Source organism: Astatotilapia calliptera, chromosome 18 (genome assembly GCF_900246225.1).
Source record: "Astatotilapia calliptera chromosome 18, fAstCal1.2, whole genome shotgun sequence".
NCBI lineage: Eukaryota > Metazoa > Chordata > Actinopteri > Cichliformes > Cichlidae > Astatotilapia > Astatotilapia calliptera.
The window spans coordinates 15,246,407-15,317,964 of NC_039319.1; the positions used below are offsets into that span (position 1 = coordinate 15,246,407).

Sequence of the window (71,558 nt, forward strand, 5' to 3'; positions counted from 1 at the left end):
AGGCAGAATGCTACAGGTATAGCTCTAAAGAATGTAGCATCATAGGCAGTGTAGTCCGTGCTGCAGGGAGAATGGACTGCCATACACGTTATGTCTGTGAGCGAGGGAGGGAGAAAAAGTAAAAGTAAAAGCTGTCATCAAGCAAAAACGGGAGCTGGAAGCATGTAAATATAATAATAACCACTGCAGCCAAGAAGAGTGCCTGAGGAGCCCAGTTGTAAGTAAGCTATTAAGACTCGACTGTACACCGTGTTCGTGTTTTCCTCCAAAAACAATAAGTTCTGTTGGAGCAGCCTTTCAACGCCTCTCTCTGTCTCTGGCAAGCAAAGTTGACCCAGACAACAAAGTAAAACTAATTTTCGGCTACGAGCCCGACACAGAATTACCATATTAGCCAGAGGTCCCTTTACTACGTTCGGAGCCGCGGACCTTCAGTGACAGTAATAAATCACATTTTTATTATTTATTTATTATTTATTATTACATATTTATTATAAATAATCCTAATTATACATCTTGCTTCCATATTTGTATCCTGTGTCACTAAAAATACTTTTTATTTTAGTTTTATACATTGATTAATGACCTGCAGAATCTCCTTATCATATTAAGTGATTCATAATTGTCACTTTATGCTTTCTCCATCTCTAAAGTGATGACATCCTTGCATTACATACTTTAGGTTCATTTTCTGCAGGCAGGTTTCTGACAGAGAACAGACAGATTTAGACTATAACCTGCAGCGCACTATAGATGGATACATAAAGAAATGCATAATTACATGTATGTGCTAACTTTCTAGACACTTTGTTACATTTATGATAAAGTAGATAAAACACATTTGTGTCGGCCTTGGCTCATAGTTCTTGTCTTTAAATGAACTTTGTCTGTGTGTGTTTCAGGTGCTGCTCTCCCAAAGACTGAATGAACCAGCATTGCAGCCATGGGTCATTGTGAGCATCACAGGGAAGGTTGAAGTCGCCCACTGCAGCTGTATGGCCGGAGTCGCAGAGACCTGCACCCACGTCGCTGCTCTTCTGTCTAAAGTAGACGGAACAGTGTTGATCCGTGGCACAAGGACTGTTACAGATGAACCTGCATACTGGGTTTTGCTGGGTAATATTACCAAGATACAGCCAGAGGTTGGCCATAAGATAGATGACTTCTCTTCAGCTGCCCAAAAAAAGGCTCTTGATCAAAACATACACAGACCATCTGTAGTGACAGGTAAAAGGAGCCGTCCCCAAAACAGAAAAATCCCACCTGCTACTGTGGAGGAGTTGTCACTGCTATAATGCCATAATGTTTTATCTAGGGGTCTAGATGTATGCCTGTAGTGCACTGCTGTGTAAATAATTTGCATTTACTGAATATGTACTGACTGAGTCCCGCTGTTCAAAACTTGAATAAAGAAACAAAATAATTTTGCCTTTTTTTAAATTTTTATTAAAACCACTTTATAGAACATCACATCAGTAACAGTGTAAAATCCATGTCATTTACAGTTTACAAATGACAAAATGTTTACACCAAATCATGAGTGTTTACATGATATCACCCACTACTAACATTACTTTATTTACTGTATCTTTTGAAAAAATAACAGCACAATACTTAAGAACATTTAACAGGAGCAGGTTTCATTCTTCTCTGGTTTTATTATCACACTGTTCACCAAACGCAGCAAACCTTCACCATCTTATCCAGGAGGGTCACCTCTTCACCCTCACATGGAAGAAGTAATCTGATTGGCATGGTGGTTTGTTTGAAGCAGGTCCCTCGTGTAGCGCTGGAACTCAGTCATGATGTTTCATCCATTTCATGGGCTGGTTTGCTGCAATAATGCCAAATAATTAGCAACTCTATAAATAGACGGTAGTTCTGCAAAATCACTCAGTAGGATGTTTGTTCTAATTTGCTACGACCTCAGAGCGCATAGAAAATAAAACTAATAGGCTATAAAGAGTGATATGAACATATTTAGAACTTACCGGAATGAAAATGTCTGGAGCACCAACAGATATTTGGAGATGGAAGAGAACTGCACGTCAGCTCGTCTCACAGCTGCTCTCCAGGCTAGACGCCTTCGTTTGCTAACATCGATACACAAGCCGCTCATGTTGCTTCCAGGTTGGGAAAGAATGAAAAGATAAACCATTTTCAACCTTATTCTCTAGCCGGTCGTGCGATCGAACATTGCAGCCGACCACACAGCAAATACGAACCGTGGCTGTTGTGTGTGCTCCCTTTTCACTTGCGCTAGACCCCCAAAATGGCGGATCGGGCCAAAATCCTTTCCACGCCCACCCCCGTGACATCACGCTCCAAAGCCCTATAGTACATTCACGTAGTTGTAAACAGCATGATAATACATTAAGTAATCCAAAGTATTCAGAATACATTATAGAATACATTTTGGGGCATGTATTCTATAATCTGTCGTGTAATACATTTTAAAAGTAACCTTCCCAACACTGACTATAGTCTACAGCCCACAGGAGTATTCGTTTGTTATGTACACGTGGTTAAGTTCTCTTGTGGCAACTGATGAATTGAAACAAATGAGCATTGTTGTATGTGCACTGAGCGACAGAGCAACAAAACATTACCTGTCCTTTTATTAACTACAGAAGTAGTGGTAGTCATTAGCCGCTAGCTAACTGGGTAAGGGTGTCAGAGGTTTGTAGCTCTTATTATAATTACGATATTCAAACACACACACACACACACACACACACACACACACACACACACACACACACACACACACACACACACACACACACACAGTATTTTAAAGAAAATACAGATTATATTAGATTTATATTTCAAATATAACAAAATGATGATTCTTCAGCAGAAAAATTATTGTATCTCTACGGTTTAAATATTGTACAAATTGAATCATCATAAATACATTATTTTATATTTATTGCTTTTTTAAAATTTTTATTACTTTATTTTTATATAAAAAGGGAAGAATTCTGGATCAGCATCATGATCGAAACTTTTGGCCATAGTATATACAGTGTTCTGGAGAAGGTATAAAATGTCACTGTATGCGCATGCGTGTGTGCACTTGTTTAATCAGCTACCATCTTTCCTATGGACTTTTTAATGTCTACAGTCACAGATCGACAGCAACATTTTACCCCATCAGGTGAAACATAGGCTATGTTTGCTTTGCATTGACCCCACCTGATGACAGTGATACAGTATGACGCGATTCCATATTAGATTCTTGATGAATTTGGGTTGTTGTTGTTCAGCCTGGTTATATGTGACCCTTTTTAACTTGTTTTGTGATGCTCTCCTTGTAATTGCATATGTATGCAATTTGCGGGGTGGGGGTGGGGGTGGGGGGTTGTCTCCCCTCTCTCAAAACATACAACTCAGACGGCAGGTATCAGGAAAATGAGGACAAGTGGGTTGGACATTGACATCAGCTGTTGTTCTAGTTCATTCTATTAAGAAAACAAGTTCGACTCGGGTAATTTTCTGCACAAGAGATAAAAAAGGTTTGGGTCATGACTTTATTGTTTTGAATTCCGAGATTAAACCCCACTGGCTGAGCAGGTGACCATATTCTATACAGCTCAATGTTGGCCCTTTGCTGTGTGTCTTTCCCTGTTATCACTCCCCTCTTTTCTATATACTTTTGACTGCTGCACTATCAAAATAAAGAAGCTGGCACCTGGGAGGAGTCAGTTCAGTTATAGATAATGCAAATGACAAAACAGACCATGTGGCTTGCAGATGTGTGCAGTTCTGCATGGCAATGGGTAAAACTGAAGAAGATACAAAGCCCTAGAAATAACAAATATAACAAATCAAATCAAAGAAAACAAGAGAACTCCATATGAAACTCTTTGCTAACCTCAACAAACCAGACTAAATGCACAGATATACATATGTAATGAGACCAGTACAAATGCAATACACATGTAGACTTATTCCAATTAAAGACTTGTTCACAGAGTAACAAAGTGTGCAGAAGCAGAATCAAAAAAAAATTCAAAAATCTGAAATTTTAACAACAAAAAAACAAATCTGTTTTCTCTCCATTGTGTATCCAGCCTCTTGCCCTATAACAGCTGGAAAAGGCTCCAATTCCACTGCAATCCTGGACTGGATAAATAGAAGGAGATGGACGGCTGGCACTGATTTTCAGAAAAATTCTACTTAATTTGGATATGGAAAATGTAACGGAAAATCTGCAATACATGTGTTCCCATGCTTCATTTTATAAGTCTCCATGTATCATCCAAAGAATTATACAAAAAAAGGTGTTTAAAGATAAGACTTTTGTTTTTATCTGATTGGCTTAATATCTGAGTCTGTATCTGAACTGGACATCTCTGACAGGTTGCATCGTTCCAAATCCGTATCGACTGAGGTCAGTTTCAGGAATCTTCTCATCAGGATTTATCAGCTCAAGTTCAAAATAGACCAACATGAGGAAAACAAACTGTTTCAGCTCATTGGTGGCAAAGAAACGGCCAGGACACATGGAGACCCCAGATCCCCAGGGCATGGTGTAATATTTTACCTTCTTTCCTGCTTTGTAAAAATCAGTTTTCCTGGTCCCGTCTGGATTCAGGAAGCGGTCATATTTGAATGAATGCGGCTCAGGATGGATCTCTGGGTCATGGTGGACAGAACTGAAAGGAAAGATTGCAATTCTGTCACCCTTGCGAAGTAAATATTCTTGCCCATCAGCCATCTTGAAGGTCATGTCCTTTATCACTGCCCTGGTGAGGAGGGGTGCAGCAGTGAGTCGGAGGTTCTCTTCGACAGCACTGTCCAGGATCGGTGTTTTCAACAGCATTTCACGGGTCAGGTTGACCATAGGACCACCAGGCCGGACCTCCTGTCCAGATTCTTTCAGAACTTTATCCACTTCTTCCTTCACTGCTTTCATGGCTTCTGGGTGTTTCATGAGGAAGAGCAGCAGCCAGAATGAAGAAGGCCCTGTGTTGCTCTGAGAGGCCCAAAGAAGCACAAACATGTATCTGTTTATCATTGACATATCGATGCCCATCTCCTCTTTACCCTGCTGTATGTCCCACACCCAGCCACTGATATTGTCCTTGGTTTTCATTTTCAGTATTGACAGAACATCCCAGAAGTATGCCTTCAACCTCTCTGCAGCCAACTTTTCCATCGGTGGGAGGACCCCATACGCCAGTCTGGGGAAGAGCTGGTCATATTTACGAAACTCCTGAAACAAAGCTTCTGATTCAGCTCTGTCTTTCTCTTTGGCTTTCTCCTCACTTTGTTCTGACTTGGGTGGCACATTGCCAAACAAGGCCAAATATCCAGCTCTGAAAACAACATTGTAGCTGTACCTGAACAGTCCATCTTCTTTCCAGGTCCTGTCCTCTGCAGCTGATCCAATGTTGTGCAACATCATGTTCTGCAAATTACTCATAAAAGACTGGGTCAGTTCTTGCAGACTTTCCCCCTTCAGGTGCTTGTTGCTGGTAATGCGGAGAATACCGTGCCACCCTTCAACAGCTTTATATCCAAACACTCTGTGCGCCAGATGCAGAGCAACCTTTCGAGCGTCCAGTTTGTCCCGACTCTCCTTAATGAATCCCCCAAATGAAAAAGGGTCCTGGACAAATGTAATATAAAACCCTCCCAGCTGTACTGTAAATATATCACCGTGCTTCTTCTTCATTCTCTCTAGGAACTTCAAGGTGTTCCTGCGAAACTCTAAGACATGACCCAACCAAGGAATGAGCCCTTTATCGAGGGGGGGTTCTCCTGGTCGCCGCTGTCTGAACACTCCGAGAAGGTACAGCCCTCCGACCAGACAAGCAAGAAAGCCAAGAAGTATCGGCAGCAGCAGCTCCATGACTGATTCAGTTAACCAGCACAGATTCATCTGAAGGAAAGTTTCAGGCCTGCTATAATGAACAGACCTTTGCTCCTCCCCCAGGATAGGTTTCTGCGAATTTGTTTGGAATTGTTTACTAAAAAAAAAAAAAAATGTACTTAAGTATCAATTGAGGACACGATTTTCCAATTGTCCTAGAGATTCCCCTCTTTCGAAATCCAAAAGAACATACTGTAGCCTGCAGTGATATTATGTTTATGTTAACAGCTCTATGACAGCAGGTATGAAGAGATTGTGGAGCAATGAGTGCACACTGGCAACAAATATCACTCTAGTTAATCATAAGTAAGAAAAATAAAGTTTTGAGGGGTCAATGGCATTGCATGCTGTTGACACTAGATGCGTGATTCTGGTTTATTTTTTACCAGAATTGTTTAGGAACAGTCAGTCAGTGTTCAAGTAAATTATAACTAAGAAAAAAACTGTCACTGTTCTGGGTAATTTTGACCCAGCTTTTTCGGTTTCTTTTATTTTGGTGTTTTTCTAGATTATGTTCATTATATTTATGTTCTGATTCCTTAGCTATCCTGTGTTGATTATTGTCAATGGAAAATTGTACTAAGTAGCCAGTATAAGCTTTTAGTGATATAAGTTTACATGTGATAGAATACTGCATGATGACCTTTTCCTTGCTTAGAACTGATTGTCCTTTATAAAACGTGTTCTGATTTTTCTATCTGAATCTTCCCCAATTCTGACCTCGCACACACACACACACACACACACACACACACACACACACACACACACACACACACACACACACACACACACACACACACACGCTCACGTATCAACATTCCACTGAACAAATGTTTTTATTTTTCTTGTGTCTAAATAAAGACAAGTGCAAGAACAGAGCGCTGATCACAGGGCCCCCACTCTCGTGTGAGCGCTCTGCGACCACCCTTGCAAGAAAAATCTGCAGCGTGTGTGTGTCTTCACTCTTAGACTCTCAGCTGAAGAAGTGTCTTTTAGAATAAATCTCTTGACATTTATTATAATTATTCTGATTTAGGCTTTGTTCTCTTGCCCTCATGTTTAGTATAGGTTTAGTTCTGTGCTTAGTCTTCTCTGCTCGTGTGTCCCTCTGTGTAAAGTCCATGTTTCTCAGTCCGCATCTTTGTGAATTGTTTCTGGTTTCCTGTTTTACTTTGAAAGTTCATGTCTCATGTCAGTGTGTTCAGTTTTACTTCTCCCTTGTCTTGTTAACCTAATTTCTCCCAGCTGTGTCTCCCTCCTGTTTCTCATTCCCTGATTACTTCCCTGTGTATATAAGCCCTGTGTTTTCCTGTGCTCTCTGTCGTGTTGTACTTTCTCCATGCTGTGTGTTTGTCGTGGTCCAGTATTCCAGCACCTCTGTTCAGAGTTTTTGTTCTGTTCTTGTGAGTCTTATTTTGAGGAGTTTTTCCAGCAATAAAGCTGCGTTTTCAGTTTAAGTCCTGTCTCTGAGAGTCCTGCATTTTGGGTCCTTTTTCCTGCCTGCCACACAGCCAACCATGAAAAAAACAGGTTTTGACACTAGGCCTGCCAAATGGCCTTATTTTTTTTGCAGAAGAGTTTAGGATAGCTAAATAAAAATATAAAATATCAGCTCATTCGGGCCATGCCTTTTTTCTTTTCAGAGATTAAAATCAGGCACCAGTTTAGTTCTCTGGTTGTGAAGGTGATGATCTACAAGACCGCTGAAATGCATTCGTTCTTTGCTCTGTGTCTTAACGATCAGTCTCTCCCTTTCTCATTGTGCCAAATCTAAAGTTTGGTGGAGGGGAGATTATGATGTGGGGGTGATTCTCAGGAGTTGGGCTTTCCCCCGTAAATCCAGTGGAAAGAACGCAAGAATGCTCAAAAATTCCCCTAAACACATTCCTAAACAATATGGCAAGCCTTCCCAGGGGAGTTAAATTAATATTAAACCCTATTTATCAAGAATAGGATGTCACTCACGTTCATATGAGTGGGAAGACAGACCAGCAAATACTTTTGGCAGTATGGTGTATCTGCAAACACAGTAGTATATGTGAGGGGGCAAACTCCTCAAGATGGGTGGTGACCATGGTGGCCATTTAGAAGTCGGCCATCTTGGATACAACTTTGTTTTTTCAATAGGAAGAGGACCATGTGACACATCAAACTTATTGGTAATGTCACAAGAAAAACAATGGTGTGCTTGGTTTCAACGTAACTTTATTCTTTCATGAGTTATTTATAAGTTTCTGACCACTCATAAAATGTGTTCAATGTGCTGCCCATTGTGTTGGATTGTCAATGCAACCCTTGAGGAGGACTTTAATATCACCAACCATTCCCATGTTATTACGGTGTATCCATATAAATGGCCCACCCTTTATTTATTATCATTGTCGCAGGTACAACAAAATTAAACGTGGTCTCTGATCAGTGCATCATCCATAGAAATATAAAAATATAAAAAAACAAAATTGAATAAAATCAATGAAAAAAATACTTAAAGTGCTAAAAAAAATAGTATGAGCAAACATTCACATACATTCCCACACATGCTTCAGGCAGTGCATAGATCATTATAAAAGTGGTGTGATTTTTTCAGAAGCAGCATTCAGACATGTTATTGCGGTTGGGTAAAAGCTGTGTTTGAGTCCATTTGTCATTACACTGATTGCTCTGTACTGTGTGCCCGAGGGCAACAGTTCAAACAGGGGGTGTGGGGTATCTTTTATTATGTTCTGAGCTTTTTTAATACAGCGGGTATTATGAAGATCTTCCAGTGTGGGGAGAGGGCAGCCAGTGATCCTTTGAGCGGTGTTAATGACCCCTTTGGAGTGCTTTCCTCTGAGCCACCGTGCAGCTAGATGCAATAGATTATTACACACTCGATGGTGGCTCTGTCGAAGGACAGAAAAAAAGTTTGTTGCTTTCTGCTTTTTTTGTATTCTGTTCTTTTTGCCAATAAAAATACACTCTGAGTTTCAGTCTGTCGTCACTGTCTGCAATTGGGTCCACGCTCTCTCCACTCCACGGATCTGCCAGCGAAGGCGTGACAAGTCCTTCATTCTGGTTTATTTTCACCAGAATTGGACATCAACATCACATGTTGTTCTAGCAAATTATAACTAAGAAGTAAACAGGTTTTAACACTGTTTACTTGAGGACATAGTTTTTATTTAGTGAAAAATTTCCAGAAACCCATCCTGCGTGCTGGGGGAGGAGCAAAGGTCTGCTCATTAAAGCAGGCCTGAAACTTTCCTTCCTTCCACTACCATGGAGACTATATTTTTGGTAGCGTTTGAATGAACGTCAATCTTTCTGTTTGTAAACATGATGGCTTAAAAAACTTTCAGTGATTTCTGAAAGTATTTAGAGTGTGGTCATATTAACAGTCCATTTGTCTTATGTCCAATGAGATCTTTAACTTCATCCTATTGATTTAAGATTTTGGTTTAAAATGGACTAAATGTCTAAGTGTTGGGTGTAAAAATCATATTAATGAATGTTTCAGGTATTTATTAAAGCTGTGAGGGGATCAAATGCACAACAACACACACAGAGGAAGTGACTTTATACCCCAAATTCCACTATATTGTTACATAACACACAGCCTTGTGTTTAAAATCTTACATATAAAACCTTGTTAAGCAAGATTTTTTTGGTCTAAATCTTGCTTTGTTGTTTCGTTGCCTTAAGGCATAGTAGACCTACATAGATTTTTTTAATGATTTAATCTTATATGTTAAGCACATTGAGTTTACTTGGAATGAAATGTGCTATATAAATTAAATTCACATTACCATTGTAAATACAGGTCTCATTTAGAAACTCAAAAGTGCCTCAATAGTTTGAAGAAAGGAGAGGTTAACTTCACTCTCACACTATGTTTTACAAGCTCCTTGAGGGTTAAAATATTTAGTGTTGTTTATTGCTGAGCACACACATCAGAGATCTGCTTGCTATATGCTCTGTTTTGGTGTTTAGATCTATTTCAACTGTAGGGAACAATACTCACCTAAAAGTGGTCATAATTATCAAAGCAAAGCAAGGAGGTTCAGATTTCAGATGCAGTTCTCACATCAGGAGTACATTTCCCAATCCATGTTAGTCCTTCTCTTTGAGTCTCACTGCTATTGTTTTTACACCTATTTCACATTGTAATCTAAGGAGTTTGGAAAGAAAAGCATCTAGACTACACAGACCTGGCTGACTGAGAACCTTCACGGACCTATTTCACATTGTTTTTTATTTATCTATTACACCTTAATTTCAAACAAAACGTCTGCTGAGATTAACATCTCTTAAACTAAGCTTAGCATCAACACATATACACATAAAACAAAGAATTTACACAGGCAAGAAAAGAGATCACCCAGTAAGACTTTATACATAAAAAATATACTTTAGGCTAAATGTAGGGCAAAAAAACACATCATAAAGTACACAGTAATGTCTACAGGACAAAACATTTGAATTGAAAAAGAAAAAAGCTGACACATTTGCTGTCACAAGCTTTAGGTATGAACAGAAATATCATATGTTATAAACATGTAATATTTTAGAAACAGGTAGAAATGGAGGCCACAGTTCTGCAAGCCTGACTGCTCGTCACTGCTTTTGTGTCCTTTTGAAGTTTAGGGTCTGGCTGCTGGACTGGGGTCAGCAGTTGTTTCTGTCTTGAACACAAATTTTTTCCTTTCTCTCCGCTCAGAGTGCCGTCACTATTATGACAAAAAAGCAGGGCCCTATCGGACGGTTTTAAAGAAGCTGTGCCAATGATTCCACACCAGTCAATAATTCGATTATTCCTTTGCCTGTGTTTCACATCTGCATTAATTTGTATGAACTGTGGCTTGGTAGTTCTTACCCAACCTCAGGGTTAATGTACTCCTAGTGCTGGTCCCAAGCCTAGATAAATGGGAGAATTGCACATCTAAATCCACCCGATCTGGCAGCTAGTTGGGAAATAGGTAAGCAGCTGCCACCAGGTTTTAGTTCTTGTTTAACCTTTCTGACAGAAAAAAAGACAAAAAGAAAAGCTACTGAGGAGGAATTAACATGAGGCACATATATATTTCAAAGTATTATTGTTATTAAAGCTCAGGACATTTACATACTTAATCACAATTTCTTCAGCTTAAAACAACACAAAGTGATAAGTGTTATCTGCAGAGATAATCCGATTACTTTTTTTCAAGTAATGAGTAAAGTAAGGGATTACTATTGCAAAAAAGGTAATTCGATTACCGTTACTTTCCCGTAAGCACGCTGCGATACTGCATTACTAAAACCGTGATTTTTTTGCGAGAGTGTCTCATGTCAATGACGTAAGCGAGTGCGACGTTCGTGACAACAGCTGTGTGCAGATCAACAATGGATAATATATCGAGTGCGGCGAGAGTATGAGCGTGCAGCGTTTAAAGCGTGGAAGTACTGACCTTACTTTGAGTTTAATTCCGTAAAAAGTGACAAAAACATTAGCGTCCATCGTGCGTGGGAAGATAACTTCTTTTTACAGCGAAAAAACCCCCCTAAACTTCCAAGCAAGCACCGAGTGCGCTACCACGGGAATGTGAAATTCACAGAGAAACTCGTGGATTCTTCCACTGACATAAAGGCTGCGACACACCTGCACCAGGGCAAACATCCGCCTGCCCCACTCCTTACTCAACTCCTGCTCAACAGATAAAAAATAGAGCAACAGGACCGCTGAGTCTTTGATGTTATTTATTTTCTGCTGTGTTTTACTTACTTCTATTTGAAAGAGTGAGTGTAAACACAAAAAAACTATTTTATTTTATGTGCTGGAATGTGCAGAAAATAGGTTTAAATGTTAAACAAATTTCTTCCAGTCAGAGAATGTTGCACATAATTTAATTTTTGCTTGATGCATAAAGTTAAAATATTAAAACTAATAAAACAAGTTTTAAAAAGAGACTTCTTCATTTGATTACATTTTAGTAGAATCGGGCTGAAGGATCTATCGCTTTATTACCTATTCAGGTTCTAAATCATGTTTTTAAAAAGTAACTAAGAAACTAAGTAACTAATTACTTACTAAAGTAACAGGATTACTTTTGGGGGGAAGTAATCACTAATTAGTTACTGATTACTTTTTTCAAGTAACTTGACTAACACTGGTTATCTGCTGTTTTAACCAGCAGATAACAGTTTATAATTTGGGGAAGTAATCTGACTCATGCACCCACAAATATTTCTTAGGTTTAATGTTAACTGATAAATCTCTCAGTAAGTTAAATAGGCCTGTTCCTGGAAACAAAATAAACTGTCGATGGTCATGGCAATAGAGGCACATGAGCCGGGAACAATGGGGCCTTTGGCAGGATGCTGCTTTCCTGAGTGTCCTGCCTGTACTTGGTGGTGAGGGGTTTTGGATAAAAAGGCCCCTATTGTCTTGCTCATCCTTCTTCTGAGCTTTAGCAATGAAAGGATGCTTCTGGATGCCTGCCCAGCGTGCGTTACTATAAATTCTAAACACACTTTCTTCTTTACCCACATGGACAGGTAGGTGCAAGTCTTTTATTGTCCTTTGACTGTAGTGCTGTGGATTATGCTGAACATTAGTTTTAAAGCTTAAAAATTAATTTATGCATCAGTAGACGGGAAATCAGTGAGTGCCTCCCATTGATCCCCTCAGAATAAGTCGATTCTTTTTTTCTTTTTTGTACTTTATAGCTTTTTTGGCTTCATTAAATAGGAGACAGGAAAAAAGACACGCTGTGGAAGAGAGCCAAAGATGAATAATAACTACTGATAACCAGACTTTGGCAAAGTGGTGACACATCTGAATAACTTGCAGTTATGCATAATTGTTTGAACTGATGATCTGGGATTCTGCAGTTTTTTTTAGAAAATGCTTCAAGTGACCTTTTCAACTTGTGCACAACAAGTTCTCCTTCTTACGTCTTTGCTGAGTTCATTGTGTCCCATTGTTCTGAGTATTAGTCAATCGAGTGAATGTTATCAAATTAACCATTACCAAGAGAAAAAACATCCGCTGGCCTTCTCAAGTTAAAAGACGTTGTAGAAAATTAGTTCCTTCACCTATTGTGAAGGATCAGGTGATAAGTTGGGGCCTGATAATTCAAAATCTTGTATGTGAGGAGAAGGGCTTCAAGCTTCTATTGGGCAGTAACCTTCATAGTTCTCCAGTTTTCTTGAAGGATTTTAAAAGCTCTTCTTTGGGTGTCGGCTGTTTTTTGTTCTATCCTCTGGCAAGATGATTGTACACTTCTTAAATAATAATACTGATAATGTTTTGGGGAGGTCAGTCCATGACTGATAGTTTTCCATTGTGTGTTTTTCTGTCCTCGTATGCTTTACTGGATTGGTAGTGTTTGAGATCATTGTGATGCTGAAAAATTAAGCTGTTGTCAGTTAAATGCTTGCATACATGGTGGATCAAAATCTGACGGTATCTTTTTGGGCTCATAATTCCATCATTTTTTTTTACAAGATCCCCAACACCACCGTAGTTTTGTCTCCACTTTACGGTAACATATTTGAGTCACTGTTGCCAGCGTCATACCGTGACACCGTGTTATGGTAAGTTACCGTTCTTCAGGATGATAATGTTGCTGTTGTGCTATAATAGTCTTGGAAAAATTATGCACTGTAGCCTCTTTTACGGTGATAGTGACGCCAGTGAGATACCGTTATGCCTTTTGACGACAAAAGGCAAAGTAACATCATACTGTGGTTAAGAAATTGATACACTACCGTTTATTCACGCTATGTGACTGTTACCATGCTTCAAGGTGCAATATATTTACTTTGGCTGAAATGGAACCAAAGACTGAACTATATTTTACCAATGACTGTAGACACTGCTGTTGTACTTCTCTGCTGGCCTCTTCTTTACACTGATTTTCAATACTGAAATGGTCTCACTTCCACCAAGATCATTTCTTTTTGAGGTGTCAGTGAACAACTGATGGACCGACTGCAGGGCTAGCTGCATCTCTCAGGTCCTGTGTCAGAGCTTTTAAAGACATTACTTTCAGATACTCTTCATCTGCTGTAGTTTTCTAGGCCTGCCACTTGTTCTTTTGTCCTCCACACATCCAATTTCCTCTGATTTTTAGGAACACACTATGAAAAGTACTGAGATGTGACAAGTTTGCACATTGGGAATCACTTGTTGATGGAAAAATACTATTTTATACCAGGTGAATTACCTTATCTTTTTTTATATTTGATATATTCAACAAAAGAAATGGGATAAAAATATGTGTTTTGCAAGAGGCTACTAATAACAAAGTGCCTAAAGATACAACTTAAAAGGGAGTCTCTTTACATTTTCTGTTTATGTGTAGACACAACACCGTTCATCCCTGCTTCAGGTATCTTTTTATGCTTGAAGGCTTCATTGGTGAGTGTTACATGGCTTTAATGACCCCAGAAAGTTTGGCTCCTTAGAAGTAAAATATGAAGATGATGAGAGAGATGAGATAGCCTTTATTTGTCAACTGCAGTTGCCCACAATCGAGATGACAGACCTTGCCAACCGTACATACAATACACACACATCACATTGGGGAGACGGGTCACGGGAAAAAAAAACATTGAAATGTGTAACACAAAAGGATAATCTAGGAATGCACAGATATCAACACACCATAACACAATAAAACACAGACAAGCAACATGGGAGAATATTCCAGTGTGTACAGCTGGATCTGGGACCGCTGCAATCTTCAATCGCGCCTCCAGCTGGTGCGCTGTCCATGGGAGGTAAGCATGGGAGGAGGCGTTAGATTCGGGGGAGGGTTGGTGATAGTATCAGTATCACTGTACATGTTTCGTGCGTGTGTGTGTGTGTGTGTGTGTGTAGGTGGCCTTGATGGAGGGACAAAGAGTTCTGACAACAATCTGTTATAATGGGAAGAATTTTTTGTTCCAGTCCGCTTCGACCCTGGCAGGTCTTCAGCTGGCGCCAGTGGGATAGCCACATGAGTAAAGATGGTGAATGTTTGAGCTAGTGCGAACAACTGCATCCAATTTTTATAGTTGGTCTAATGTCCGTCACTGGTCACCAATTCTCTCAATTCCCTTAATTCCTGTTCTTCTTCTCCAAGATCTTATCCATATTGTGTTCATTAACACAGTCTTACTCACAGCCTTGCCCATCGTCTATCATGTCGGCCAGCTTTATGGGATTTTGAACAGCTGTAGCCGCTTCTTGTTCTTCGACAAGCCAAGTCCGAGCCAGCTCCAATCAGCCAGAACTCTGTTATCGTGGTTCCGAATTGGTAGATGTCATTCAATGTCCTCCACCAAGAGTGTCGCCAGACACACGACGCAACTGACCATCGAATATCCAGCAGCAACCGTCCCCGCAGGACAATCGGGCACTCCCAAACCCAGGAGGGTGTGAATTTTGTTATGGGACCAGTTGATCAAATCCATAATTCTTTAGGTATTAGACAACAAAGACTGAGAAACTATTTGAGGGTTAGTTAGACGAGACTAGACGAAGACATAGAAGCAGCAGCAGGGAAGATAAGGGAGGGAGAGGGTGAAAGATGCGTCCGAATCCTCGGAGAGCCAAAGAGAGAAATGAGACATGACTCAAAACCTTTTCACAGTACTGTTACTTCAATATTTTGTGCTATATTGCAGTTCCTACTTTTCTTAAACAGAAAAACTGAACAACAAGAAAAAAACAATAGTGCAGAAATGTGGGGAGTTTCTCAGGGAAGCAATGTGTGAAAGCCTGAAAAAGCACGCAGTCATGCCTAACAACCTCGCTTGCTCTACTCTAAATCTAAATGTTGATTGCTAGGCAGTCTCTGCAGGGATTTCCGTCTGAAGTTTTTGTGCCATGTTAACATAGACTGTGATAGAAAATAATAACATCAATTTCAACTGTTCCTCACTCCTTGGTATATAATCTGATGCATTAAATGCCTTAAAATATTCTTCCAGAGCCCTCCGTAAAAGATTTAGTCGTTAACTCTGGAACAGGTTATTTTTATTGTTTGCACACGCTTTCAAAGTTCTTAGAGAAACAGGGCTGCTAGTATTCCACCTAATCAAAGCCTAAATAGGTCAGTCACCTGTTTGCCTTAGGTTGTGCAACAGTCAAACACCTTTTAAATGTCTGTTAAGAGTTCAGCAGGAGTCAAACTTGGTGTGTTTTAAATGAGTACATGCTTGCCATCTAGTGGCTAATAATGGCAATGCCAGAAGGATAAAATGAACAAGTTTTAACACATGTAGTTGTTCAAATCTAAAAAAATATGAATACTACTGTACACTTAACATGCATTCAGTGGTATAATGAATAGCTGCATGAATAGTTGCATATTTACTTGGTAACAATCACAGTGACCTTGAAGGTTAATATTCTCCGGAGTAGATTAACTTTTCTTATCACAAGATTAAGACTTTAATTGTTATATGTGTTAAGTACTATAGTACTATACAATGTAACCATAGGTGGAGTTATGATCCTGATTGTATTAATTTACAACATTAGAAGATTAAAGTTTTTTTTAAAAAGTATCTTGCTGTTATCTGAGGATGTCCTGCAGCGTTGCTATCAGTGTCTGGAGTTCACTCAGTTAGAGAAAGGCAACGGCACTAAGATGCCCAGAAGAAGGAAGGAGCTGCCTTAACATACCCCTGATAGTGCAAATGAACCCTGACTAGGTCTGCTGCTCCTTTGAGCTTGCCCCAGCTCATTCCCTGACATAGACATTTAAGACAAGATAACGTCAAAGATCAAGGCCTCACAGCTCTGCAAGCAAAGCACTGTTATTTCAATTCTTTCTTTTTGATGGCTAGTTGTGAGTTGGATTGTATTGCTCTGATGGAAAACCTAATCAGAAAGTCATCATATGAATAACGGTGGTCAAGTTACACAGTGAATGTCGTTATGTTTATACATTGAATTTTACAATATTAGTCAAAGTTTTTATGTTGCTACCATTTTTTTATAAAATGTTGGTTTAAAATGGAGCACTGTAACAAAAAATAATTTCCCCCAGGGATCAATAAAGTATTCTGATTCTGATTCTGATTCTGATTAAAATTCGGTTATCTTTCAGAATTTAACACTGAAACTCTGTATTAGGTTATAGCTTACAAACAGACCTATGAGCTCATGCCCATGGAGGAGGTATCTGTCAATACTTCCTCAACAGTATCGGTCAGAATAAACACACATGATCACCTAATCAGTTGTTACACAAATCAAGGTTAAGTTCAAGGTCATATTTCACAAGAATCTCTGCTCCTCCCAGGGCACTGGCCAGATTTTTGTGAAACCTGCACTCAGTAATCTCCCAGTGTGTTTTCATCCAAACTGTGCCTGAGATAAAGGTCAAGGTCAAGGTCATTTTATGGATACTAACCTGTGAACTGTGAGGGATTGTGAACTGGATAACCTACGATTTCATTTCTTTTCTTGTTTAAGACGGCAAATTTTCTTCTGCTTTCCAAACTTTTCAGCTGCTTTGTTTTCTTCTATAGGGCTCTATAGCTCTTTTGGTTAATAAAGATTACTCTGTGTTAAGATGTGTTACTCACTTTCAAATTTAACTAGACAACTGGTTCCATGCAAATATTTTTATTTAAACTCAAATCAAATTACATATCTGAGAAGATTTAACTAAAAACATTGCATAATTCATCCGTGTCACATTCACCACAGCCATACAGTCAGTTCTACAGGTGAGAATAGTTCAATATTGTAAACTACCTAATGAGACAACTACTAATGAGTTAATTTTTAACTGGCAATGAAGGCTGGCCTGATATAGCTCTGAAGTTTACATAATAATAATGTTTTAATCTTCCCCCTATAGATCAATGGGAGTGTGGATATATTATCTCTGTTAGTAATAGAGCTCTTTAAAATCCCTGTGACTGCCAGATTTGCTGCAGTGTTGCATGCTATTTGTCATATTTATCTTTAAGTGAATATGGACGTGCATTAAGACGAGAGCTTTTACCTGCATATCGGACTCTTAATGTTTTATTTTCTCTGTTCATTTAACACATTCAAAAATAATAACCAAGTCGACACTTTAATATTGAAACTAAACAAATATGAACTTTCACTTCCTTTGTCAGCGTAATGTAATGCACACTCAATACGAGTTGCTTTGCTCATGTGTGGGGGACGCAGAGCCCTGTCTGAGGGAAGTTGTTGGCATCCTCCTCAAGGCTTTTCATGCAGTCGCTTCAGTGGAGTCCAGCCTTAGTGAAACTGGCACGGGACGCACTCACCCCGGGGGTAGGAGATGCTCAGCTGAGAAACTGGGAGAAAAATGAACAAATGCGATGGGACTGCCACCACTCTCAGGCTGCCTGTGGGACAGCCCTTCACAGCCTGGTAAGAGTAGTTTAATGATAGTGGTAGCAGAGGATCAGAGAGGAGGAGTCCAAGAGCCAAGTTGCATGTTTTTGCTCGGGTGTCTTGTGTCACTCTTTTCTCCCAGAGGGTGGGACACATCCAAGTCACATGGTGGAGCTCGATCTGTTACATAAACACAGACCTTCACAGCCCCCAGTCTACTCGCATCAACTTTGTTCAGTAAATACATGCGGATAAACCTGTTGTGATGTCATCAGCGGCGTCCAAGGACAGTTGTTGAGATGTTCGCTCCTCCATGCTGCATCATTCAGCAGTCACTAGTCCACAAAACTTAAAAGCTTGCAGTGACCTCTTAAGACGTAACCGTCTGCAACTCAAAACTTACATTTATTTGGTTGGAATACTGATGCATGAAGTATAAGTATACAGTATACATGAACCAGGGGCTATGAAAATGGTTATGAAATGGTTTATATAGTGAGTATTCAATTCAGTGTATTTTTAAAACCTTTTTTTAATCTGGTAAATTCATGAGACATTCCAGTGTCTTTCTCTTTATTTTAAGTGATCTGTTTAACATATAACAATAAATATAACCTTAATGAATATTAAACACCCTCTTTTGGCTGTTACATGTGGCCAGTCCTTGTAACAACAGCAAAGTCAAACAATGTCTTACAGGGGAATACTGTAATATTTTCCTGGCTCAGGGCAGTCCAATCAATACTTATCAACATGAACTTCAGTTTCCCAAAGCTAGAACAGTCTGACTTGTCCAAGGACACAATGACTGTGTATCCAAAGCTAAACAGCCAATGGGTTGACTCTATGGGTTGTTTTTATTCAGTAACTTTGTGCATCTCATGCATTTAAATGCACGCAAAAGCTGAGTTTTTATTGTTTGTCACTGCCACTATCAATTTTCATATCATGTCAATTTTTTCTTAATCTTCTGCTGTAAAACCAGTAATCCTGCAAACAGTTATTTATAAATAAAATGAAAAAGGTAATACTCAGGCATATATTTTTGATTACATAAGGTGTTTTAGTAGATAATGGTTCTAATATCTTGACTGAATACATCTGCATATTAATCTCTTCTAATATTCTGAGTGCTTCCTTTGCTCAGAATGTTATGATACCAGAGTGATAAATGCAGTTCACATCAACAGTGAGCAATTTATACAACTGTTGAGGAACATAAACTCTAACTGACTTCAATTTCAAGTCACACAAATGTTCACTTCTTAGCTATCTTCACTGGACCATCTGCGTCTTCTGGATGATGGAAGGACTTTAGAGGGAGAGCAGTGCGTTACAACTTAAAAGCACGTGCTTAATGGTCCCTTAGGGAAAGCACATGTCCAAACGCCAAATGCTCAAGCCATTCCAGAAGCATCCCCTATCTTCTTTTCCTCACTGCTGCACCAGTGGTGCTTGCTACACCGCATCTCCTCAGTCAAATGGAGAGGCGAGCCTTGAAGGCGAGGCCTCTGGAGGAAGGCTCCTACAGGCCCAGATGGCTAGCACTCAAAGATTTATTAAGACCACAAATGACTCAAAAAGAATGAGATTTTAATGCAGACTTCTTTTTTACTGCTATTGTTTTAATCTGGGCATTTATTTTTGTTGGCTTCCTGCGCTCATAATATTGCAACAGTGTTTAAAGACACTGGAGATCAAGAATTTTGCATCATTTCTGAGTTGAAACTGTGATTTGATTGATGGTGGACTTGCTGATGTTGTTGAACGTTATTCTCTGCTTTATAGCTGTACACAGATCATAATTAAAGAGTTATTGGGGATCTGGTGAAAGTAACTTTATAATAATATGGCCAACGTGACAATGACCAGGCACATTTCATTAATGCAAGCCAGACACTAACCAGTTTATCTGTCTTCTATTAAAAGTAGTCGAGTTTAAATCTCTTCCAAAACTTGATGGAAGAATTCTTACTTCTAATCTTCCATGAATCACTTCATCATCTGTATTTTGGTGTTTCATTTCTGAAGCAATTAATGTAATGCACGTGTATGTGTGTGAGATTTCTGTTCATATAGCACAAGTCTTTTTATCATGATAAAATAAAGGCCATTACGTCTCTTTAGTAACAATGTATGCCGCTGCACTTCACAGACCAAGGTGAAAGCTTTAAGTATAAACACCAAGTTGGGAAAAGACGTGTAGCCGCAGCAATGACTGCGACCTGTCCACTGCTTCTATCTGGCCATTTGCCTGGACAGAAGATCTAAATATTATGACACTTGATATAACTGAGCATACCTGCTGGTTACATTCTAGCGGATCTGTATTGAGGCAAGGTGGCTTATATCTCAGTGACACTGCTGTCCTTACACTTACTGGCCTCCCCAAAGTTGTTTTTTCATGACCGTCACCCACTGTAAACTGTTATGTAATTGATAATAGAGAGGTTGCCTGTCTGCATTTATTTTGTTGATATGCTTGTATGTGACAGAAAGAGTGGGATAGAGGAAAATGTAGTGATGTCTTAAATGATCTTTTGAGAGAACTAAAAGTGTTTATCAGTCATTAAAATATAAAGGTGCTAGAAGCTGAGGTGCTTATTGTATGTTGTCGGAAACAGAACGTGATAAAGACGATGACAAAGTGAGAAAAAGTAGAGAAAGAGAGAGAGAGCGATACTTCCATCATCTGTGTTACAAATGTTGCACACGAGCGTTGGGGGGAGGTTGACTGTGTTGAGATTAACGTCCTCCCTCAGCTGGGTGTTCGTTTCAATCTGCAGTACCATATCCTCAAGTCTGAACCCTTGGATGAGGGTCAGTTGCCAGAGGAGGATTTTTTCTTCTCTGCCTCTCTGTTTTTTTTATACTTCCTTTTTGGGCAGGAGGCTGGTGTAATAGAAACCAGACACAGGCTAGAATGTGAGGCATTCACAGCGGCGAGACTTCACTTCTTAACAGAGTGGAAAAACGGGATGAAAAGAAATTCCAGTTCAACAGGTTTAGTCATTTTTCTTATTTTTTTGTGATTCTGGAAGTGATCAGTAAGACGGAGAAGGCCAGGACATTAGGATGGAAGTGGTATTCCATGGATCAGACTGTGGAGGGGATATCTAGAGAGGGCAAAGGAGACCTTCAGGATGGGGGAAACATGTGCAACTTTTCCAGGTGAGTTGTTTCTAGCCGACTTTCTTCTCTAGTCTAAACCAACTAGATATTTTAGTATTTTTTCAACTACAGACTTGCATCATGGCAGCATGGATGTGTTTGCGTGGACGTGTTTCAGAAAAAAAAAACCTTGCTGAAAGACATTTTGACACTACTGCAGCAGTCTTTCAAATATCAAACACTCTGACATATGCAAAGCAACTAAATGGAAAAATGTGTAGCAGTTGTTTTATATTGTACAGTGCAAAAAATATGTCCCAATCCAAGAGGAAGCTCGTCACTAAAAATATTTTACGATACTACTCTAATTTAGCCAGAGTTCCCATTCATAATATGGTTTTATGTAAAACATTATTGTCAAGATGCATAAACCACACATTTTAAATATTTTGTGTAATGTCCTATATAACTACCTCTAACTGCTTCACTAAATACCTCCCTGTTATTTACACAATAAACAGATTCTGGGACATTTGACAAAAAACATGGCAGCTCTTCCTCTTTTTAATGATTTGGAAAAATATTACAGCATTAAATTAAATTAAATTAAATATCCAACCTTAATTTTTACATGTAATTAATAAGAATAGTTACTCTACTACTAATGTAGGCCAATTTATATTAATCCTAAAAAATAACCTAAGAAAATCTATCAGGTTCTACAGACATTTAAAGCTCAAGGGGCTCATTGGGCTGAAATTGCTGCAGCTCTGCAATACAAACAAAACTGCACAAAACTTATATAAAATTTTCTAAAACGGTTTTCAAAACACATCAGCAGCGAGTGTAAATGTATAGGAGTTGTTATACGAATAAGGTTGATGTTAAGCTACACAGCAAATTCATTGCATCCTACATGAAACAGCCCTTCTGTCATGCCATCCTGGGGCAGAAGTGAACTGCCCACCATAGGTGCCATCTGCCTCCATGACGCCGTAGCCCTCCCCAGCGTCAGCAGTGCTGGATCTGCAGGGGAGGCCTCGTGGCAGAGCAACAAGCCTCTCCTGTTCTCTCAGATGGCAGCAGAGATGGCACATCACACGCCAGGGAATGCAGTGTTGCATTCATGAGATCACCGTGAACCATGAATGAAGGGACAGAAGTACTACGCTGTTTCCCTCCATTACAGTTGCCTCACTGAGTCAGTTGTGATGCAGGCTATGAGAAGAGTATGACACTGTGAGATCTCATTTCTGTGTAGGATCATTGGCGTGGAGTTTTAAAACAAAGCTTGCAGTATGTTTCTGAAGAGGCGTTCTTTGGTTTCCGAACTGGCTCGAGTTCTTTTCTTGTAGCAATCGGTTTTGTTCTGTCTAATCAAATGATTGATGGCGCGTTTGTTTGTTTGGCTGATGGAATGCTTTCTTTTTGTCTTTTAATCTTCCCTGAGCTATTTTGTACTATTTCAACCATGTCAAAAACTATTCCAGGATGTCCTAATGACTTTACCCTATGCATCAACACAAGCCTTTGTTTATTTGTGGCTGTGCAATCACTTGAAAAGAGAAATAGCCTTTACAAAAAGAAGTAGCCAAGTGAGCTGGTCACAGGTCCACACTGTATGTTTCGGCAAGTATGCTTGCAAAGTGACTGTTTAAGTCTGAGATAGCAACAAAATCAGTGAAACACCTTCATTATAAAATTAAAATTAATTTGCAATAATTGCCTTTCTCTTGAAAAATGACGCCACACTTTTCAGCAAAAACTTCACTAACAGAAAATATTTTAAGACTATAATTTGGTCTTAAGTTTAAGGAAACTCAGATGCTTTGCTGTTCAGGGACTGTAAATTACTTCTGGGTTTGTTTTCTTGTCATCGTCTTCCTGGGATCTAAAAAGCTGCGGGTTTTTTTTAATAATATTTTGGTATATTTTTGGTAATTGTATCTTTATACAGAGTAAAAAAAAATTAATTTAATTGTCACTTAAAACCATTTTAGTTAGAGAACACCACACAATGAATACAATGGGTTGATTAGTCAAAGACTCGAGTTCATTACAGTTCTAAATGACAGTTTGCTAAAATGTAAAATGTTCACATCATCAGTCCAAAACATCTCTTGAATAGTTCCTTACTTACATTTAATTATTACTTATCTTGTTTTCTTTTTAACAGATTCTAGTTGAAAAGCTTCTTAGAGCAACATGAGCTGGAGCTTTCTCACTCGCCTCCTGGAAGAGATCCACAACCACTCCACCTTCGTGGGGAAAGTGTGGCTGACTGTGCTCATCATCTTTCGCATTGTGCTCACAGCAGTCGGAGGTGAGTCCATCTACTCGGACGAGCAGACCAAGTTCACCTGCAACACCAAGCAACCAGGCTGTGACAACGTATGCTATGACGCATTCGCTCCCCTCTCGCATGTTCGCTTCTGGGTCTTCCAGATCATCATGATCTCCACTCCCTCTGTCATGTACATGGGTTATGCCATCCACAAGATTGCCCGAAGTTCAGAGGAGGAGCGCAGGAAGCAGCAAAGACTTCGCAAAAAGCCACCTCCTCACTTGAGATGGAGAGAGAGCCACCATCTGCAGGAAGTCTTAGAGGAGGAGGAAGATGACGATGCGGAGCCAATGATCTATGAGGATACACTGGAGGTGCAGGAGGCCAAACCTGAACCAGTAAGCAGTACTAGCAAAGACCCACCAAAATACGATGGCCGCAGAAAAATAATGCAAGAAGGCCTGATGAGAATCTATGTCCTCCAACTCATGTCAAGAGCTATTTTTGAAATTGCTTTCCTTGCTGGACAGTACCTCCTTTATGGTTTTCGAGTTAATCCTTCGTATGTATGCAACAGGGTGCCCTGCCCACACAGAGTGGACTGTTTCATCTCCAGGCCCACAGAAAAAACAATCTTCCTCCTAATTATGTATGTGGTAAGCTGTCTTTGTCTCGTGCTAAATGTCTGTGAGATGCTTCACTTGGGGATTGGCACTTTTCGGGATACTCTTCGCATGAAGAGGAACCGTGGCCAGCGGATGTCATACGGCTACCCATTCTCCCGTAACATCCCAGCGTCCCCTCCAGGGTACAATCTTGTGATGAAGACAGAAAAGCCTAGCAGGATCCCCAACAGCCTCATCACACATGAGCAGAATATGGCCAATGTGGCCCAGGAGCAGCAGTGCACCAGCCCAGATGAGAATATCCCCTCTGATCTTGCAAGTCTGCACCGGCATCTACGGGTTGCACAAGAGCAGCTTGATATGGCTTTTCAAACCTACCAAACCAAAAACAACCAACAAACCTCCAGAACCAGTAGTCCTGTGTCGGGAGGCACTATGGCTGAGCAGAATCGAGTTAATACAGTCCAAGAGAAACAAGGAGCAAGACCCAAGTCAGCCACAGAGAAGGCTGCATCCATTGTAAAAAATGGGAAGACTTCTGTCTGGATCTAGTGATAAATTTCCTTTAGTAGATAACAGTGAAAACTATCAAGTCCCCAGAATTTCAAAGTGACCCAGGTGGAGGATGTGTTTGTGTGAGATACAACTTTGGACGATAACAAGTGAAATTTCAGTCTCACTATTTTAAAGAAGTACAAAGTAGGAAGACAATTTGGGGGAATAGAAAATAAACACGAAGGAATTATTAACTCCAGTATCATAAATCTTCTTTGTTACGGTAGCGTGTCATATTGTTCTTGCAATAGATTTTGGTTATAGGCTAACAAATGCTTGCTCAGTTTATTCATCTACTTCCAATTAAAATGTCAAAGCATAAACAGACTGCTTCAAGCGAATTACCATGACTGATTTGAAGAAATTTTACTTTGAAAGGACACAAGTGGATCTAAACCTGAAAATGCAGTCTAAGACACTGTACACATGCACAATGGCTCATTCTGAAGAATGATGAATGTTATTATTATTAGAAAGATGCATGTTTAAAATTAGAAGTATTTCTGGATGTAGTATGGATGAGTGTCCCCTCAAGAAAATTAAATGTAAAATTATATACATATAACTGTTTGACACTGAAAGCTTTAAATCTTTTTAGTGTCATCGCCAATCAATGTGTCCCAAAGCCTTGCAGTGTCACATTTGAACAGAAAGAGGTAAGTAAATAGAAAATAGACTAAATACTGATTTTATGCAATCTGAAGCAGATGATGCATGCTTTGCAGCTGGGAACATACAGCATAGACATAGGCTATAGTACAAATCCTGTCCTTAGCTATTCAATAAGCTCCTAAGTCTTGGCATGTTAAATGAGATTATTACCTTTTTTCTGTTTCTATAATTGCTTTCATAATAATGGTTAATCCTGCCTTCGCTGTTTTCATACAACAAAGTGCCTCAAACCTTAAAAGACTGTTCAAGTATTTTATTTATGAAACAAAGATAAACTTGTTTGAAACCTCAGATTTCTGTCTTTACAGCAGCACTCTGCTTTTGTCACTCTGTGCTAATAAAGAAAGTGTTTCTAAAAGTGCAAACGCTTTAAAGTTGTTTTTTTTATTGAAGTCTGACTAAAAATTAGAGCATTGAAGAAAGTTAGGATGTTACTGCAGGTCCTTCTCAATCACTTCTGACCATCTGCTGGTTGAGCCTTATCTTAAAATGGGGTCATACCTTTGCTGTCATTGCACCAGGACTTTGGAATTTCTCCCAAGTGACCTCAGACAAGCATCGACTCTGAACCTTTTTAAACCTAAGCTGAAGAGATACCTTTTTTGTTTGTTTGTTTAGCTTTTAGATATTCTTACTTAAGTAAATAAATGAGTATATTCACTTACTTACTGACATAGTTTCATTTCTATTTGTGCTCATATTAATCTGGGCAAACTGCATTCAAATAAAATAAAGGCTATTTCTCCTTTTTATGTAATCAATGCCAAACCTTAAGCTCTACAGACTGTGCATATGCATCTATTAAGGTACATATAGGAAATTTTCAGACTATCTCTCATTCCATTTGCCCAAATAATATTAGTTGCCCTACATTTAATTATTTTAATCTGTTGTCTTATAAAATCACAGCTAATGAAAGATCAACATCACAATGTGGGAGCTGGTTACTCCGCTGACTTACAGATTCACAGCACCACGATAGTATTAAAACAAGAACATTCACAGAGCGTTACTCCCCCTGAAGGCCAAGGCCTAGACCACAGGTGTCGAACTCCAGGCCTTGAGGGCCGGTGTCCTGCAGGTTTTTAGATGTGTCCTTGATCCAACACAGGTGATTTAAATGGCTAAATTACCTCCTCAACATGTCTTGAAGTTCTCCAGAGGCTGGTAATGAACTGATCACTTGATTCAGGTGTGTTGACCCAGAGTGAGATCTAAAACCTGCAGGACACCGGCCCTCGAGGCCTGGAGTTCAACACCCCTGGCCTAGACTAAAACTTTGATGTTTTTATTACAAACTGGTATCAGCCTGTTATGGTGTCATTCTACAGAGGGTTGTACAGCTCTCTCCATGCCCTTTCATATGCTATATTACTCAATATGGTTTCTTTACATTTTATTTTCAAAGTCGATTTTGACCTTGAGCACTATCTGTCATATATTTAGCCAACCTAGGTACTCATGTCCCTCAAGGCCTTTGTGAAGTTTGAAGATTGTAATAAAAAAAATGTGTGTAATACAAAGTTTTTACTGATTATTTTTACATTTGGTGAGACGTTTGACAAAATTAAATCAGCTCGAGCTGTTCTTGTTGTCTACCTATCACTCAAAATTTGAAAATGATATCATTACTGAGGAATATGCAAAAAACTCGCAAACAAGCAACTTTAATAACTTTGATTTTTGCTGCTTTGCTGTTCTGTGTGTCGTTTTTATGTTTTACAATCTGATAACTATTTATAAAGGGATAGTAGGAGAGCTTTTATTCTATCAATAAGCGTCCCATACCTCACGAGAAAACGACGGGAACAAATATCGCTCACTGACACACACGTGCTATCGAGCAATGCATTGTGGGATTTCAAAATGGAGCTGTTTGTGCAGAGTACGCTGTGATATCCTTGGTATTTAGCTGTCCACTGTCGTTTTTAGTGGAGTAGGCAGTCTTTTTACGACTCAGTACACTCCCGTGCCACTGTACATCATGGGGGTTTTGTGCTTTGCTCGGGGAGTGCTGGCGTCCGCCTCCGGGCTCGGTGTTTACGCCAGGAAAAAACCCGGAGGTTTGTGTGTAACCCTTCTCTCAAGTGTGTTAGCTCCAGCTGGGATCCGTGTCAGGAGGTACAGCCAGGACACCGGTAATCCTAAACACTCCCAGGGGCAATTTGTGTGCTATTACCTTCCGCACAGGAGCCTGCTGAAAATTCAGGGACAAGACACGAGCGCGTTTCTCCAAGGTATTATAACCAATGACATGGCGGTGCTGGATGAGCCTGAACACAGAGCTTTATACGCACACATGCTAAACGTGCAAGGAAGGACACTATATGACATCATATTGTACAGGTAAGAGCAAACTTAGAGCACTGTTCAAACGCTTATAAGTGCATTCAGTAAACGCGTTATCAAGAGGGTGTGTCTGCTTACTGCTTACGTAAAGGCGTTTTTTTCCCCCGAGGCGTCACACTGGCCGACATAAGCTTATTTTCTTTTTCCTTCTATTTTTTAAACCCCGGAAAAAACCAAATTGTATGACAGAAAACGAGCTCAGGCTGACAAACCCTTATTTAATAAGCTGTAAAATTCAGCACGGGAACAACAACAGCTCTTCTTTATCACTTGCCTATTTTTTACTGTTACTAAAAATAATGTTAATAAAACTTTAAAAAGCAAAAACGACTAATGTTGATGGTTGAAGTAGAAACCATTTTTAAAATTCTATATTAAAAAGCGTTTGTCATGTATGCTGTACTTGAGTACATCTAAATTATAGAATATAACTTCTCTAATAAACTGCAAAAAGACATTTTGCAATATTAGCATCTCAAATTTTTAGTGACTGACACATGATCAATGTTCTTTTAGTTTTGATGTACATTGTTGGGTGAACCACGTTTTCCTGGTTGTAAATATCCCCAGTTTTGAAAAGTTGCAGTTGTTGCAGTTCTCACTACTCATAACTCATCTTGATATCTAAACGGCATTTTTACTAGTCTTTGTAGTACTTTGTAAAGCTGTGTTTAAAAACTCCTTGCTCTGTTTGACAGTATTTGATGTTACAGCAAATCCTGTTAAAAATTACATTCTCATAAGGAGAGAATTATTAGCCCTCCTATCTGTAAGACACAGTGGGTGACCACAGATGCTCCATCAAAGTTCCACCAAAGGTCACCCAACCAAAATAAGTGAAAACATCTGCGTGTGTTTGCTTTCATGTTGTTTTGCATTCTTCTGAGTCACTCATCCAGTTATATTTGCTTTCAGATTAAAAGAAACAGAAGGAGGATACGGTGTTTTCCTGGAGTGTGACAACACAATTAAGGACTCCATCTTGAAACACTTGAAAGTATACAACCTCCGCAGAAAAGTCAACATTAGCCCTTGTTCAGAGCTCTCTGTGTGGGCTGTGCTGTCCCAGCAAAACAAGCCAGGTCAAGAGTTCAGTAAGCCTGAGCTTTCTTCCCCTGATAAAGCTCTGGCATGGGAGGCTGATCCAAGAACTCAGCAAATGGGCTGGAGATTTGTGCTACAGAGTGATGTTGATCCTCTCAAAGTCATTGCGTCCTGTCAGAAAGGAGATACTGAAGACTATCACAGACATCGCTATGCCATAGGTATGACACCAGCTTTGAACAAAGACAAACAAGAACACCCGGAGAGAGAGAGCAACTTATTCCGAAGGGCAAGGGCTTTACTAAAGCTCTTAATTTTTTTTTTTTTTTTTTGGGAGGGGGGGGGGTGTTTTTATAACAGTGGGAGGACAGGTTGCTTTTAATACAATATGCTCTATTATCTTTAGCCAGATAAGGACAAAAATAAGATTTATGGGCAGCACGGTGGCATGGTGATTAGCCTCACAGCAAGAACGTCCTGAGTTCAATTCCACCACCTGGCCAGGGCCTTTCTGTGTGGAGTTTTGTTCTCCCCGTGTTTGCCTGGGTTCTCTCTGGGTACTCCAGCTTCCTCCCACAGTCCAGACATGCAGTTAGTGGGTTTAGTTTAATTGGCCATTCTAAATTGCCCATGAGTGTTAATAGTTGTGTCTCTCTGTGTTAGGCTTGCGACAGATCTGCCACGTGTAGCAAACTGTTTTATTGGATATGCTATTATACCCTATTTATAGTGTTTATTGTTTTGTTTGATATGCTTTTATTCCCATGTGAAGCACTTTGAAAAAACTTCCTGTTTTAAGAAGCGCTATATAAAGACATTTTACTTACTTAGTTATTGCCTCTCGCCCTACCGTAGCTGGGATAGGCTCCAGGAAAAAAAAACCTGCTAGCTAGATCCTGAGATGAAGATAAATTCATGCAGTGTGTGATTTTTGTTGTGAGGTCATAGGGTGTTGTATTGAAAAAAAGTATCGTGCAGCTCTCTCCATGCACTTTCATATGATATGTTATACTCTATGGGGTTTTTTATTTCCAATTTCTTTTCTAGGTCAACTTTGACCTTGGGCTATGAGAAATGAAGGTCGAGGTCAAATGCTTAGCCAACCTCAGTGTCCCCCAAGACCTGGAATATTGTTGCGAAGTTTGACAATGATCTATAAAAAAATTGTGGGTAATATGAAGTTTTTGCTGATTTTTAGTTTTGGTGTGACCTTTACTGTATTCTCACCAAAGTTAAAATCGGCTCGAGGTGGCATTGGAATCTACCATCACACAAAATTTAAACATGATATCTTGAAAGCTGTGGATGCTAGACTGCTAACAAAGAGACAGACAAGCACAGACAAAAGGAGGAGGGGGTGGTTCTGAGAAGCATTTATTTGTCTGAAAAAGTACTCTTATTTTATGACGCATGTTTGTGTCCTTTGCTGTTTTTGTTGTCTAGGTCTACCTGAGGGAGTCAAAGACCTTCCTCCTGGGGTTGCATTACCACTAGAGTCCAATCTTGTCTACATGCAGGGTATCAGCTTTAGCAAGGGCTGTTACATTGGCCAGGAACTCACAGCCAGGACTCATCACACTGGTGTGATTCGAAAACGCCTGATGCCAGTACGCTTGTCATCTCCAGTGGAACACCTCGAGGAAGGAACGGCACTGTTAACCCAGTCAGGCAAGCCAGCTGGGAAGCACAGAGCAGGGACAGGAGAACTGGGCCTAAGTCTGATCCGCATGGCGCACGCCAAAGAGGTGTTGACGCTCAGATCTTCTGACGACACTACAGTGACACTCGAAGCCTCCGTGCCAGACTGGTGGCCTGAAGATGCGAAATGTAACTGAAGGGAATGTTTTAAAGCTCCCTAAAAATGACATGCATCACATCTGACAGACTTCTCATGGACATAACCCTCAAGTACAGTATGTTACACTGTCATTGCTTAACAGCTGTGTGGCACTGGTCCATGTTTGGGTATTTTTTATTTTATTTTTTTGCAATAAAGCCCAAGTTTGTGTGTTTTTGATTTTTTGCTTAAGTATTATTTACCACTGAACTATCATAGATTTATCACAGCTCTGTTCATACTGGACACAAATAGTGTTGGTGATTATTCAATAAATATTTAAAAGAGAAAACTCAGATATTTAATGTGTTTAATCTGTCAGTGCAAAAACAAATGCAAGACATTCACAAACAATATTTGAGATTCCAGTTCAACTCAACCCAAAGATGCAGTAACAGATGTATCATCCTTTTTTTTGCACTTTTGCAAACGGGCACTTTTCATTCAAGCTATTTCCAGTCGATAACAATGGTGAGAGGCCGAACACATTACTCCTGATAAAGGAGATGCTGCCCTCTTGTGGACTGTATGGTGTCACGAATTTGCTGTAACATTGTTTCTGGCTGCAGAGTCAATGTTGAGTGATCGAGTCGCTTAAAGTCTTCATTGCACAGGAGGCATTCGATTATATGAGCTACTCTTTGTAGGTCAAAGGCCGCGTGGTAAGGTCCCAACGTGGTGAGAATCTCTGAGAGATGACGTGAGTAATCGGAGGAATCCCCAGAGGAACAAGCGTTAAGGAAAGCCATTCTGTTGTTGGCAATGATTTTCAAAAATGAGGCAAATTCTCCATAATTGATACCGGAGCAAGCCTTCATAATTACCTAAAATGAAACGCACCAAGCAATTGCTATTATGATCAGAGCAGAAGCACATTTAAATGACATGACTGAAAATTTCCATGCATTGTACCTGGCAGTGCTGATGCCACGAGTCCATCGTGTTTCTCCACTCATTTATCTCTTTTTGAACAGATGACAGTTCAGTCTGAAGAAACTGCCACATGATGTCAATGTTGCAGCCATTTAGCCAGTTATGATTAATAGAGATGGTGTCCTCCTGTATGAAACAGAATGTTTTAATATGTCAAACTGGTGATAAATAAAACGCAGTGTTATACAACTTAGAGTAACTGTGATGTCATCATTTCCTGCAAAAAGCCATATTTCTACCAAAAAATATACACAAGGTTTAAATTTATGAAAGATATGTTGACTGGAGGAGATAAACCAGAGCTGCTGTATTGAAACATGAGTGTGTCTGTAAATGTGTGTAATGTTAAACAAAACGTGAATTTTGTTTAAAACCTAATTTGAAAAAACATTATTAGGGCTCTTGTCATCTAGTACGTAGTAAGTAATCCAGTCCATTAGACTATTAGGGTATGTTCACACTGCACGCGAAAGCGCATCAAATCTGACTTTTTGACCCTATGCGACCCATATCCGATCATGGTATGACTGTGTGAACAGCACAAATCCAATATTTTCGTATGTGGTACTGAATCCAATACATATCTGATGTTTTAGAAAGCGACTGCTGTTTGAATGGTCATGTCGCATTAAATCCGTCTTTTACGTCACTGATACAAGACAGACACCAATTGTCAGCGCCAGAGAAGCGCCCAAGAACGCTTCCTGGCCATCCAGTGAAACTGTTGGGAAGACAACGGTGGAGAAACGTGAACATTTTATTTGTACTGCATAATCTGCAGATTCTGACAGCAATCTGCAACTATCCTTTGAAGCACCGCTCCTCTCTAAAACAGCAATAAGGATAATTATTAGGCCATATGCAAACAACAAAATAACTTCATAACTTAAAGCAAAATTGGGAAACGTAAAGTCCGAAACAAGTCTTTATACTGTTTGGTCTGGGTCTGAACAGAGCGCGTTGTGTGTGACGTTTTCTTTTGCGCACACGGGCCGCTTTGAGGGTTCTTAGCTCAAAGGAGTAGCCAGGCATGGTGTTCTGTTGCTGTAGCCCTGTCTGACATGTTTTAAGTTCAGAAGTGCTATTCTTGCAAAACTTGTTTCTAACGAGTGGTTAATTGAATTGCTGCTACCTCATCGAGAACTGTCGCTCACTGGATATTTTCTGTTTTTCAGAGCATTCTCTAAGCTGGGAAAAGTTTCTAAAATACTAAGACCAGCCGGTATGGCACAAACAATCACATTCAAAACCACTTAAATGGCCTTTTTCCCTAATTCTGATACTCAATATGAACTTCAGCAGGTCATTTTGACCATGTCTACATGCCTTAATGCACTGAGTTAGATAATTGTGTTAACGAGCAGCTGAACACGTGTACCTAACATTGTGGCTGGTGTTTACATTCAGTCTAACAGAACACTTCTCATAGTAAGAAATGCAACTTGTCTTTTATAATACTTGGCAGACCATTTTCCTCTAGATCACCAGTAGATATCCCTCTACAGCTCTTACCAGGTTATAAACTTGATGATGCCAACCACTAGGCACAAAAATGATTTCTCCTGCCTCCTGAATGATTTCAAGAGGTTGGCAGGCTTCTTCAGCGTGTGGAAAAAGGCCTCTGTCTCGATGTTCAGCTGACGTAACATCATAAGGGAGGTTGCCGTGAGTGTCTCGTAAAAACTCCTCCTGACCTGGAGGATACAAGAGCCACTTCTTCCTGCCACAGATGTTTGCAGACCAACTGTATGAACGGAACACATCAGAGTGGAATGGTGTCCTGGTAACAAGGAAGTGCACTGGGTCAGATCATGAAACATTTTATATAAGCTTATGTTTTGTTTGGTTTTTTTGAAATAATGTTTTCATACCATGACCCTTTAGGTCCCATGTAGACAAATCGGTAGTCATCCACTTCGAGGGTGTCCCAGTATTCATTGAGCCAGTCAGAAGTAAAGAACACTGGTGTGGTGTAAACATTATGTTCTGGAAAGTCCCTGTGGAGAAATTTAGAAAGGATAGTTACATATTTTTCATACAATGGTGTAAACATTTTTCTTTGGATTAATATTACTGTGATACCTTGACATGTGCCAGTCTTTAAGATAGAGGCATCCTTTGGGTGATGAGTGTCCATTCAAGATGTATTCCCTCCAGTAGTGTATAAATTCTTTAAAAGGCATGACTTGTTTGGGGTTGGCATTGTACTCCTTCGCATTGCAGTTTGCAACAGGGACTGGAGTCTCATCTGTGATTGAAACAGTAACAGTTATTAAGAATTATCACAGATTATCTTTGCAGACATTTACACAGTAATGCATGTTTGTTTTACCAAACTCTTGCAGCAATTTCTGGAAATTAGGTTTCCCATCCTCAGTCACCCACTGTTTCCTACACTTCCACTCCTCTGTGAATCTCCTTGAAAACATACAAGGGTGATTGGGGAGCAGATATTTCTTGAAAAACTTGGAATAGCTAAGCTCCTTGTCAATGTAATCTACAAAATGCGAAGACCAAAACTGTTCATATGACTGCCTTGGTATTTTGACCAGGCTGCTGCAGTTACGGTACGCCTCCCTGTCCATGATGGTAAACAAGCCCTCGGCTAGCTATTTAGCAAGCTCAGCTGTCAGGGTTTGGACAGCGGGGGAACTGTGAGGGGGAAAAGCTAACTGGAAGATTAACTCGCCATTACACCGCGTACGTATTCTCACGTTTCTGCCACATTTGAAAATCTGGTTAAGCTAGAAAAAGATACTAAGCTAAGAAAAACGCAATTTTCCACTATGACAAGCCGCTACACATTAGCGCATGTTGGGACTCCTGAACGACGCACATATAAAACCGTTGCTATTTATATTTTGTCACGTCACATACATATATATATTTAATACATTTATATTAACGTTATGTTTTTCGTATCGCTTGGAAAGCGCCGAAACCGCCGCCGCTTTCATTATTTTTCGCCAGACATTTTCGCAATAGTGCTTCTTTTTTTTGACAGCAAGTTTTTTCCCCCCCCCAAGTCGGACGGTAAATACGGCCGTGCTCGAGCGTGACGTCACTTCCGCAACAAACAGCCGAGTTACTGAGAGGACTACGAGGTAACGTAATGTCCAGCCCGGTGTTGACGATTAATGTGGTGTGGGTTTAATTGCACCGAGAGGATATAAAACACGTTAAAAGGGTTATAACATTATAATGACGCACGCGTAATGCGGTCAGCTGGCTAGAGAGCTGAAGCTGCCAGTGTGAACGCCTCGACTGAGCTCATCTTGCTGTCTGGATTACACTCAAAAGAAAGTATGTTCTTCATCACGACTCGTAGATCACTCAGTACAAAGTGCTTCTGATGTAATTTCATCTTAACCTGCAGCAGTACCTATGTGCATGTTAAACTGATACCTATTTGTCCCCCTGACAGGTGAACCTGTCTTATCTCCTTCCATCACAATGAGCCGGGACGTTCCCATCCACAGCTGGCCAGGCTCCTATTACATCAACAGTGAGAAACGGTGGGAAAACGGAACCCTCTCTCTCACCAGAACCACGGTGTGCTTCGTCTCCAACCAGAGCAAGGAGAGTCTTGCAAGCTTCCGTCTCTCAAGGATCGTGGAGATCAAGATGGAGTCATCTAGTTTCATCTTCAGCACTCTCACAGTACTTGAAGAAGGCAACGTGAAACATTGGTTTGGTTCCCTTAAGCCCAACAGGGTGGTGGTTTATAATGTGTTAGAGCATTTCTGGAGAGAGCGGCTTCTCTCTCCCAGCTCAGAAGCCCAGCGGGCTGAGGCTCAGCCTTCGAAGGGAAGAGAGCTGATCAGCCTGGTGGCAGGGGCCCAGAAAAGATTGGAGGACACTGGCAGAGTCCTTGGCCATCAGGGAGAGCAGTTTGACAATATGATGCAGGGCCTGGAGAAGATTGACTCTGACTTGGGCGTGGCTGACAAGTATCTTAAGATATTTTTAGTTATTGAAGTTTTGCACATGTCTTGTTTATATTGCTTGGCTAACTATAACAAGGCCTAATTTATGACTAACATCAGTTCCTCCTGCCTCTGTATTACAGACTTCTGTCAGAGCTGGAGTCTCCTTCCTGGTGGCCTTTTGGTAAACTCCCCTGGAAGACCCAGCAGGATGCAAAGGCCGATGATGCTGCGAGAGCTGCAGCTACTGCTTCTTCTTCAGCAGCCAGGGGCTCCAGCAGAAATAAGTTAATCACAAGCATCCCAGCAGTGCTGTCCAAAGGTGGAGAATCGGACTTGAAGCCAGGATGTTTGTCGGTGCTAGTGTCCTCGCTGGAGGTGCGAAACACAAACTGCCAGCTCCTTCACAGATTTGAGCGAAATGAAATTGATGAAATCAGGGTGCACAGCCCCTATGAGATTACCGTCAGGCAGCGTTTCATCGGGAAGCCAGACATATGTTACAGGCTCCTGTCCGCCAAGATGCCAGAGGCTTTGTCCGTGTTAGAGATGCAGTACAAAAAGAAGATAGAGTTCACAAGCGAATACACAGATTTTAAGACAACTCCAGTTTCATCGCCACGTGACACAGAAGGGAAAAGCTGGACTGAAGGTAAGGAACACATCAAAAAATAAATAAAGACACTCTTATTCCACAGTGGTTTCCATGCCTGGTATAGATTTGACCACTAAGTGGCAGTAAAGGTCTGCATTTCCACCTCTGTGTATTTATAAGTGTGCAGCCACATGTAAAAACATTTCATCATGGTTATTGGTGTCTCCTTGACAGAAATGTATTTTGATGAGTCACTTCACCCTGATTGCCTCAGTTGCTGTACTCTGAGTTTACTGTCTGGTTTCCTCATAAACAACATATGTACTCTGCACTTTTTCACCATCTCCACCCATGGAGTCAGGTTTACTGCAGACGTGCCAAGAGACAGAGCTCCCACTGGAGGTCCCCGCTGGAGAGCTGTCCCAGTTGCAGGTGCATGTCTTCCAGCCATCTGTCAGTCAGGCTGAGGCCCAGGAACTCAAACAGGTGAGAAAAGCTGGACTCCCAAATTTATGACTACACTACCGTGGCCTTAAAATGTTTCATATTTGTATTCACAAGACAAGTAACACAAATGAAAAGCCGTGTGTGCTCCGGGAACGGATTGATTCAAATAGGGGTAGCTGCTATTGTAAATAATCCCAGAGTCTCAGCAACACGTATTTTGATGTTTCCAGTCCAAACCACAATTCACCATAATGATTTTTTATTTTATTTTTCATCCTGTATGTTTAAAATGTTATTTGGTGAGACCACAAACCAATGTCCATCCTGGTTTTAAGAGAGGAAAAGAAACACGGTTAGTTATTTGGTCAGAACCTACAATGTCTTTCCATTCAGAACCTCACAGCGCTGAATGCTGTTACAGACACGGTCTGTGGTGGCAAGACCTACACAGTGACGCAAATTCAGACCCGTGATTTGGGCAAGTTTTATTTTTTAATTTTTTTATAATGTGTGTGTGAATCACTATTACAGGTTGCTTAGACTAGGATTTTTCATGTAAAACTTTCAGAAAGTTGCTCTTTGTTTTATCATATAATGTTTAAATGATCAAAGTTAATGAGTGACTTCAGTCTACAAGGCTCTACTATATGTAAAGGAAAAAAACTATATTAACATTTACAAGTGAGAAGAAACCAAGCAAATACAGTTAATAATGGTGCAAATGTGCCAGTATTGAAATATGTAGCAGACAAAGATGGCTTTGCATTACATATTAACACATAAACATATTAACTCAAAGTTTTTCATGACATCATTACCGCCCTCAACTCCTCAAATCAAAAACTGAAGCAACAACATACAAATGTCTTGTCAACAGCAGCAGTGACACCATAGACAAATACTGTGTTGGGGTTAACAAATAGCTTCATGCTGTAGCTCAGGAGGTAGAGTAGGTCATCTACTAATCTAAAGGTTGGCTGTTTGGTCACTTTGCCAAAGTATCTTTGGGCAAGACCCTAAGTTGCTCTCGGATGCATTTATTGGAGTGTGAATTTTATAGATAGAGGGATAGAAAAAAGTGCTTATATGAATGTGTTTGAATGGGTGAATGAGGCAAGTTGTATAAAGCGCTTTGAGTGCTCCAGTAGATTAAAGCAACACTATATAAGAACCAGTCCATTTAAGATTTGCTTGCAGCCTTATAGTAGTATATAACATAATATCTCTGAGGACCTAACAACATTCCTGGCAAGAACTAATGTACACAGGGAAAACCTGCAACCTCCACACAGAAAGGCCCCAGCGAGCCAGTGGAATGAAACCCAGGAATTTCTTACTGTGAGGCAACAGTGCTAACCACTGCTCTGCATGTTCGGTCAATTGGTGATTCTTAAATGTATGTAGAGGTGAATATGAGCGTGAACGGTTGTCTCGCTCTGCAGTAAACTGCTGACCTGACCTCTCACCCCATGACAGATAGGCTCCAGCCCCCTCCTCTGCCTCCAACCTTCTTCATGATAAGCAGAAGAAGATTGATGGATGGATAATAATATAAAAAAGAAACAAGCACACCATAGCAATAATAGCACCAGGCCAATCACTGGCTAGCCTATTGTGCTTTAAATGGCATGTTATCTGCGGCTGATAATGGGTTACATTTCAAAGCGTGCCAGTTTTGCCTTAATGCTATGCTTTTGTACACACCCTGCTCTTACTGTAATCCATGTCAAGATTAGAATCACTGTGGGCCAACTGGTACTGATAACTTGTACTCAGTTTCATGTCCTGCCCTAAGTGCCGTGCCAAATAGTCTTTTTGGTGTCAGCATTTGTATGTTTTATTATTGTTTGTGGTTGGAAATTCCCACTTGCTAAAAATATGCTGTAAGAATATGAAATTGAGTGTGCTGCTAATGCACAGTCCCAAAGTTACCGCACCTAATACACAAGACACTCAGACTTTTTTTTGCTAATATATTTTTTCTTTTAGCTCTAGCCTAAATGTTTGATTTGAAGGGTTTCTACATGACTTAAGTCCCCTAGCCATTATATAAACAGCGGCAAGAAGTGTTCATTTTTACTGTTTTTCTATGACACACCGAAGCTCTTGTGAATGTTAACTGCAAGGTGTGATTCAGTCATGTCCTCTCAGTTTAAATTGTAAAGTCACAGACCTGAGTGAATGAATATCGTTGTTCCTTGGTGTGTATTGACATATTATCTGTTTTTCAAACTGCTAACTCGAGCTGTTTTTGTGCTCAGCTGAAATGTCCACATAAACCAGCCAGAGAACATAATGACATAATGTGTGTGTGTGTGTGTGTGTGTGTGTGCGTGCGTGCGTGCGTGTGTGTTCGTGCGTCCGTGCGTGAGGCAGATCATGTAGCATAAAATACTACCAGTTAAGTAACCATAGTGGTAGGGTTTGAGGTGAGTGTTTATTAGGCTTTGCTTAGCACATCACAATATATTAAAACTGTTCCATCAACTACAGCATATGTAGTTGCTGGATCATGGTCATGTAGTTGTGATATCCCTTAAAGTCACTGAAAGTGAGGGAAAAAACCCAGTATGATATCACCGATCCCAAGAATCAAGCCAAGACTTCCCCCTCTGTGTGTCATCAAGTTTCATCTGCAAAATGAATAACAGCTATTATTGTGGTGAATTCCATTGTTCCTTTCTGATCAGCGCACAATTAACAGCAAGCCTTTCTAACGCTTAAATCAGATGGTTTAAGCGTTAGAAAGGACCAATGTCTATGTCTCTCCATATGTGGTGTTGTTTTAATGTGCCTTACTTCTTATTAACACAAAACGTTGTGTCTTTTTATTGTGCTGTGGTGTGTGGGTGTGCTTTCAGATGCTCATGCAGCTAAAGAACCTTGCCTTGGAGGCTGAAACTGAGCTGGAACGCCAGGATGAAGCCCTGGATGTCCTGACGAGCTCCACAGACCGGGCCACCATGCACATAGAGAAGCACACCTGTCGCATGAAAAGACTCCTGTAGTCCTGACGCTTAAGGAGATGCACATAGGCTCAGTGTCCTGAGAAAAACACCGTACACCTTTTTACTGTTCACATGCAGTTTGAGAACCATGAAAAACGCACATCAACAAGGACTTGTGTGTAGTCTCAAAATTAATTTAGTTGCATTTGATGGCCACCAATTCTTGGGAAGTACAGCAATGGCCACTTAAAACAAGACATCTTTAAAGTTTTCACTTTGGTATTAAAAAGAACACAATTGTTTGTTTTAGAGAAAGTAGATAACATGTGGCTGTGCACATTTCTACATGAGAAAACTTGAACTTTTTGCTAAATTGCATCTTATCAATTCTAAATTTGCCCTTCTCTGTTGGAAATGGTCAAAACATTTAATTGGCCATAGCACGAGTAAATGCTCTCCCTGTGAATGCATATTTTTCAGCTGTGGCCTTTGCATTTGGCTTTAATTCTCTCAGCTGCACAACATTTTGAAAGACAGATGTCCTCTGAATACTGGCAAATAGGTGTTAGTATATAAGCCTAATCGGCACATGACAGAAAAATGTAGCCAGTTAACCCCAATTTAAAATATTACCAGTGGGAACCCAATGATGGAGCCCATCGATTTTAATGCCCCAGTGATTCATACTGATCAGTCATGTCACCTGAGTGGGAGCTGGCAGGAATCTCAAGTGCACGTCGTGCGCTCCCTGTGAAGTTGGCAGGTGAAAAATAAGCAGATGATTTCAGGGTAGACAGGCAGCAGTATATACCCTCCACATCTGCAGTACAGAACAAGACATCCCGAAATGAAAAGAGAATATATTGTACATTCATTCTGCAGTAACTCATTTAAAACAAGCTGCATGTTGATAATCGACTGCCATTATTTCCTTTTATAACCGTCTCTGTCTTTCTCAGGTTCTGTGTATCACGTATCCCTTTTAGTGTTGCATGTCCCAATAATGCTGCTTTGCATAACATCGAGGGAAAATCTTCCATCAATATCAATATATTGCTGAAAAATGTAAATTTGCAACAAGTTCTTGGACCTTTAAACAGAAAACACTACCGATCCACATCTATTGTATATACCTCTATTCTCCTCTAAGCCTGTATTATCTGTAAATGATACATACAATGTAATTCTGTAATGTTATAACAGTCTGTTGTCGCTGTGAATGTGTAATTAGACACTAGGTTAATTTAAATATATGTCTAGTTTAAAAATCTTATCAATGTTTACTTTTTCCTGTGATAATTACCGTGACAACGAATGAAACTAAACCGCTCATTCTAAATACAAGGGAAGACCGTCTGCACTATACTACCATTATAAGCAATGAATGAATTCCTTTCACCATTCAAGGTCTGGAAAGCATATAATGTAAATAAAACTGAAGTTAAACAAGTAGTTTGTTTGTTCTTTTTTGAAACTGCTGCTTACAGTTGCCGTAATCTGTGTCATTGTGCTTGTCAAAGGCGTGTGCTTCAATTATACGATCACACACTGCAGTCTCCCTTTGCAGGCCTCTTAGCGTCTTTGAGTCTTTTGTTTTGGTTCACCCTCAGTACTTTTGTCAGCAGTGCAGGGTGACATTACTTCGACAAGCAGCTTGTTACAGCATGTTCTTGTTACACTCATTACCTCAAATAACACCCCCTTGAACTAAGTGTAATGTATACTGTCCAGACTAAGATGTGTACTGTACTACTGTATATTATTCCGTTCACTGTTTAATGAGTCTGGTTTCATTTTTATCATTTTTCTCCACCACACAACCACCAACATGCTTGTTAGTTGCACTCGGGGTGACGGCATTAGCTATAGTGCTGTGCAAATGTCTTGGGTTACCCTTTTTTTTTAGGGAAATAGGAACTGAAGACTGGCTGCCTTTTGTTCCATTCACTCTCAAGACGATCTCACACTGCTTCAATGATGTTGATGTCCAAGCTCTGGGGAGTATTAGGGCCACGTTTAAATATATATATATATACATATATATATATATATATATATATATATATATATATATATATATATATATATATATTGTTGATCATTTTGAGAATAAAACTGATCAGTTGTCTTGTGATACAACATACATCCTCTTAATTGCATTAGGATGTAGCCATTGATAACCTTGCATCTGTCCATTAAAAGCCATTTCCTTTTGTGCAAATCCACTCTCCCACATTTGTCTGTTTTTCCATCTGACCAGATGGAGCTTTCTGATAATAAAAAATAAATGACAAACAAAGTAATATTAAATCTGCTATAAAAACATCACTTCACCAACGCATTAATCATATCTAATTTACCAACGTATATGTCATTCTTTCTAGCTATAAAATGTCACATTGGAGCCTACTGATGATGGGAAATGGCAAACGTCTGAAAATGTAGTTTTTCAGGGTGTTTTGCTCCATGATACCCATGAACTATATTCATCACAATTTGCATCTCTTCTAAAAAGTGTTCCCCTATATAGCGTCTAGAGAGAAAATGACCATTAAAGAATGAGATACGACTGACTTTTTTTAGATGAAAAAATAGGATTACTATTTGTGAGGACTTGTGAAATGGGCCAGTGAAATGAGTTTTAACCAGGCTTTAGGTCTTAACAGAAAGTAATTGGGAAACACCCCTCACAGTCAGCTCACATGTGACAAACTGTAACAGAAGACTTGAAAACAGTTCATTATGGTATCGGTCGCTGTGCATGCTGTTGTGAGGAAGTCGCTCACTTTATTCCCTCTAATATTATAACATCCTGTTGGCACCGGGGCTGTTGGCATTGGTTTGACCACCCCAGCTGGACTGCTTTTACCAGAAGGGGGGACTACTTCATGTCAACAGGAGACCACATTTGATTTGGCAAGTGTCTGAGTAATTAATTATGAATCAGGAAGAAGTCTTTCATAAAGAGGTTTGAAAGACTGGCAGCCTCATTCAACAGTTTGGTCCCAGTTAGCATGAACTTATCACTTCTATTAAACAGAGCCCACCAGGAAAGATGTGACACTCAAAACTAAACAAAAAAAGGAAGGCCTCAGTGAGATGTTATGCTTTCTTCTGCACAAGTGAGAATGTTTTTACTGTGGGTCATTTTTTGGTTGATTTCTGTGATAAACAGAGTTTTGAAAGTCCCAAACTCCAGAAGCATACCACATGGTTATGTGAATTCCAATCCTTAAAAAAGGTTAGGGGAAATAGAACACACACTGGCGTGGTTTTCAAGCAGCCTAGCAATACGAGGAAGTGGTGGCGGTCTTGTCTGACCACAGATACACGAGATCCGGCTTTACTTTCCCAATGGATGGTATGAAGACACAAGAGATTTTGCTGGCCTTGACTTCCAATCTGTTTACTTGATAGTTCTGTGGTGAGCGCTCTCATTCAAGGAGCGTGTCTGCACTGATGGCCAATCAATCAACTGCTGCAGGGAAAAAAAAACCAGCCAAAGTTTGTGGGCTACAAGTCGGTTGCACTGCACTCCAAAATATGGAGTCATGTGACTGCAAGAGAAAAGGGTGTATTCATCATCCCAGAAAAAACCATCCAGCTCTTCAGTGTTTTATATTTATGTTAAAGTTGAAGCACTTTTCTTTGTGTTGCTTGGCAATGTGTAAATGATGCAGCAATTATAGTTTGAAATTAATGGGTTTTTATATAAATGTGTTTTAGTATTACACATCTATTTTCATGAGTAATTGTTGACGAGGAGCAGATCTACTATACATAAATAAAATATTAGAGAAATTTAGCTTCCACTGCTCTATTAGACCATGTCTGAGTCTAATGGCCTGATTTTTGACTCACGTCCTGGACAGCCTGTTTCTAGTGCAGGTGTTGCTGGGTTTCCTTTTGCTGAGGGAGTTTCTGGTTTCAGGAAATAAGGCCTGTTGGTTAATGTTAGAACTGGGAGAAAACATTCCTGTAGGGAAGGTGCTTGAGTCCAACTAGGCGGTGTGTATGTAGTCTCAAACAGAAAATGAGATGACATCAAACATCCTCTTCTTGTTTGTGCGTGTCAGTTTGATAACCTTGCCTCTTTTGCTTAGGTCAGATACAAACATTTTTTGCAGGGATGAGGTAACCTGTAGATTTGAATTTGAGTTTTATTTTTAAAAATAGAAATACACAATGTTTATGAAGCTGCTCTTTGGAAATGTTCTTTCTTTCAGTTTAGTACAATCATAAATGTGCTTTGGTTATGCGGTACTTTCCCAAATGCTGAGCTGCATGATGATATCATATGCCATTGCACATCATTATGCTTTCCTTGGTACTTTGGTTTTCTGGCTTTTGTTTCACCAACCTTTCCCATTTCTGCAAGACAGAGTTAACAGCTAGCCGGCCAAACTAAACATGGTTGTGGTTGTATACAGTAGTATCAGCCTCAAATGAACTCCAAGAGAAACCCCACATTACAATCTACCTGAAATCTGCCAAGGTGTTTGCATTTCTTGTATGAATGTTATATAACTTGCATAATATTACTTATAGTGATATACACGCAAGTCCTGAGAATGGCTCAGTTTATATCGAGTGCAATGTGCAGCTAACAGACTACAAATGTATGTACTGATTGACTGAAACAGTTTTCAACAGTTTTCAACTTGATTATGCTAGTGTGGTACATCATTTTCTTATTTATTTTACTCTTTTTTTCTGTACAGTTCATTGTGAGTGCTTGACTTTGAAAACTGCTTCATAAATAAGCTCTTCTTACTTACTGAACTATAACTGAATAAGATGAAAATGTAAACAAGAATTTGATATTAGATATTGCAGCACTTTTTAGATGGTATTTTGTACAGAACACAAATTGGGTTGGGGGGGGGGGGGGGGGGGGGCTATATTAAATGTAAAGTGTTTAAAAGCACTGTGTGCCATTACTCAGAAGTTGTACGTCAGATCATATTCTTATCTATCATGATTTCTGTGCTCATGTAGGATTGCATTCTCTCATTCACGCACGAATACAGGGTCTGATAATATGGTGAAAAACGAAAATATTGTTCTAGCAAAATGATCCTTAATGTGTACTCATGGGAATCAGTAGATGGCAGGAGTGGGTTGCTGATGGTCAGTTTTCCATCCATTGATCCATCCATTTTCTTAGCAGCTTCAGAGTCACAGGGGGTGCTGGAGCCTAAGAGGAGAACCTGGTCCTGGTCTCGTTACCAGTCAATCACAGCATGAAATTTTCATTGAATAAAAAAAATTAATTTACCATAATTTATTTGTTGGTGTTGTGTTGGAAAGAGTGTGTGTTGGGGGAGTGTCCACCAGGTATATGAAATGCATTTAAATGTTTACGTTACACTCTGTTATTATACAGTATATCATCATAGAAATGGTTTTATTTTTAAAGTCAGTACATTTTTTCCACGCTTTTTTCATAAAAATGATAATAGCCCTAACAGCAGTAATAATAGCAATAGTAATACTTATAGTAGTAGTAGTAGTAGCAATAAAAATTTCATTGCAGGTCTTGTTTATTTTCTTTGGAAAAACCAAATCTCTAAATACATTTCATTTTTCTGCTTAAGGTGTATGAGAACACAACAATCCAGACCTGCAGCTTTGGCAAGTTTGAGGGCTCCTTTTTGTGATGACTGGATTATGTATTCATTAAAAGTCCATCTATACAGCTCCCCAAACAGGTTGTCAGGCCATAAGCCAGCTCGTACCGCATCAGAACTTTTACAAGCAGGCCCCCCAGAAATCTTCAGCGAGGCTGTTTTTAGTGGCTCTTACTGCAAATGGAAACACTTAGCTCCCACGATAAATTACCCACCCGACTGATGCCACACTGCACAGACCCCCAGCTAGTTGCAGACATACTATGGATTTATATTTCAACATTAGTTTCTCTTGGCATTTGCTATGCTATGGTGACTCTGGGTCCCATGAACCGATAAGAGGACAGAAAGAGGAAAAGAAAATTAATCACACAAAGGTTGTTGCACTAGCGTGCAGCCTGCAGGCCCAATGGTTTGATTAAAGTTACGGATGTGTCACCCGTCACCTCAGTGGGTCTGACTCGGGGGTCATTTCGGGATAAAAATAGACTTTGTTGGTTACTCATTTTCTCTGCAAAGTAAATAGCCATTAGTGCAGCAGGCCAATGATCTCAAGAGCAACACTAGTGTTCAGGCTAAACTACTGTTTATGCTATAGTCGGATGATTAAAAGCACCAATGGGGTACAGGAGACATGCTTTTAAATAGCAAAAACAATGATGATGGTGCTCTTGTGAACACAGTCCACTGGGGTCAAGTTGAGCCCCTGTGAATACATACTTAAAAGCATTTGACTTAAAGCGCTGCGTTAAATGTCGAGGTGTGTTAGAAAATAAAAACTTCGTGTTTGACCCTCTCTAAGAGTGCCCATGTAATAATCCTAATTATCATTCCAGCTAACTTATGCGTTTGACCACCTAGTGATGTAATTGCAGCTGACCAAATAGATTGTTGTTGAAAGATTGCCCCGCTGTTATAGGTACGTTGTGACAGCGTTGTGTGTTCACCGAGGGCCGGCGCAACCATAACAAACACAGCTGAATCTGGGGTTTACATTTCAGCAGGATGACGGCGCATGCAGCGTCTGGGTGGAACTTGGGAAAAGGAGCCAGGGCTGACAGCCTGGTCTGGCTTCCTGCCAACATGGTAAAAACAGCCTTGTCAGAGGGGCCTGTGAAGTTACTGTCCATATGCTACAGTTTGTGAACGCAGATAGCTTTACATCAACACAAAGCTTGAAGGATGTTTGACTAAACCGTGCCAGTACAATAGACCGGGTCTGTAATGAGGGTGGGGACCATCGAGTTGAGACTGGAATAATTGTGACATTTTCTTTTGAAAATTCCAAAAGGAAGCTGCCAGGCTAATACCATCCAGGACTTGTGATTTATGAAGTCAACGCAACCACAATGGAAAGAATAATTGCAATCATTTTGGTTTAAGAATGCGTTTAATTTAGAAATGAAGTGAAACTTCTGTTGTGTGCACATGTCCTTCAACTACTAAGAGACAGATTTGATTTTCTGTATGTTTTTACTTGAATGTCTGCTGAAAGAGGTTTCCTCATAAATTATTTGATTTCATCAGAATTTGCAAAAGAAAAGCTACCAATGAAAAAAAGAAAAAAACAAACTCGAGTTGATTCAACCAAATTTCAAGTTTCTTCTCTCTACTTTTCTCAGTCTCTATAACGTGTCCTCTTTTTGTGGGTTTATTTCCATAAGTGCAAGGAATTTTTGGACAACACCTATTTTGTGGAAACTCCTTCCGCAATACCCAAACGTTTTGTCCACGTAACCTCAAGGGAGCAGCCAGCAACTATGTAATTGGAGAAGATTGAGTACACACAGCGAGACCATAGTCTGGTGAACTATTGAGAAGCTGAAACAAAGATTAACAGATGTTTACCCAGCCATGCCATATGTGAAGTGGATACTAAACCTATGCACAACATGTGTGACTGGCAGACAGAAACATTATGAACCTTTGACCCAGTGTCCATTACAGGTTAAGAAAAACTATAATGCCAGTTGACCATGGAGCCAGTGCAAAACAATGACGTGCTACCCTGTTTGGTTTTCCTCTAAAAGGAAATCTAGTGTTCCTCAGGATATCATTCAGGAATCCCCTTTTACTGATGGAAACCATGAAGCCGTCAAAACAGAGCTCTGTAATTTAGCTGCCTGGTTTCAATTAAAGCATTGAATATCAAAGACAATCACTCCCATTTTAATGTGCAATTTTTATGTGTTCCCAGTTTATTTTGATGGAAAATTTGTGGGTGGAGCACTTGCTAATTGGTATGGAAAACTTGCACCTGTGGTAGACCAATGTTTTGAAAGTCAGAAGCATTGAATATTTGCGTTCTTTTCTTCTGAGAAAGAGCCCGGCTTTATCCAAAAAAACAATTCCAGACTGGAGCTGATGTGTAGGATTGTCTGGAACAAATTGGTTGTGAGTTTTTCAGGCTCATGGCGCAGCATAATTTGTCATTTATCACAACCACGGACCAACTATTTAACCATTAATTTACCACAAGATACTTGAATTGCAAATGAATTTAAAAATATTTAATACCAGCAGACATTAAATGTTCCAAGATGACAAAGATGACAATGATGGTACAATCATCTACTTTGCTCTTTGATGTATTCTTTATCGCTGAAGCACTGGGTCTTGAGTATTTCTGGACTTGCTTTGCTACGTATACTCAACATACCCTTAAGAAAAAGGCATTCAATATTAGCTGCTACTACCATCTAGCATTCCAGTATTGTTGCTTCAGGGTGGCTTTGTGAAGGAAATCCTGTTTGTGCTTTATTCCCTACTACTGCTGTCAGCACTGATACACTTTGTTCATCTACCATTTTTCATATTTGCTGTCAGTCCACCTCAAGTTGGAAGCCAGAGTTTCCTGTCTGTGTTCTAACAGCTTCAACAATTCTTGCCAACTTTCTGTTAAAACTATGAGGGTCACTGCTTTACTTTATCACGCCACTTTCTGCATCTGAAAATGCAATTACTGAGCAGCATTTGTTGGTGAGCAACATTATGTTTCCTTTATGGTATGTTCTTTCTGTCTGCATTGTTTAGGTGTCTGCTGGTTTGCCATTATGCAAATCCTAAAATGATTTTTTTAGGCTTGAACTCACACGTTTAAAGGTATTGTAGTTGTATGATATTATTATTTAATAACAGTGTAATAAGAGTGTCTGCAGAATCATTTTAGGGCCTTCTTTTGTGGCTGTTTTTCACTCTGTATGGATGCGTGTGTGGGATGGGTCTATCAAAACATTCCTTCCATTCTGGTGAAAGAGAGGTGGAATCACTATGTCTATATATGTAACAAAATGAGTCACTTTCCACCATCCTCTGTGGTTTTCAGGACTACAGTGAGATCCGTATGTAACTGTGTTCTGTCATTAGTGGTAAGCTTCAATCTACAAATTAGAGGGGTAAATCATTAAAAATTGCTTTCATGTGTAAACAGGAAGACGTATAATGAGTCTTTCCCTTTTCATAAAACAACTGGCTGACATATACAGGGGAAAGATAATGTATTTAGACACAGGATTCCCCAGTTTTCTGCATTCGTTTTTTTAAATGCTCATCTTCATTTAAATATTAATAACATGCTTAATAATGACATCACACCAGCAATTACAGTTTTAATGGGTATCAAGCGCCAAGATCTGGCTTCTTCTCCTTACCTCATTAAGCATTTACCTTTATGACTTTAGGGTGGATTTAGCTGAGTACCAAATAACAAATTAAATTATAATTTTAAAGGCAGATCATTCCAAATGCTTTGCTTGCTTTTTCTTACAGTGGAGTTCATCCAGCTCTGTAGTGATTATGGCCATTGAAAAATGAACAACCTTTGGTATAGTAATGGAAAATGCCTCGTAGAATTACAGCACACAATCATTATCGTTTCATTGTATTTTTTGTTGTTGTTTTTTAAAAAAAAGTATTAAAAGCAATATACTCCCATATTTATGAGCAGAAACTTACATTCAGTTTTATATAGCAAGCATTACAGACGATACACTGCATTTAATGCACTTCAATTCATTCTTAAACTCCAATGAGTGACAGACCAGAGTTTTGCTTGGTCCCTTACTTGTTCACACCCATTGTTGTCAAGATCCTTAACTTGATTTATAGCGTTCTAACGTTTCACTGTGTTTAAGAGCTTGAGTTTATTAGTTTGGTCCTCACAATTTGTTTTCCGGAGAGATATGACGGACCTCTGAGAAAGTCAATTTTGTGGTTGTTAGCTCAGTTGCAGTGTTATGAAGCAGCTAGAGACATAACAGTCTCCAGTCCTACAGAAACATATTTTTCAATGACGGCATGAGAACATCTCGCTGAGGTGATGCTGAAATCAACCGAGCATAGACGTCACAGCTTTGCGTAAGCAGCAAACCTGACCATGTAAAAGAAAATTAGTTGCTTTGTTGTAGGCACTCATGAGATCTGAACTGTTTTGGACTGCTTTGCAAAAATATTCATGGTTATAGACCCCTATTAACCTCCTAGGATGATTGTTTTAGTTTTATATGCCCACTGAGCAGTGATATTAAATTCTTTTTCCAGGTGTCAAATAAAGTTATCATTTTATAAAGTCACATACTGTGATTTTGTTATGGTTTTTACATGTGCACACCTGTGCTTGATACATTCTCCTTGAAGTCTTTGGGGAGGTAGTAACCACCATCGATTATGTGAATTCATTTTGCACTTTTATAGTCTACTGAAAAAGGTATTGAGAACCAGCGAAGCAGTAAATGAGCACTCAGCTATGAGACCATGTCTGGTTTTATTATTACCTTCATATGACATTTCACTCATTACTCCCTTATAAAGAATACCAGAATACCAGAGCTTTTTGTCTTCCAAATCATTTAAAGTAACTTCTACGCATGCTATGATTTTAAACTATCTTGCTTCAATCAGACATTTCTGTTACCTTCTCAATCATTGAGGGATTCACTCCATTATGGCCTTTAAACATATGCAAAGGACAGCCCTTCCTTTCCGCTGATCAAGTATCTTCGCTCTGTTTCGCCTGTCAAAGTGAAGCTACATCTGGGAGTTTTTCTCTACAGTGACTAAGCTGTAATCCGAGGCTTGCGACTCACTCCTGGAGACTGTGACCTCTTGTGATTTGGGCTTATGCTGCTGCTTACACAAGGCCACCATACCAGAATGAGGTGGGACGTTTTACAGGCCCACCCGCAAGGAGGAAGCTGCTATTTCCTCTCCATAAATCAAAATGGACATCCTCTGTCAAGGGGTTTTCGATAGTAAAGGACCATGTTCATTTTAAAATAAAGCTAAATTCATTGCTACACATGAGCTTTTGTGCACCAATGGATTTACAGTCTGAACTATGTACTTGAGTAATGTATTTTTAAACCAAGTGACCATTAAGTGTTCAACTAAAACATTTTAATATACCACAGAAATTCACAGACAGTATAGATGGATAGAACCACAATAAAGTTGCCCACTGGTTTCTGTGCCCCACTCCATTTTGAAGACTTACTGATAGATAGATAGATAGATAGAAGACGATAAGATGGTTAAGCACTAACTAATAACTTAGCAGATATCTGTGTTGTGTGTTGTGATACAGTGTTGGTGTTACAGTGCTAGTGCTAATGGTTACCTTAGCAATTCCATCAAACACTAGCAAGCTTGGTTAGCTAGTTGCATCTATACAAAGATATCATCCAACAAAATAAAGAAATACTAGAATAAGACTTACCAAAACAGCAGGAAAGATGTTTTGGATTTGCTCTACCACACAGCAACTCATAATATTTGTCAAATAACCACACTAAAAAGAGTTTACAATGGAAAAACACAATGGAGACTAGTGCTAGTGAGGTCTAGCAGCACCTGTGACTTGCTAAATCTTAAAAATTTCAGTTGTTAAAGAAAAGAAAGAAACAAAAACAAATGCATATATTTATTATGAATTGGTAAGCTAGTCTTTATACCATGTTAGTTTCAGGCCAAATTGGCATTTTAACGTGGGCCTGTGAAGACTTTTTCCATTGACTAAATTTTTCAGTCCCAGAAGTTGCTGCTTGGAGAAAACACCAAGGGAGTCCTCTTAATGTTCCATCCATCTGATGCATGTAAATTTATTCATTCTCCCATTAGTTGTGTACAATCACTGCCAAATCCTGAATTTTTCCCACCAAGGCATACCTCAGATATAAATCATTTAGTGATAGATTTGAGAAATCGGACCCATGTCTTCTGCAGCTGACCTGAGCTGACATCACCACCAATGCATTAGGCTATATCTGGCTATATCTGGTGATTAATATGACTTGCACACTTCAGAATTCCTGACAAATGTGATTTTTCTTCCCGTCACAAAAACAATTACCACCATTTTCTTTGTGATGTGGTTTTCTGTCGGGACCAGGGGTTATGGAACGCACACAGACGAGTCATGACATGACTCACAACCAGCAAAGCACATCCACAAATATGTGCCTGATGTCAATGACACCACGTCTCGAATATTAAAAACACTCATATCCCTGAGAAAATATCAGCCAGTAATTACACATTTCCTCTGAGATATGAAAATTATTAAAATGTGCTTCAGACAGACTAGCAGTGAAATCATTATGAAACTGGGGAAAGAAATGAAGATAAATCTCTTGCAGGCATGCATATGTCTATCACCCATTTGTAACTTGTACAAAATCAATCCCTAGCAGCCTATGTGATTGGTATTTGTATTGCTATTTGCAGTGTAAATACACAGGAACAATTCAGCCAAAGTGCTTGACTGAGACTCTGCAGAGCTGTGGGAAGCACCCATAAATAGTATTGTGTTTGTGTATTGATAACAGAACATAGTCTTATGTGATATAAGTTCTGTAATAATTCCTTTATTAATACATCAAACATTTATCAGCTGTTATGGAAGAAAATACTGTTTCACTGCAAAGTCCGACTTTACTCTGCACTTTACAGTCTCCCCTGGTGAGTATAAAAGTGTAAGCACATTTACAACACTGGGATACTAGAAAAACATCCATCAAAAACGAGGAGTGCCCAGTCCCAGCTCTGGATAGAGTCCATATCCATATACATTTGTACTGCATGACCTTTGGGGTAAGACCCTTATAACTGCATGAAAGCCAGTTTCATACACGGAAAACTGGCCTCCCCTCAGCAAAGAGCTTGACGGAGAAGCGAATCTTGCCCACCATACCTCTCCTCTTGTTCGATTTGGTCAATATACAGCACCAGTGGTAAATGTTATTGTAGGGAGCTCCCCATTGATCAGTAGTGGAACAGAATCCAGATCCAGCCAGCTGGGGCTGTTAGCTGGGGAAGCCATGTTCTTTGCAATGAGGTAATACTTCAGACATCTACAGCAGGTTCTAATTATGCCAGAACAACTCAGTGTCTGGCTGTGTTTGGCTAGAGGATTAGCCAACACAAGCCATTCTACTCTTCTCTGTGCGTAAGCCATAAAGGCCAAGGGGATGCCCTCATACCGCCCAGCTTCGTCACTGAGTGCTTGTGAAATTCTCCAGAGCGAAATGTGCTGAAAAAGTATAACCAAGTCGTGAGGTTACATATTATGTTTGTGGTCTCTTTCAGTCTTTGAGTTACAATGTTTAATGTCCTCCCTGCCCCTATCAGCAGTGATAATGCAGTAATGTGATTTAGTTTAATTTTGAACGTTACATTTGATAACGTTAAAACCCCCATTGTTTTAGACCTTTTAACCTTTAGCTGTGTCACAACACAAGGGGGTGCTACAGTATCTTTGTGCTATTTTGCTGATGTAGCAGACAAAGGACTAACAGGGTAAAGGCCATGTGTTTAAGGTCAGGGCTTATGTTTAATTTAAGCAACCAATTAAACATCTTAGAGGAGCAAAATTATTAAAGGTTCCTGTACTGAAGACTATACTGCCATTGGTGTAAAATATTCTCAATGGTTACAGTTTCGTGCTTTTCTTCATTCAGTCAAGGTTTCTTTTTTATGAAGTCATAGATTCAATATGTGTCCTTTTGTGTAATTAAACTTACATTTCCATTCCTGTAAGAAAATTAAAGGCTTCACGAACAACATCCCAGTCTTAAAATAAGAAGGTATAACAAGAGCAAAACTGCTCTTTGCAATGCAACCCTTGATTTGAGTAAATTGTAAACTGTAAGTTGACAGTGATTAACACAAAAACATTGGTTGCTATAGCCACCGATTAACAGAGTGTGTAACAGAGATGCCTGTGGATATACTCACATACAGTACCTGGCAATTACATTCAATCGGTTTTAATTGCCCCTTTTTGAACAACTATAATTCAACTTTCTTAAAGTGTTGAACATGCATCTGCAAAAGAAACATGCAAGCAAAGTGTGCCCGTAACACCTTGCATGCACGCACTTGCCACAGCTCAACAGTAGCTGCAAATACAATCTTGAGTTTAAATTGCACACATGGCAAAGTGGCTGCCCAGCCTCAAATCTCATCATTACCAGTGCTGCAGGGGACGAGAGAACCCCTTCTGTAGTCCCACTACAGAAATAGAGTGGTGACAGTTTAATGGTCTCTGGGCTCAGAGAACCACACCCTTGCCAGCCTATATGAAAGACCCTACTCCCACCACAGCTTGTGACGTCAGGTGCTTGAACCTGCTCTGCAAAACCTTCTGGCATTGTTAATACTCGGGAGGGTTAAATTCCCTTTAAGTGATGACATTACTGTGCGTGACTACAAATGGAAAGTTTTTTTAGGCCTGCATAACTGTCAAGGCTCCAAGTGTCAATATTTACTTCTCATTTATTTATGCTAATCAGTAACAATTGGATTTTTTCGTAATGATTGGCAATTTGATATGGATAAATAATTAAAAGCTGGAAGGAGATATACATTTTTTTCATACTTTGGGAATTATTTTTCTGTTGATATGAGAACCTCATTTCATTGTAATAAATTTTTTATTCGCCAGCTCCTGTCCACTACATCCATGCTGAATATTCATTAATTTTCCCCTTAAAGACTTTTCCAAATAATATGACTACTTTTTCTGGTGCACTCAGTGAGCCATCTGCGTGGAGAATTACAATCCACAGACTTTCTGTCTCTCTCAGCCCCGTAGTCCACAACATGGGACCTGGTTGAGACAACTGCTGAAAGTTTGCTGGAGCAGCTTTGCTGGCCTGACAGCTTTTGGTGTGAGACACTCCAGATGGGATCCCACACTTTGAGCTTTCCTAATGACCACCAGTATCGCTAGAACCATAAGTTAAAACCTTTGATGTGACAGGGAAGGAAGGAACATCATTAATAAAAATAATGAGGCAGATGGGTGCTCTAATGGGTGCCTGAAGTACACACTGAGGAGTCAGTCAGGGGTGAAGACATCGGATGTGTTTGTTAGGACACATTCAAATATAGAAACCGGATGCTTGGGTGATTTTGACCTTGAATAACCACAGTAAATACATGTCAGGCAACTTTGCCAAAGATCAGATTCAGTGGATTCCACCACCTTCACGGCTACATGTAAGCTTTCCCCTTATCTGATATGAAAAACAGTAATATAATCACAGTACTGAAAAAAATGGATCAAATTTAAAGCCACAAAGGCCTTTTTTATGTTGCACATTTTTCTCCTTTTCAAGAAGTTCAAACACTATTTACCACCAAGATAATATGGCTCAGTTCTGTCAGCTTTATAGTTTAGCAAGCTAAAAAGTCTTTGCCTCAAGCGATATCACTTAAAGCAGTCTATTAGATTTCATGAAGCTCCCATCTACCTTGTTACTCAACCTTTTTTGGCAAAACATGCAGCAACACTTCACCAAGACCTGTGCTGTCCAGACCTGAGGAGGTGTGAGTAAAGGCATGCATGTAGTAGCTTCAGGGGGGGCTCAAAACTTTCAGCTAGCTGAAACGCATTGACACATTATTCCAGATTTGAACTTCATGTAAGATAAAACCATTGCTTTCATATACTTTAGTGTCAGTTTCCATTTTATGTTTTGACTTATGAGCTGGGTTGTAACCATAGACTTGGATATAAAAGATGGACCTAGTCACCGTGACATTGGTTTCTGCATTTTGAACCCCTCACTGTTGGCATTTCGTCCTCTCTCTTGTTAGGGTTTTTTTTTAAATCCTAAGCCAGAAATGATTCAGACCAGAGCACATGGTGCCTTGTTATCAGTTAACTATCAATGAACTGAGTCAAGCGTTAATCACAGATACCTGCTAAATAGCAATTAAAAAGTAATAAAATGCTAGATATCACTCACTAAAACTGTAGAACAACTTCTTGGATGGTCTGTAAAATGGTCTGTAATCCACAGCAAGTCTTTTTTTTTTCAAATAAATTCATAATAAATGCACCAAAACACACCTACTCAACAAACATATAGGTCCAGTTGTTAGTGAAATTAGCAGAGGTGAAGTCTAGCAGACAGTATCAGCAGCAGCTGTTCTTGTCAGCACAGCTGTCAATCAAAAGAGCTACACCCCTAATTTTAATTGTCAGCAAATCAAAAGTATACAATATTTAAACAAAAAAAAAACAAAAAAAACATCACCCTATATAGTTATTATGAGATGAGAAATGTGTTTGTTCAGCAACATATAGTTTCAGTTCCGTATAAAAGATGAATGTAGCTTTAGAGTCGGAATTTTCTTGAATCTGCATTGTTTTTATTGGCCTGTAGGAGGTGACATCTGTGGCTGCAAAAAAGACACCCAGTTCCATAGAAATGGCACTGTTGCATATCTGTAAAGACTTTTCTTATGTGTTTATTCAGACCCTACAATAAGACTAGGGAAAACCCCAGCATTAAGTTGACCCTCTATGAGCAAGCACTTGGCAACAGTGGGAAGGAAAAACTCCCTGGTAACAGGAAGAAACCTCCGGCACAGCCAGACTCAGGGAGGGGCAGCTGATCTTATCCCAGATGTTGATCCAAAATGGCAATGATAAAAATAGTAACAGATTTCTGGGTTTTAGGACTCGCAGATCTATTTGGGCTCATTATGACTTACTTTGTGAGCCAGATTCAAGTGGCCATTAATGAAATTGCAGGTTGTGACACTACTTCTTGACTGTTAACTAGAGGTTGCAACTTGGTCACGACAAGGTGTTGCCTGGTTTCATGGATACAGTTGTGATGATCAGTCCAATGTCTACACGTCATATCACTAAGGAAGCAGAGAAGATGATGATAGGCCTTTTATATATCTTACCCCAGGGAGGCATCAATTTAAAGGTTTTCTTATGTGCAGCCTACTAATATTTTCACTGATAAGAGAGCAAAGGGATGAATATGTTTACATCATCTTACTGCATTTGCATTTGCATCTGCTGATTCATTGTTGCTATCAGTGGCTCATTCACAGCTATGTGGCTCAGGTGACTATAGTGAATTTCAGTCATGTTCATGCTGGTGAGCAGGATTCCTGTTATATGCAAACACTTCACACTATTACTCAAACTGATATGCCAAAGCCAGTGCTATTTGCTGCAGCAGATACCTCTACCAGCCTATCTTCTTCTTCATGTGTGATATTTTTAGCATCGTTGTTAATGTGTTTGTATTAAGTTAAGAATACTGCTTGTTGCTCACTGTCATTACAACTCAAGCACAAAACAAGCACTGTCTTTCTGCCATGTTTTATTATAAATATTCATTTATATAATGCATGTGTTTCTGAGTACATTTAGATTTTGTTCTGATATTCCATGTCCTCTCATGTCCTTTCTATGCCCACTCCTTCTATGTAAAATGTCTTCTGTCAGCTCTGAGGCCAGGAGATATAGCCCTATGAGAAGGGAAACAGTGTGTTGATACGCCCAGGGGCAGTGGAAAAAAGGGGTCTGTGTGAACTGTCAGCACCAGATATACACAGAAGCAGCTAATCTTCTCTCAGGCCACCATTTACTACCATATGCCGCTTGCACTCTTGCTGACCAACTTCCTCCATGTGAGCACAGGAGTTGGAGATGGTCTGGGTGTACCCGCAGGTGGAAATCCTGAGTGTAGATATACGTGCATTAGGAGAGGATGACCAAACATGAGATGCAACTAAATTCTGGGAAAACGGTTTTCCTGGCAAAGGACCCCCATTTTGTAAAAAGCACTCTGAATGCAGACTTAAGTGTGGGTTGTCTACAGATTCAAGACACAATGACACGCAAACGCAACTGTATTATCTCACTCTGTACACTGGGGGAAGTGTTGACATGCAGCCTGTGCGTTAATTAAATATACAATTTTCCAGACAATGGAAAATGGATCATTTAATCAGCCACTCCTAGCAGAATGAGAAGAGCAAATAAAGGGTTGTTTGCTCAGTGACTAAGATTTGGAGATGGATTGAAGATGGATAGCTACAAAAGAGACCAAACCCCATGATATCATATCCTTTACTGTAAATCTTCCACCATGAAACTCACTTCACGATTCATTAGTGCTGAACAGAGTCTGTCTTGCCATTAAGGCTGTTTAAATCCTTTGATTGCTGTTGAATGATCAATAATAAATAAAACTTGGTTTGGGCATAAAGGGAAGTTGTCATGACACTGAACAACATAATAATAATCTTCTTACATAAAAGTTATGCCATCATTTACAGTGTAGCAACAGTCAACAAATCTTGACTCCACCTGCTGCTATTCCACCGGATGTGGGGACTGTCTCGTCTAAATAGCTGGTGCCCAAACATTGTGCCCGACCACTCATGGCTGACACAGTGACCATCAGGCTCCTGTTGCCTACAAGGCAGTCCAGGAGCTGGTCAGATCAAAGTCTAAAATCATGCCCCACCAACAGAGATAAATACACACTTCCTCTCTTCTCTTTCACACCGCTTTTTTCCCACACTCCTGCAAACCCATATGCTGTTGCAAGGCTAGCTCAGAGGAAATGACTGACCACATCAAGGGTCTGGCTGCTGCTTTGACACGAGGGCTCGCATCAGCCTACAGGATAAAGAGAGACGCTTTAGTATCCATCAGCAGGTTGAAATCTGTTTATTTGTCTTTTGCAAATATTTACACCTGCACAACAGCACATTCAAATAGAAAAATATGCTAGTTTTGACATGCACATTACCTACATTAATCACACTCTCAAGAATAAACCAGCAAATGTGCTTAGTTATTTGAAATGCCAAGGCATTAGTGTCCAAACCCCTATGGGAAAGAACTCTATAAACTTCGAGCTAGTTTATTATAATGAGAGGTTGCAATTTAGAGTTTATTTTTTGCATCCATGACAAGCGCGTGATTGGTCTCACTCTTTTAAACAAAACCCAATGCTCCAAAGTGACTTCTTCTTAATTTTGTCATGGGTTAAACCTGCCGACTGATTCTTGCTGCTTTCAGTTTGAGCAATTGTTTTCCTTCCTTCTGTTGAGATCAGTGAATTTAAATGCCCAAATTCCTGCTTGTTTTCTTTCTGTATTATACATAATTTATAGATCGTTCAAAAAGAGCAACTTTAATGTGCAAAAACTGTCAAATCACAGAAGCGCTATACAAATAATGGAGGAATGAGCCAGGAAAACCTGACAGCTGCTTGCCTCATGCTGACGACAGAGCTGCCCCTTGCAAAACCGCAACTTGTTTCATCATTTTCCTATTCTGAATATTAAATACTGAATATTTCCTATAATTTCTATTGATTCCTACTATTCATTTACTAGCTATGATTAACTGAGCCCATAAATGGGGAGTTTGTAAGTCATGCAACCTTTGAATGCCCTGACACTTTTATAAATATTTATTTGCTTGCCCTTTCCAGTGGCTGACTGATGTTCTTCTCACTGAGTGGCATATCACAGGCAAATACCCTCCTAATAGCTCAGTTTTACTGCCTATTAGGCTTCTGGCTGTTCCCGGGAAATACAATGTAGTACACCCGTGTGTGTTTTAATAGCATGTAAATCTTGCACGTCTGATCTCATCTGAGCCTTGCAGACTCGACAGGTCTCAGTAGAAACATGAATCTAAGCAAACTGATACTAAACCAAAACCTTTGGGAGATAAATAATAAACGGTTTTGTTCTTCCAAGGTCTTTAGTCATTTTTAACATCAGCCTCTTCCTTGCTTTCTCAAGTTGTCCATCATTACTGCTGCACTGCAGACATGCCCCTGTCCTTGGTTTTGGGGTTTGGCCTTGATACTTACCTGTTTCCTCAATCAATGTTTAGCAACAAAAGGCCCTCTCATTTTGAGCAGCTCATGGAGTAAATCAACTTTACTTCTGGCCATGTTTCTCTAACATGATCCTTCTGAGACATGTACTTGTCATGGCAAAATATGGCAGCTGTAAGGAAAATCTTCTCCTCAAGCAATGAATTATGTTTGGGCATTCCCTGGACAGCGTCTGTTTATATTTTCTTGGGGGGATATGGAAGGCCACCCAAAACAAAGTTGTGTAATGTTATATTATTCCACTGCTTTACTACAAACAAGAGAAAACGCCAGATCCTCCTAATAGGGCTGTGCAACTTTTCCAGTTTTCTCCTCTGTTTTATGCTTCTCCTCAGGAAATCCACCCATGCTCATAAGTTTCTCCACCTGTTTGGAAATATGTTTGAATAGTTTCTGGTCCCTGTGAAGGATCATAAGCAAGGCCCTTAATGAGCAAATAAAGTTTGCCGATGCTTTGCACCCAAAATCGGAGCAAATGAATCATTCTGCAGATTCATCTTCTGCAACACCTAATATTGTTCGTGATTCATGTAGACATGTCAAAAAGGAACTGGTGGGAGAATGGGAAAACTGAGCCTTGATATCCCACTGCTGAGTCCAAATCCTTGTAATGTAACTCAACATTTTTATGTTCATGCTTTCAATAACTGCCCAAATGCGTGAATGTGCTCTGTATTTAAAGTACAACTGTTAAGACAAATTCTGTTCTGACACAGATTCATGCAAACACAGAATGCAAAATGCAATATTGGGATTTTGATTTTGCATTTATCTCAACTTATATTTAGAAAGGTGCAAAAAATTGTTACAACATACAAATATTCTTTTGTTGGGTGGCTGTAGCGCAGGTGGCAGAGCAGGTCAGCCACTAATCAGAAGGTTGGTGGTTCGATCCCAGGCTGCCTCCTGACTGCATGCCAAATATCCTTGGGCAAGATATTAACCCCATGTTTGCCTACTGGTGGTGGTCAGAGGGCCCGGTGGCGCCAGTGTCCGGCAGCCTCGCCTCTGTCAGTGCGCCCCAGGGCAGCTGTGGCTACAATGTAGCTTGCCATCGCCAGTGTGTGTGAATGGGTGAATGACTGAATGTATTGTGATGCGCTTTGGGGTCCTTAGGGACTAGAAAAGTGCTATACAAATGCAGGCCATTTACCATTTTGTTTGGAAACAAATTTTTTTTTTTGTTAAACTTAAGTCCATGCACATGCCTGAAATTTTACTTGAGACTTGATTTCAAGGCAAGTTGGCCCAAAGTCTTAAATCAAAATTGCAAATAGCAGTCTGTTAACAAGAGGCCTGTGCAGAGCCCTACCATTTTTGGTAATGGATAGGTGAGCATGTTCTGTGGCTTTACCAAAATAAGTACAATTTCTAAATTCCTGCACAGTGCAAGAGAAGCCTTTTAAAAACCTCTGTTAACTGTACTTCTGCCAGCCAGGTTTAGTCCATGGGAGCAAAGTGGTTGCCTTAGCTATGCGATGTGGAGGGGTAGCAGAAGTATGTCCGACCAATGAAGAACAGGTGGCTTAACAGAATTGAATCAGTTGTAGAGAGAAGTGTAAATTGCTGGTAATAACTGAGGGCCTTCAAAGAGTAGGTAGGAGACAGCTGATATATATTCAAGGAAGGGCACAAGCTCCATCGATATTATATACAAGACAGTGAATCTGTTTGTGTTGACCATGATTCTTCACTCTCCCTTATATCCTCATAACCTCAGTGACCCAATGGGCTTTATGTTGTGTCACTGTAAATGATCAGTGAGTATAAAGAAACCCAACCTTAGCTGGTTATGCTGTCAGTGTCAAGAGAATGTCAGAGGGGGAAAAAAAGTGCCAGAGCTTTTTAGTGATCTGTTTGTTTGTTTTCTTTTTCGTTCATTTGTGGCACTTTTAAAGCTTTTGGTCATGGGATGATTCCGGCTGGCACCCCCCCCTTCCTCTCTACCGCACACCTTCCCTCTTGCCATCCGTAATTACCACACTGTTCGAGTACTAGCCTGTCCAAAAGCCACTGCAGGTTTGATGTTTTTGGCTTGGCTCCTCTCTGACATGCCTGGGAAGGGCAAGGAAAGGAAATGGGTGGACCAGTCGCTCTCCGTTCCCCCAAAGCAGGCCTGGGAGAAGCCAGCCCAGTGTTTTTCGACTCGGCTGAGCTTGTAAGGGAGCACAGCCCATCTGGTTCTAATAAATCCTCCATGCGGCTTTGCAACTGGAATTGCCTGATCTGTACGGGGATGTGATCAGTGATACAGTCATTTTGCAAAACAACAGGGAAGAGCTTGGGAACAGTTATGAATGTCATCATATTTGTGGTCCCCAAACAATCTTGTAATCTGCAGAAAACAAAGCTCATACTAAGCAAACCTCCCCAAAACCTAACATTGCTAGGTGATGGATGTGTGGTATAATGGGGACCGTGCTGTTACTATGAATTCCTGCCAACAGTGGGCAACGCATCACTGTTTTTTGTATCAAGACCCTTTGCACCTTATCAAACACGGGTCATGTTTAGACCAGCACTAATTTTTATAATGAGGCTATAATGAGTGCTCTATTAGCCAATTTGTAATTACCTTTGCTATCACACAAGTACAAGGTCGAGGACATCCTACTTGGCATGATATCTATAGCAAGCACAGAAAATGAAAACTGCTCCAAGTGGAGAAAAAATAAACTGAAATCCATCCTTTAAAAAAATCACTTGTACCTTCTATTACACCGGGGCAGTAAATCTATGTTGCATTGTGAATGAATGGTAGTATAGGCACACCAAAACAACACACTACGCCATCTATAGCCTGCCAGATCATTAGGTCATGCAGCGCTATGTTGGTAATGTCTGCCTCTCGATCCCAGGCATATATTTATGACCTGTTGGCTGCAAGAGTCCTACTGACTCGTGTGTATGAGGTCAAAGCCATCAAAGTGACCTCACCATCAGAGACAGCACAACATCTGTCCTCATCTTTCACACCTTCGGTGGCTGGGTTTCCTCAGACCTCCCTGCCTCTCGATGCCCTCACTTCCCTCTAATTAGAAAGAGTTTGATTCAGCACTGTGAACACTGTAGATAAAAATAACACGAGCCAAGCGCGTTAAGGCTTAACAGGGAAAATTTTACAGCAGCAGAGTTTACAAATGAATGTAATGCTCTCTACATTTAGCAGCTGAATCAAAAACTACTTAATGCACTCTTCACATGATATTAAAATAGAAGGAACAGCTGCTGTATATCCAATATAAGCCTTCCAACTTGGTTTGTTGACATTTAACTGCCAAAAGCTTTTGAGTAATAGGATTCAGTGGTAGCATCTTTCGCCCTGTGATAACACACCGACCATACAGTAACACTACATGTCCGCTTTTTCACTACTGAAAAGGTATTCTAAAAGGGAAAACATGCGACTCTAACAACAGTCGCTTGTATATTAATAATATTAGCAACAATAATGATATAATATCCCACAGGTATTATCCTGTAATCAAAATGGGTGATAATAGGATTTGGGTTGGGGTGGGGTGGAGGGTAGGAGACCACACATGGGGTAAGCTTGTATTGTACATGATTAATCTGATTAAAACTTTAAATGTGATTATGAAAAAAGAGTGACACAGACTTGACAGGAATGTTAACATAAACCTGGATTGTTCTTACAGTCCCTCCTGACAGGGCAGGACTTTTCATTTCACTATAAGTCTCCTCTCAGAAATTTTCCGGAGGATTTACACTCAAGTGGGCTGAGAGAAACTTAGTGAGCTTATGGTGCAGATTTGCACACCTGGTAGAGAATCACTTATCATCCCAGTGTCTCAACTTTCAAATTTTCAGTCAGTAATGCAGCAGTGTGGTGACTCGGAAGGTACTCAAACACATTCGCGTTTGTGTTTTTTAGTCTGTGCCATTCAGTTATTTATACAACTTGTATAACTGTTTAAATTTGTGTTTTTGTACTTTGTTTCCACGAAATAAACCAGTGTGTTTTTTTTCTGTTACTCGCACTGATGGAAAAGTGTGTTGTGAGTAGGTTGTTTTTATAGTCAAACTAAACAATCATTTGTGTTCAGTAAAACATAACAAAGTATTAATTGACTTCATCTGTGCCTGATGAGGACTCAGCTTTGTTATTACAGATTTCTGGGGGTGAGTGAAAGTGGGCTGGTGTTTGCCGATACAAGGCCTTACATGTCTAATCGCGTAAACATGACCTTCATCGCACATCACATTATCAGTTTTTGTAAACAAACTTAAGTATACATATTTGATATATATATAAAGTAATAGCTTATCGAAATTGTTCAGTAAAACAGCCGTATACCTGAATATACAAAAAAGAGACCTTTATGCATAATGCATGCATGTTTGTTTATTATTGATGCCCTTCCAAAATTCCTTCCAAAATGCTGTTTGAGTTCGTTTTTTTTCCATTTAGTTCATAGCAGCTTTTGTCCTCTGCAGGATGCAGGAAATTCATGCTTCTTTTTGTCTCTTTGTGGCCACAAACGGCACCATAATAAATTGCCTGAGCACGGTGGTAATAACAGTAACATCTGAGGACCACATGGGACGTAACAAATTCCTTTGCATCCTTTGCCTCTCAGACAAAGAAACTCAAATTCATTTCTGCCACAGTATAATACAATAAATATTAGTAGCGCATCAATAAGTTTGTTTTTTTCCACTAGGAAAGAAACCTTTATCTTGGGAAGTTCAGCTTGCAAAGTGTAACACCTGGTATGTATCAGTAAATTGAAGGGAGGAAAGGGAAAGCCATATGTCCACCTTCAGTCTTCAAAGGAGCTTGAATGTGTATCTAAGTGCATTTGAAGACTGAAAAAATCCAAAAAGGAAATTTATCACTGAGCTGAAATTTCTGGGCTCTTAAGGATTTAGTTTCATAAACATTGCATGCTGGATGTTTTTCAGCTCAGACTGATGCATGCCATTTGAGCTCAGACATCTACGACTGTCGGTACATTTTCAATGTATTTGCCAAGGCCGTTCATGTGTGTCTGCAATAGCTTTAGTAATGCCACATATATCATTCTTTAAATGCACTCAAACAGACCAGATTCCTGTTAATATTTGCAGCCTTTTACTCAGAAAGTCATTTTTTCCTTCACAGAACACAAGCTGTTAAAGAAATTGTTTGACACTTTGGAAAATTGTTTTATTCAAATTGAGATTCAGATCCCACGAGTTAGGCGAGATGATTAGTATCAGTACAAAGTCTGTTTGATAGATATGAAAAAGGAGAAAGTTAGCTCATGTTTAACATTAAACCAGATTGCCAAAGCTAAAAATAAAATTCTAAAAATTCAATTAATATCTGCATATCATTCCCTTCGATTTTCATTAATAGCTGTTTTCATTAAAGTTTTTCAGAAATATTACATGAAATCATTATAATAATTTTATGGTCCACAGACCTCCATAAACATGCATCAGAAATTATAGCTGCCCAGTAGTCCTATCATAGTCACATTGCAGAACAAAGTTTAGTAGTGAGGTAATAGAGCCAGTAAGATATAATCTGTGTTAAATGTGTTTAATTTTACTGAGTAGTAGAAGTAAATAACAGTGTCTCACACATTCTTTGTTTATAGTTTGCAAAGTAGAGGAGTTAGGGAATGGTAGGCAGTGGACCAATCCATTGTGTGGTACATGAAGGGGAATCTATCTTTCAAAGCTTACCAATTAATTGTTGTACGTATGTCTATAATTAAACCAAAAATTTTCATTGCATGTAATATTTAAGATTGTTCTACATATAGCCATGGCTATACCTTCTTATCCATCCATCCATTCATCCCCGGTCTGGGTGGGTGGGGGCAGCAGTCTAAACAGAGATGCCCAAACCTTGCTTTTCCTAGCCACCTCCTCCAACTCTTCTATGTGTACACCCAGTCATTTCTAAATCACCATTCATTCATCTGCCCTTGAGGCATCCTCCTGCCACCAGGAGGTGCCCAAGAAGCATCAGTCAGATGCCTGAATCACCTCAGCTGCCTCCCTTTTATGTGGAGCTGAACTGAATGAGCTCTTCACCCTATCTTCATATGCACAGGTGGAGATGTTCATTTCCATCTCCTGCAGTTGCAGTCTCATTAGTTTAGTCAATATCCAAAGCGCACATCAGTAACAGAGGCCAGTAATGTGGATTACCCAGGAAACCAACAGCTTCACTCTCAGCTCTCTCTTCACCACAAGAGACCCGTACAGCAATCACACTCACTCATCATCTTGCCAAAGCTGGAGTACAAAGACTATGAGTGCTATTGGCCCTATCAGAGTCCAAAACCCATTGACTGGATGAGTTACTAAAGCCAAAATTTTAAATAAATGATGTAAATAAATGTAAATCATTTATTTAAATGATTGTTTCATTTAAATAAATGACATATTACGTGTTAGTAGAGTGTTACCAATTCAATTCAGTTTATTTATATAGAGCTACATCACAACAACAGTTACCTCCAGGCAATAAGGTTTCAAAATTAAACCTAGATCGCAGTGGTATAATCTGACTCTGAGAAGATTAATGTCAAACAAGATTTAGATGACTGAAAATAAAATCATGTCAAGTCAGGGATAAATGTTGGATTATATCGCCATTATCTGGACTATCAATAAAGTACAAGAACTCACGACTTCTCGCTGGCTTCCCCTTTTCTTACTCTTAGTACACCGACTGCATCATGATGTTGATAGGTTTTTTAATGGTCTTCCTGTGTCTCATCCTGTGTCTCCGTGAATCATGCCCACTGCAGCGAGGCTCTCCGGACAGTGAGGTGTCATTTCATAATAAATAACATGCACTTGGGTGGGTGGAGATGGGAGCGTTGGATGATAAGCGGACAGAGAGAATCATCATTTACTCTGCTGGGAAAAACAAATACATATGGTAGTTAGATAAACTTCAAACAGGGTACAGACATCCTGAGACTAGAGAGCTGCTTTGCATGTCTCTTTGGACTAGAGAGGAAAGAGATTGAGGCTGTGTTTGGAAAGCAGAAGTCCCTCTTGATAAGATAAGTTTAAGATGTCTAAACAGAGATAAAGATATTTGTTGTGTTTTGCAGCTTTGAATGACATAGTTATGTTTTGTCTTTTGAAAACCAGTGTTGCTCTTCAAATATTTATCATGCTAAATTTACAATCATTTTCACTTTAAAAATATTTAAGTTTTACTTGATTCGAGGCTTCGGCTATAACATCTATCCATGGGTCAGGAGGATATTATTATCCAATATTATTTTCTATTGCATGGCAAAGTACATGGCAATTTTTAGGCTATTTATTTTATGCTTCTATTGTACATTAGACAGATCACAGGAACTGATGGGAAAGAGTCATGGGGAAAGACATGCCACAAAAGCCTTGTACAGGATGTTGTGGTTCATGGTGTGTGCCTTAACCCCAGGCCACCAGAGTACCGTAAGATTGTCAAATTAGTTACTGTTTAAGCAATCCTAGTGTTGACATACTGCAAATATTTAACAGAAGTACTGTGAGTTCATACTTCAGTATGAGTTCATTTCGAATTGTATTAGTCAAAAGGAGTATTTGTTGTAATTATGCTGTTGCTGCTGCTGCTGCTGCTGCTGCTGTATAAAACCTTCAGAAAGATACTAACTAGAGGTAGTACACTGTAAAAAGAAATGTGTAAAAAAAAATGGATAAAAGCCCTGGTAGTTTTCTGCTTTTTAATTAATCTAAGTTTCCATAAATGGCAAAATTCACAATATAATGTCTGATTAAAAACTGCAGACCAACTTTTAAAATGGTATGATGTTTTCACAGATTATGTTTTACGTGGTGGGTGTAATTGTCTTAAAGAATGCTTCCACTTCCAACATCCAAAGCAATAAACAACATTCATTGGTAAACAAACACCCAAATAAGTTGATGGACAAACAGTCCTCACACAGTCTGCATTCAGTTGTTGTTTTTGCTTGATGTCATCTTTTACCTCCTGCTTAAACACCTTTCCTTGCATAACTGCCTTAAGGTCCCTTGTGGCCCTCCACCCTCACAGGATCTGTAGCCAAAATGTGTAGTACCTGTCAAGTTTACACCAACAGATAGCATCATTGCAGTCCTGACAGTGAGCGACAACTACCCCTGTATAGTATTTGGCCGCATAAACGGGAGTTTCCAAGGGACTGCATGTTTGTCTGCTACCTGCAGTCAAAATAAAACATAAATACATGTCTTGGGGATATTTAGACTTTTGAATGACCCCTATACATGGAAACATGGTGGAAAACAGCACATCACAGAACTTGGGATACCCTCAGAGCAACCATAGTAACATGATAAACATCGTGCCTGCCATTAGACGAAGAAAAGCAAATAAAGTGACTCACTGATTCTCATTTTTCATCCTTCTATCCATTCTGCATCAGCAACATATACACTAAAGAAAACAAGTGGGCCGAAAAGCGCTGGGTGGGTTTGTGCTTCAGTTTCAACTTCGGCTTTGCTGGCAAAAAGAACTGCTGGAGGAAAATGTGAGCTGACGATGGTCACGCCCAGCCAGCGTCAGGTGAGTCATTTTATGTGGCAGTTCAGGTTGCAGTCAGTCCAAACCACCCGCGTCTTCTTGTGGCCATCATAGGTCAAATGGTGGTTGGAAAGAAGGGAAAAATCGAGGTAGACTTAATTCATTCTGGGCTGTGACAGGTGTGTTTTTATTTGAGGTTTTTTTTGGTTTTGTTTACCTAAATCTCTCTTTGCTAGACAGTCTCTTGCCCCCCAGATGACTGGATCTGTCATTTTGAGGCTTTCAAGGCATCATTAACTCCTGATTTAGACAACATGTTGAAATACTATTTAAGACAAAGTGGATTATATCAAAATTATGTTCCTTTACTACTCTCAAATTGGTGTAGTCAGAAAATACTAACAGATACAATCGGTTTTGACTTGTTAGCTGCATTACAGTTTTCTAGCAATTAAAAGTGGAAGGTAGAATTGCGTAATATGAGTTTTAACCAGTCTAAATGTCGAGGATATCGTTAGTCTACAGCCTCTACAATATGCCTTCAGGATTTATTTCAATCAAAAAGATGCAGTTATATTAAAAAGACACTTGGACCTTCATGAAGGCCTGCTGTAGTTCATTTTTGGACTTTTATTTATGCACGACTCTCTTTGGTCAGGTTGAGGTTAGGACTTTGACTGGGCCGTTGTAACACCTTGACCTTTTCTTTTTCAGCCATTCTGTTGTAGATCTACTGCAGTGATGTGGGATCATTGTCTCATTGCATGACCCAATTTCATCAAAGTTTTAGCTGTCAGAGAAATGGCTTCACATGTGACTCTAAAATAATTTGGCACACAGAGGAGCTCAAAGTCAACTCAATGACTGTAAGGTGCCCTGGTTGTGTGGCTTTGAACAAGCCCATAACACCACTGTCCTTGCCAGTTGGTATGAGGTGTTTGTGCTGATCTGCTGTGTTTGGTTTTTGTCAGGCATGATGTTGTGCATTTGACCAAACATCCCCACTTTGATCTCATCGGTCCAAAAGAAATTATTCCAGAAGTCATGTGTTCAGATACAACTTCGTATACTCAAGTTGTGCTGCCATGTTCATTTTAGAGCAAAAAACATCTACTTATGTAGAGGTACTCACACTAATGAGGTGAATTTATTAGAAAATTCTGGCTGCTATTTACACTTAAGTCCCATGGAAACAGCATACTTAGTTTTTTAGAGGATGCCATAGAATCCTGTGAAAATGTTCTTTTTATGACTTTGAAAGCAAAACACTACAGAGTAATGTTTTGAACTGACGTGCTCATGGCGTGGCACAAGGAAACTTCATTGTCTGGGAATGATGAGCATCTGAATGTTATATAAATCCTACCAAGAAAGTTGATATTACTGCAAGTGCATTTGATTAGCTGCAGTCCACTGGTAGTGCTGGAGAAAAAGTCCAGAGACCAAAAAAGTTTGTCAGCATCATCCACTGGGGACCATCAATTTTTTGGCAAATTATCGATAGGCTGGAACCAAAGACCAACAGACCAACATTGCCATCCCCAGAGCCACACTGTTAGTGCTGCTTAAACACTGATTGCAACAAATAGTGACTGTCCACTATCCAATTAGCTTCCAGCGGTGGATTAGCACCCCCCCCCCCCCCCCACACACACACACAAAAAAACCTTTCCCACAACTATTAGAATAGGAAATATGCAATGTCTCACAGTAAGTCGTGGATTCAATTAGGCAAGAATTTCCATGCAGATGAACAAGTGCTTTTGCTTGAAACCAGGTGACGACCGTCATTTAAGAAGCGGGAGAAATGTTGGAGGGGTTTATTTCCATCCACGTGTTTTTGTTTTAGGAGAAATTTATAAAACCCTTTGTTTTAAAATCCAGGGGTTGACCTGTGCTATGCCTCCTCTTTCTCACCCTCTCCAATCTTGTTTAAGCCTTTAATCAAACGGACATCTGGATTGCATTGAGCGTTGCAGAGAAAGAGGCCTGATTGCCGTTAAGCAGACCACGCGATGATGTCACTTTTCATTAATAATGATGCTGCCCATAGCAGTCGCATTTATCTTCCTGTCTAACAATGCAGAGACTGGAGGCCGAGGACGCAACAATGACCGCGGACACTCGACTGAACAGCTGAGAAAACAGCACAGGCTGCGTGATCACTCTTTGGTCCAATTCATACAAGAAACACAACAATGTGATCATGACAGAGCTACTTAAAAAAAGACAATACCTTCATTGTCATTAAATTCACATGAGAAGCTATGCCAAAGGTTAATCTAGTGACTTGTAGCTAACAGATAACAAAGTACATCAGCAGGTTACTCTCTCAAAGTTTCGATTTACAAGCACTTTGAAGTGACAACAAGCAGTGAATCCAGAGCTGTTGGCATTTTCATAATAGGGAAAAATCTCAAAAACATTCCAACTGGTAAAGTATTTCAGCATTAATGAAAGATGTTACACACATGGGAAAAAATTGAATGTCTTTTTTTTCTGTTTAAAACGAACAACCCAACAAAGTTCATTCCTAACACAGTTACTCTGTGAACTCTACAAGCCTTTCTTCTGAGCTCAAGTTTCATTTAGTTTTGACAGTCAGGGGTGGGCTCAGTTTTAAACCATTGTGTCCATAAATTTAATCTGTTACTGTTAAGTCTACACCCTTTTCCAAAAGTCTGTTATGACTGGCTGATATGCTGTGCAACAGCGTCAATACAGATCAAAAGCAAAATTTAAAAGAGGACAGCGGAAACAGGCCTTTTTCTCATTTAGAAAAGAAGTTCTTCTCACAATACATTTTAAAGAGGACCCTGTTACGCTCATTTGTCTTTATTTTTTTTATTGTGGCTTTCAGAATTCAGAATAATTCTTATTTATTTATTATAGCCATAAAAGGTAACACAGTCCATGTTTTTTTAATTCAGTGAAGATCACATGTGCCACTTGCAGTGGGCAAGGACTTTATCACCAAATTCTTCTCTTTTTTTTTTGTAATTTTCAAATTTATTTTATCTTCTGTGGATACTCTATTATTGTCCATTGTTTTGTTCTGAAGTAAATAAATATGTAGTTTATTAATTTTGATTATTTAAAATCCTCGTGCAAACATTCGACTCTCCACATCCAAAACAATCCAAGTTCCACAGAGTAGTGTTGTTGCTGAGATGAAGGGACACTTACTTTCAATATTAAATACATACATACTCAAAGCACTTTCTTACCACAAGCATCATTCCCCCACACATTCACACACCAATGCTCCAAGGGCAACTCCGGGTTTAGTATCTTGCCCAAGGATACTTCAACATGCAGACCAGAGGAGTCAGGGATTGTACCGCTGACCTTGTGTGTAATAGACAACCCTCCATCCTACTGAGCCACAGCCGCCCCTAAAATAAACTAAAATCTGTAGAGGCCTGTGATGTGAAGTCAAAGACTACCTTTACCTGCCTTTATCTCATATGCATACCCGTTCCAGCTACTACATGTGACAGACTCAAACAAAGCAAACCATGACATTTCAGAGGGACAGCATGAACTGGAGCAACTGGGGGCAGTTGTGGCCCAGGCTGCAGCACAGGTTGTCCACTAATAGGAAAATCAGTCATTAAGCTCCCAGCTTCTCTCGTCTGTATGATGAAGTGACCTTGGATACTGAAATACTGAAATGAAATCTGAATTGTCCTTGAAGTATCAGAATCAGAATCAGAATCAGAAAGGGGTT

The 71,558-nt window shown here is 39.7% G+C and overlaps 5 protein-coding genes across 10 annotated transcripts; 3 read left to right on the forward strand and 2 right to left on the reverse strand.

Annotated features, from left to right (window-relative positions):
* Positions 1–3,494: 3,494 nt before the first annotated feature.
* Positions 3,495–6,130, reverse strand: LOC113011311 (7-alpha-hydroxycholest-4-en-3-one 12-alpha-hydroxylase-like). Its single transcript, XM_026150794.1, has one exon. The coding sequence runs from the start codon at positions 5,888–5,890 to the stop codon at positions 4,325–4,327; it is 1,566 nt and encodes a 521-aa protein (XP_026006579.1). The 5' UTR covers positions 5,891–6,130; the 3' UTR covers positions 3,495–4,324.
* Positions 6,131–12,310: 6,180 nt separating this feature from the next.
* gjc2 (gap junction protein gamma 2) lies at positions 12,311–25,803 on the forward strand. Of its 3 annotated transcripts, XM_026150580.1 has the most exons (3): positions 12,311–12,394; positions 21,236–21,365; positions 23,482–25,803. In XM_026150580.1, the coding sequence occupies exon 3, from the start codon at positions 23,511–23,513 to the stop codon at positions 24,765–24,767; it is 1,257 nt and encodes a 418-aa protein (XP_026006365.1). In that variant the 5' UTR covers positions 12,311–12,394; positions 21,236–21,365; positions 23,482–23,510; the 3' UTR covers positions 24,768–25,803. The 3 variants fall into 3 exon arrangements, with proteins under 3 accessions (XP_026006365.1, XP_026006366.1, XP_026006364.1); XM_026150581.1 differs by lacking the exon at positions 21,236–21,365; XM_026150579.1 differs by lacking the exon at positions 12,311–12,394 and having other exon boundaries at positions 19,843–21,365.
* A 1,423-nt stretch (positions 25,804–27,226) lies between these two features.
* iba57 (iron-sulfur cluster assembly factor IBA57) lies at positions 27,227–30,964 on the forward strand. The gene is made up of 3 exons (XM_026149524.1): positions 27,227–27,788; positions 28,707–29,056; positions 30,279–30,964. Exons 1-3 carry the CDS (start codon positions 27,427–27,429, stop codon positions 30,668–30,670), a joined length of 1,104 nt encoding a protein of 367 aa, XP_026005309.1. The 5' UTR covers positions 27,227–27,426; the 3' UTR covers positions 30,671–30,964.
* Positions 30,965–30,968: 4 nt separating this feature from the next.
* On the reverse strand, positions 30,969–34,198 carry jmjd4 (jumonji domain containing 4). The gene is made up of 6 exons (XM_026149519.1): positions 33,938–34,198; positions 33,688–33,853; positions 33,477–33,602; positions 33,118–33,385; positions 31,585–31,731; positions 30,969–31,496 (listed from the first exon to the last, which is right to left on the reverse strand). The coding sequence occupies exons 1-6, from the start codon at positions 34,188–34,190 to the stop codon at positions 31,161–31,163; spliced, it is 1,296 nt and encodes a 431-aa protein (XP_026005304.1). The 5' UTR covers positions 34,191–34,198; the 3' UTR covers positions 30,969–31,160.
* A 45-nt stretch (positions 34,199–34,243) lies between these two features.
* Positions 34,244–40,973, forward strand: snap47 (synaptosome associated protein 47). Of its 4 annotated transcripts, none has more exons than XM_026149522.1 (5): positions 34,244–34,305; positions 35,030–35,555; positions 35,675–36,183; positions 36,488–36,612; positions 39,435–40,973. In XM_026149522.1, exons 2-5 carry the CDS (start codon positions 35,059–35,061, stop codon positions 39,579–39,581), a joined length of 1,278 nt encoding a protein of 425 aa, XP_026005307.1. In that variant the 5' UTR covers positions 34,244–34,305; positions 35,030–35,058; the 3' UTR covers positions 39,582–40,973. The 4 variants fall into 4 exon arrangements, with proteins under 4 accessions (XP_026005307.1, XP_026005306.1, XP_026005305.1 ...); XM_026149521.1 differs by lacking the exon at positions 34,244–34,305 and adding an exon at positions 34,659–34,709; XM_026149520.1 differs by lacking the exon at positions 34,244–34,305 and adding an exon at positions 34,848–34,908.
* The last annotated feature ends 30,585 nt before the right edge of the window (positions 40,974–71,558 follow it).

Bases quoted from the DNA above. Each gene is read 5' to 3' on its own strand.
- snap47 (XM_026149522.1), top strand. From the start codon at position 35,059: ATGAGCCGGGACGTTCCCATCCACAGCTGGCCAGGCTCCTATTACATC. The intron at 35,556-35,674 runs GTATCTTAAGAT...TCTGTATTACAG, and splicing joins GACTTGGGCGTGGCTGACAA to ACTTCTGTCAGAGCTGGAGT. The intron at 36,184-36,487 runs GTAAGGAACACA...CCATGGAGTCAG, and splicing joins AGGGAAAAGCTGGACTGAAG to GTTTACTGCAGACGTGCCAA.
- LOC113011311 (XM_026150794.1), bottom strand. From the start codon at position 5,890: ATGAATCTGTGCTGGTTAACTGAATCAGTCATGGAGCTGCTGCTGCCG.
- iba57 (XM_026149524.1), top strand. From the start codon at position 27,427: ATGGGGGTTTTGTGCTTTGCTCGGGGAGTGCTGGCGTCCGCCTCCGGG. The intron at 27,789-28,706 runs GTAAGAGCAAAC...ATTTGCTTTCAG, and splicing joins TATGACATCATATTGTACAG to ATTAAAAGAAACAGAAGGAG. The intron at 29,057-30,278 runs GTATGACACCAG...TTTGTTGTCTAG, and splicing joins CAGACATCGCTATGCCATAG to GTCTACCTGAGGGAGTCAAA.
- gjc2 (XM_026150580.1), top strand. From the start codon at position 23,511: ATGAGCTGGAGCTTTCTCACTCGCCTCCTGGAAGAGATCCACAACCAC.
- jmjd4 (XM_026149519.1), bottom strand. From the start codon at position 34,190: ATGGACAGGGAGGCGTACCGTAACTGCAGCAGCCTGGTCAAAATACCA. The intron at 33,854-33,937 runs GTAAAACAAACA...TTTCAATCACAG, and splicing joins GAAATTGCTGCAAGAGTTTG to ATGAGACTCCAGTCCCTGTT. The intron at 33,386-33,476 runs GTATGAAAACAT...CCTTGTTACCAG, and splicing joins ATGGGACCTAAAGGGTCATG to GACACCATTCCACTCTGATG.